Source organism: Tiliqua scincoides, chromosome 3 (genome assembly GCF_035046505.1).
Source record: "Tiliqua scincoides isolate rTilSci1 chromosome 3, rTilSci1.hap2, whole genome shotgun sequence".
Lineage (NCBI taxonomy): Eukaryota > Metazoa > Chordata > Lepidosauria > Squamata > Scincidae > Tiliqua > Tiliqua scincoides.
This window is the reverse complement of record NC_089823.1, coordinates 17,711,463-17,771,046: the sequence shown is the minus strand read 5'-3', so window position 1 is coordinate 17,771,046 and position 59,584 is coordinate 17,711,463. Positions and strand designations below refer to the sequence as shown.

The window sequence follows — 59,584 nt, the reverse complement described above, 5'->3', positions numbered from 1 at the left end:
TTTGATTTTTCCACTGGTTTACAAAATGTTCCTGTATGAGGCAAGTGGATAGTAGCCCAAGCTCCATCTGCTGGCCGTTAGCAATAACAGCAGCATTCCATTAACCTTTTACATTGCACATTTTTAAGTAGTTGCCTTTGGTTTTTTCACCTCTTATTTAATCTTTTAATAAAACTGGTTACATTTTAATCCTGGTTCCTGGGTATAACAGCAGTGGATGGTCACATTCCTTCGCTCTGCAGACACTGCTGTGAGAGTGATTCTGATAAGAACCTCTGAGGTTCATTATTCTCTTAGGAGGAGAGAAGCCAGATGGCCAGACGCCCCCCCCCCCACTCCACTTGGTCTAATAGTCTGGGCTGGTGGCATCATATTCTACCACCACAATCTATTTTCCTCATTCAGCTGTGTGTCCAAAAAAAGGAGAGTGAGCTTGCTAACCACTAGGTGCTAACCACTAGGGTCAGTCTGCAGTCCCAAAGGGAGTCCCCTCTTCTTCTTTGACAGTGAGCATAATTTTAAAGACCTTGGTCACATTCCCCCTACATGCAGGTTATGTTTTTTTTTTCTAAATTAAGAGATCCTAAATACCGGGCAGCCCAATCCTAACTTGCATTGGAACAGGCAGGCCACTGGGCCTGCACTGTATCCAGCACAAGTTTTGGGATGCTCGTGGGTCAGCCTGAGGTAAGGGGAGACTTTTCCCCTTACCCCAGGGACAGCCACAGCAGCCCCTATGAGGCTACTCGGAACTGTGCCACCTGAAGAGGTGGCACAAAACCAAGCAGCTCAGGACTCCCATGGGCTGCCCGGGTATAGGATCTGGCAAAAGTACTAGATTCTGGCCGCGCCTCCCACTCCCCACCCACTCGCCCCCAGGAACACCCACAGCCTGTCCTTCCCTCACCCTGAAACACTTTCCTTCCACCTCCTCCCCACCCTCCCCATACACCCTCAGACCCCTGCATCAGCCAAGCTCAGCTGATGCAAACTCACTGTCCCTGGGGCCTGCGTTGGCACAGGGAGGCCAGCGCACATCCAAGCGCCAGCCTATCTTCCCTTATGTTGGCATGAAGGTGCTTTACAGCACTTTCATGATGATGTTGGGCCAGTGCAAGGAACTTGCATCAGCCCACAGGCACCTCTGGATTGCGCCCTTAGTTTCCTCAGGGACAGGGTGCTCCAACTCCTTGATTATTTTATTTGCCCTTTTTCATTTGCATCTTCTCCAAGTCTGCAATGATCCTTTGTGAGATGTGGTGACCAGAACAGTACACAGTATTCCAAATATGGCTGCACCATAATATTCTTAAGGGTACTGAAATACTGGCTCTTTTGTTTTCAGTTCTTTTCCGAATAAATCCCTAGCATGGAATGCACCTTCTCCACAGCATCCCTCATACATGATCAAAATTGTCATGGAGATCTCCGCCATGACCCAAAATGATTTTTCTTTGGTAGTCACCACCAATTTGGACCCCATCAGTGCACACATAGAGCTCAAATTTCTTGCCCCAATATGAGTCACTGTATTTACTCACAATGAACTCCTCTGCCATTTTTGTTAACCATTCACCCAGTCTGGAGTGGTTCACCAGAGCTCATTGCAGTCAGCTTGAGATTTCTGTGGGAGAAATGACAGAATGTGAGTAGAGATACATGAGGGTATAGTTACAAAGGGAATGATTTGTTGTCCAGGGGGGGGGGGTTTGAGGACCACAGTAAATCCTTGCAGGGGAGTGGGGAAGGCAGCGGGGTGGGGGAAAGCAGCGTCACGATCCCCAGGATCGCATCGCTAAGGTGGCTGCAGGGGCTGGCATTCACTTACTAGTCCCTGCAGCAGCGTCCTGGGGGTGCGGGTTGCTCTACGCGAGCATCTGCAGGGCTACCCAGCCTCCAGAATGTGAAAGCGGAGCAATTGCATTCCGCCTCTGCAAAACCGGAAGTGGAGCGCGATTGCGCTGCTTTCACTTTCTGGAGGCTGGAGAGCCCTGCATGCGCTCGTGCAGGGTTTCCTGCACCCCCAGGACACTGCAGCAGGGAATGGTAAGTAAATACCAGTCCCAGAAGCCACCTTAGCGATGTGATCCTGGGGAATCACACGTCACTGCCTCCGCCCTGCCCCTTAAGGGGCCAGGGCCCTCAGGCTGGGGCATAGTGATGCCCTAGTTTGAGAGGCCCTGTCCTAGTGACTTCAAGATTGGATTACTGTAACGCGCTCTATGTGGGGCTGCCCTTGAAGATGGTTTGGAAGCTACAACTAGTGCAGAATGTAGCAGCCAGAGTGGTTACTGGAGCTAGGCAGTTTGATTCGGTCGGACCGCTGCTTTGGCAACAACAATGGCTTCCCATTAGTTTCTGGGCCCAGCTCAGGGTGCTGATATTGACCTTTAAAAAGCCCTTCATGGTTTGGGGCCAGGTTATCTGAGGGATCACCTTCTCCCATATATTCCAGCCCGTCCTCTTAGATCATGTTAGTTGTTGAGGGGGCATTCCTACAGATTTTAAGCCGAATTGGGCATCTGCTTCAGCCAAGGAAAGGCAAGGTAGACATCTTTCAAATAAATAAATAAACTTGTTGGTTTCTTCTCTTCCTACATCTAATGAACCTCCTTGTTAGCTGTTCTGTAGTACAAGCTGTGTAACAAGCCCTGCAGTTTTCTTGTTGTATTAAAGTCATCACAAACCCAGCTTTGTTTTGTGTGAAACTGATGGATTAAGTCAGCTCTGAGTCAGCTGTAACAATTTCATCATATGGAATAATCTGAAGTGTCACTCGCAATAAGTTCTCTGAATTTCCTGTTAACAACTAACATAACATTCACTCACATTCTTAAGAGTAAACCACAAGATAATATAAGCAAATGAAAGGTCCTTGTGTCTAGAGACTGCTTTGCTCTGTCACCTGATTATAACTAACTCCAATTCTCCAACTGACACTCCTAACTGCCTCAGAATGCTTTTGCCCATCAGACAGCTCCTCACCAACAGCTGAAGGCATGACAAGTTCCAATTCCAGTTCCATGATATCCTCCAAGCAACCCTAAGAAATATATATATTTTGACAGAAAAATAAATATGCCCACAACTATCCAGAGGGACATATGCTTAGTTCTGGTCCCAGCCCCTGGCCAACCACTGTGAGGTGCCTTGTTTAAGATCTCAGCTCAGCTGAAAGTTGTTCAGATGCTTTTTGATCTCTTGATTCCCCTTCCAGCCTCATGTTAACATAAGAAGAGCCCCAATGGATCAGGCCAAAGGCCCATCTAGTCCAGCTTCCCTAAAATCATGAGGTTTCAAATACCTATCACAGCTTGTAATCTGTGAGGGACTTTTCCTCCAGAAAATTGTCCAATCCCCTTTTAAAGGCTATCTAGGCCAGAAGCCATCACCACATCCTGTGGCAAGGAGTTCCACAGATTAATTACACGCTGGGTGAAGGAATAGTTCCAGTTAGGAAGCCCTGATAGCACCTTCCATTGTCCAACAATAAAAGGGACTGTGAAATCAGAGAAACCCAATCCCCAAGCCTCTCATAAAAAGGGAAGGTTGGCAGGGACTTTGTTTGAACATGTTAGAAAGAGTAGGTTCAACTGCATGAGCCAGGCAGCCTCTCTAGTGTAGGAGGTGAACCTGTTTCTTCTAAGAGGATCTTAGTGCAAGGACTGTTGAGTTAGAAACTGGCTTTCTTTTCTTTTACTTTGCCTGTAAACTCAAAGACTGAATTTGCTTTTGCTGGTATTGTCCTATTCCTGTTCTTTCAATCTTATAATACATCTTTTCTATATTCTGAAAGAATCCTGCCTGTCAGGTAAAAGACAAGAGCCAAGAGCTATTTGCCTCCTTGTTCACCAGCAGACTATTCTGGCCAAAGGCTACAAGATCTTGGAGTGTGACCATGAGCAGAGAACAGTGAAGTCCATTGGCACCCTTTTCTCTCCACCAGCAACATGTTCAGTGCTGCGAGATGTGTAGGTCAAAGGGCTACTCACAGACAATGGAAAGAATTGACAGGAAGCCTTAACCTTGGCAGTGAATCTACCCCACCCCCACCCTCCACTATTAGGATTGGACAGCCAGGACAGGCTGCTATGGTGGGTGCTGCAATCTTCCCTTCAGGAACATAAGAGTAACTGCAAGGTGAGACACACAGGCCAAGTGTCCATGGTGGCAAATATCCCAAGACATTCTGACCAAATGTTCTGGCTTCTCAACTAGCTTGTCATCTCCCACCTTGATTTGAGAGCAGGTGTCAAAAATATAGACCAGGTCAAAGTCTGCATTTTTGTCTGTAGAGTCAGGTCTACCTGTCTAGGGGGCTCACCTCCACCTACAGGCATGGCAAATGTACCCATGGCCAAGGTCGCCCCCACCCCCCCGTCAGCTGTGGCAGAGAAGGCTCTGGAGTCACAATCTACCAGGCTTCCCAATGTGGAGCCCAGGTCTACCTGCTTGGTAGATCTGGCCTCCTGGTCATCCTGACCTGGAAATTTCTGCCTTCCTTCCGTTGGTGTCACCCCCATTTTGTCACCCAGTGCAGTCCACACCCCTGTCATGACACCACTGGTCACCATATAGATCCTTGAGGATCCCCACTGCTTCCTTCTCTCCCTTGCAAGAACTGTTCCTTTCTTCCTACCTCCTGCTTCCTGATGAAGACCCCTCCTCTTATCCCATGACAGCTAATTTCACTTTGGAGTCTCAGTCCTGTTCAGCATTCAAAAGGTATGAACATCTGACCCATCTGAGGAAGAAGTGGCACTGGGAGGCCCACACCATTGGCTTGGTTGGAACCAAGGGTAGTTTGGCTCCTTCCCTCCAGAATTGTCTTCACTAGCACCCTTTCTTGCCTGGCTGCATCTGAGAGAGAAGTAGGCAGTAAGGCTCACTCCATCAACTGCCATTTGGCTCCTCCTCCTCTCAACTGTCATCTTCAGTGAATGACAGAACAATCGTGCACTATGATGTAAGAACTGAATTTGCTTACTCCACATCTCTCTCCAACCCTCTTTCCTTTTGCATTGAATTCAATGTGTTGACTGCCATGATTAAATAAATACATTTTCAGTTGCAACCTGCCTCGAGTTCACTGACAGCACAAGCGTGTGTGTATCTATAGATATATAGATATTTGTATGTATATTTAGGGTATAGAAAAGTCATTTTTGTTTTCTTCTACTGTAATAGAGCCAGACACTGACTGAAATGACACTTTTAAGCATGGCCCTAGATCAGTGATTTTCAACCACTGTGCTGTGGTACATTGGTGTGCCACGAATGGTCCACAGGTGTGCAGCAGGAGTTTGGGGGAAGGCTATTGGGGGATGTGAGCCCCCGGCCAGCAGTGCGGTGTGCCTTGTCAATGGTCAAAAAACCGATGGTGTGCCTTGACAATTTTAGCACCTGGACAGTGTGCCGTGAGATTAAAAAGACTGAAAATCACTGCCCTAGATCCTAAATGTAGAGGATTACCCTATTAACCATCATTAAAGTATTCCATTTTAACCTGTTCTATCCCATTCTTCCACCAAGGAGCTCAGAGTGACATGAGATTCTAACTCTGTGCCACTTACCTCACTCCACCAATTTTATCCTCACAACTACCCTGTGTGGGACTGTAGGCAGAGAGATTATGATTGGGCCAGGATCACTCAGAAAGCTTAGCTAGGAGTAGGGGTTTGAATGTGAGCTTCCCTAGACAGTGTCCACTGTTTCTTCACGTTGCAAAGTGCAACCCTCTTGAAAACGATCGCACTTGCTCAGTGGCATCACAAGGGTTTGCCTCACCTCTTGTGGGAGGCCAGCACGTTACCCCCATGATGGGCCTCCTCCCATGCAGTGGATGGGGCAACGCCCTGGGCAGTGGGCACAGTGATATGCCATCACCCCGCTCCCGCTGGTGTTTTGGCTATAACATTTGATAGAATAGAGATATTTCAATGCGGTTTGTTTCATTGCATTCCACATGAAATTACGCATCAAACAATATCTAACATGATTGCATTATTTGAAAATACCAAGATTTTTAAAATTTGGGTTAGTAGTGGTGCCACCCCCTCCCCGGTACGCATCACCCGGTGCAACCTGCATCCCCCTAGCGATGCCACTGCACTCTTTCTTTATCCTGCTAACTATTGCATATGTATGAGGTTCTTTCTGGATTCGTCATACCATAAAATAATTCATGTTGATGCACATGGGAAATACAGCATGTGAATGAGGAAGCAAAGCCAGACTTCAACAGCAGCAGAGCTGGCTTATAACATCTCTCCTCAATTAAATCAAATTAAATCCTCAGATCAATTGGATTTCCAAAAAGAGTCGGCCCTCCTTATCCACAGGTTCAGATTTGAATTATCCATGGATGCCAAGCCTGTGGCTGGAGGGCCTCAGAGAATCTCCCAGATGCAACTGGAAGTACCCTTCGGTTGTGTCCGGGAGGCCTTTTGAAATGCAGGGAGATCGCATGTGGCCTCTCCACATCTCAGCAGGCCCCCTGGACCTTCCTGGAAGGCACTTACAGTTTGCCAGTGCAAAAAAGAAGTAACTTCCATAAACTTTCAGGAGGCTTCTGAGGTGGCTGGGAGGCTGAGCATGACCTCCGGAGTGCCGGGCTCAGTCCCCAGGTAAGTATAATTGCGGCAGTGCATAGGCCCCGCACAGATTTTCATTAGCCACAGAATTTGGAATCTGTGGGGGGTCTTGGAATGGATTCCCTGCAGACACCAAGGTCCCACTGTATTATATTATAGATATTGGCAAAACAAATCTGATCCAAGATCAGACGAGATTGGGCATGTGCAGGGTAACAGTTGCTGTTACCCTGCACATGCCTGATCTCATCTGATATCAGAAGCTAAGCAGGGTCAGGTCTGGTTAGTACTTGGATGGGAGACCGCCTGGGAATACCAGATGCTGTAGGCTTATACCATAGTCTTTCGAGACTGAAGGTTGCCAACCATCTTTGAATTAATTCCCTTCCCTTTCAGCTATACATTCTGAATCACACTGCCTTTAGGCACTCTGGAGCTGTTTGAACTTCAGAAAGTCATGACAGGCAGTAATGTCTACATCCAGGAAGTTTTTCTTGCATGCAAGTGGATCTTTATGTCCATAAAACATTTTTAAAACCCCTGTCAGTGACCATCCTTTATGAATGTACTCTGAATGGAGAAACCAGAGCATGCTGCAAATACTTATGGAGCAACCGAACAACACTGGGTGATTTGCAGAAGGGGCAGGCAAGGATTTCTGACTCCCAATTTTTTAGCAATTGCAAGTAACAACAAAAGGGTTTTCCTGTCTCCTAAATTAGGCAGATAGAATCTGGGAGCTGTAATCACTCAACTGTAGAGTCTTAGGTAAATATGCTGCAGGGCTCATGAGATGCAGTCAATCACATCCTGAGCCACCATTTTGAATCTGATCCTGCTATCACCACCTCTCTGCACTCAAACCATTGTTTTGCACCTGGCTATGGTTGGTTGGGGGACCTCAAGTTTCTAGTAAACCACAAAAGCAGATCTCACAAGCCTGACGTCTGTCCACATGTGATCCAAAAAGAGCCTAGTCTTGGCTTTCAAAATTCCACTGTCATCTCCAGTTTCTACCAGTACAATCCTCAGATCTCTTTAACTGGCAAGAGTTACCCTAAAACAGTTTATGAAATCTTAATACACCCCTTTAAAAACAGTTGGCTTGCACAGCAATCAAGAGCAACAGTTAGTCTCCTGCACAAAGTGCAGGCACATTTCAATAGTATGATAAAACTGGTTCCAGCACTACAGAAAATGTTCTCTTAATATGTACTTCTCAGGTCTCTATCTGCCACCTGGTGGACAATGTAACTTTTGCCGTGACAGCTTTACAAATGCATCAGTCAGGACTAAGGATCTCCTTTACTTCCAGCATAAAGTCCCTCCTTTGCTGCAATTTGCTGAATATTGGTGCCCCCGAGTTGTGTGTTGAGTCCTTTTCTTTACTCCCTATACACATATGATTGTGTTTCATCACATAATTCAAATATGATTATTAAATTCACAGATGATACGACAGTGGTGGGGCTCATTAGTGGGAACAATGAGAGCCCAAACCTGAGGTCCATGGCACGGCTCCATGCCGCGGAGCTCAGTCGCAAACATGCCGTAAGGCACGTTTGTGGGGCTTACCACTAGGCTCCCACCGGAGCTAGCCCAGTGGCAACTGGTGCTGGGCTAGCGCCCGGCAGTCGCCCGGGTTCCGCAGCTCCACGGTCCCCTGGACCACTGGGCTGCAGAATGGGAGGCGGGGGCGTGGCCGGGGGCGTGGGGGAGGCGTTCCGGAGAGGGGGGAGGCATGTCGGGGGTGGGGGAGAGGCGGATCCGCAGAGTCGAACTCCGCAGGATCCTAGGCGCTCATGCAGGGCTGCTCGCCCTACACAATCGCCTTTACTTTAGCACCGACATTTTGGTTGGCGATAAAGTGAGTAGCCCCATTGCGGGGCTGCTTCCCTTACTCGGGGGAAGGGGACAAATATCCCCTTCTCCCGAGAAACCTCCTGCATTAGCGTGGGAGGTGCAGGATCCAGCAGCAGCCCTCCGTGGAGCAGCCAGGTCTGGAAGCTCTCGGTAGCTCAGGATTGGGCTGTGAGTCTACCTATAGGGAGGAAGTAAAGGGGCTGTTGTGGTGGTGCAAAGAGAATAATCTTATATTAAACATCAAAAAAACTGAGGAGCTTATAATTGACTTCAGAAAAAAAAGAAGGAAGTGCATACACCATTGCACATAAATGGTGAGGAGGTAGAGAGGGTTGCAAGTTTTAAATTCTTGGGTACTTATATTGCAGAAGATCTTTCATGAACTGTTAACACCAATATGTTAGTGAAAAAGGCACACAAGCAGTTATTCTTCCTGAAGATGCTTGGGAAGTTAAACCTGCCACAGCGTTTGCTTGTGTCTTGTTATCGTAGCACTATTGAAAGTGTTCTGACATATGGTATTCTGGTGTGGTATGAGAGTAGCTCTGTAATAAATAAAAGAGCATTGCAGAGAATAATAAAGATTGCACAGACCATTATTAAAACCCAGCTACCAGTTCTGGATGACATCTTTATATCCCGCTGTTTGCAGAAGTCATATAGTATTCTTAAAATCATTCTCATTCAGTTTATAATTTTTTTGAATTGTTGCCTTCTGGCAAACGATATAGATCTATCTGGACATGCACTACACGATTTATGAATATTTTTTATCCTAGAGCTATAATCATATTGAACAATGAACTTAAAAATCATTAGGAATATGATAACACAGCATCTTCAAATGTTTTACTGGGTTTTATTATCTATTTATTACATCTCTGAGTGAAATAGAAGTATTATTATATTTTTGAGATATTTATATTAATAGATGTATATGTAGTATATGTAGTATTGAACGTGGGATGGCTCTGAATGTGTTATATGTTTGATTGTATGATTTTTGTATAAATGTTTTATGTCCATGTCCTGGAGTGCATGAAATTTTATTGTACTTGTACAATGACAATAAAGTATTCTATTCGATTCTATTAAACCATCATTGTTAATATTTTTAAATTGTTTTGTTAATTTGAACTATAAAGACACAGACATTATTTCATAATGTCAACAACCATTTTTCTTCTGTGCATTGATAAGAAGAGCTACTGAAGATTTGATTACACAATTATGATTCAGAAACTTTTACGTTTCAGTGTTGTTGTGCCAAGATAACATCTCTTTCTTACCTGGGAATGAAAGTATTACCGTGACAATGAAAACTTGATTCCTGCCATAATCCAAAGCAAGTTTCTTGTGTGTAGGGAAAGTAACACTTTTTTTTAAACTCCAAGTTAAAAGAACTTTTGCTCTAGTGGGGGAAAAAATGTAATTCAATCATACCTATCAAGCTACAAAGATGTTTGTATGAGGTAGGAATTTGCTTATCTAACTGTCTCACATTGGTTGAGTCAAATACTATAATTTTCTTCACTGGTTCCTTCCACCAGACTTTGTTAAGCATCTTGTAAATGTCTGCTGTCTTGCTCTGGGATTTTAAAAAACGCACAGAATGAAAGTGTGATGGAAGATCTGGGGTGTTTCAAGACCAAACTTCCTCCTAATGGCAACTTCAGTGTTCACTAGGGCAGGAGGTCTGGTCTAGAGGGTAGAGCCTCCATTTGCCTGAAGATAACATCTGCAGGTCGCCAGTTCGAGGCCACCGGCACCGTGCAACCTTGAAGCAGCTGACAAGCTGAGCCAAGTTATTCCATCTGCTCTGAGCGTGGGAGGATGGAGGCCAGAATGTGCGGCCAAATCAGAAAGAAACATCTGAATGTTGTGGTTTCTTGAAAGATAGAAACTTCTTTGAAATTGTAAAAATCCCTATGGGAATTTAATTTGTCTGCCTATGTAAACCGCCTTGAATAAAGTCCGAGGAGAAATCTGAGGACCAAGAAAGGCGGTATAGAAATACCTGTATTATTATTATTATTATTATTATTATTATTATTATTATTATTATTATTATTATTATTATATCACATGATCTGTCCACCCCCATATAATGAAAAAGGCAAGGATTAATCTTGTTGCCGAGGTTAGCTCTGCCTGTATAAGAAAGAAGACAAGAATGGGTGGGTAGGGAGGCCCTTCCCAGTACCGATGCAGAGACCCCTGTGACTGCCCTCCCACTGAAGGATGCAGAACACACCCTATTGGTGTAGCTGCATCAGCGCTAGGAAGTTGGATAGAATTGGGCCCTGAGTCCCCTTGTATACACACTTGCAGAGATGTGCACTTGACTTTGGAGAGGATCAGAACATAGCCTCTGGGCAAAAGATGGGGACAAGAAAAAAAGGGACAGATTCATTTTACTGGTAGACACTGCAAGTGACATTGCAGGACCTGATGAGATTACCCGTGGTTTGGGCAACTAGAGGCAACTGCCTCAGTCCCTGTGCTTCTGACATTGCAGTATCAGTTGCAATACCCAACACAGCGGCACATGTCACTCAGCTCCTTTGTTCCAGTCCCTCCACCTGTCTTTACAAATGGCTCTGGAAGTGGTAGAGAGGAGGAGGAGGGCTGCTGCAGCTTTTTGTAAGGTGGCAAAAAGTAAAGAAAACAAAAATTGGGGAAGAAGAGTGCCCACTCACTCACTTGTCTGCTGCTGCCAATGAGGTCACAGAAAATGCTTCCCGGTGCCAACTTATGCTGAGAAAGGGTTTGGGCCGGTTATGTGGCACAAGAGAAATAGAAAACAATCACATAATTAGCATATTTTGTGATGGGAGAATAAGTGGGAGGAAAGTGTTAGCCCCTCAACTATCCCCATGAACTTCAGACCCAGTGTTCATTGCCAACACCCTGGGGTTGCATTTTGTGGAATAACAGACATTTCTAGGTTTTGAGCCCATCTCTTAATGGCAGGCTTATGACCCAATCCTAATAGGGCTTTACACTGCCAGAACTATTGTTCTGCAGAGCATGACACACCATTCAGCACAGGTGCGACACACCATTAAGCGCAGGCTAGCCACCAGAAGCAACAAGCGACTGTGCCCATGTACTGGTGGACAGGGAAGGAGCCTTAGAGCTGTTAAGTCAACATGGGGGTGAGAGAGGGGCAGAGAGGGGGGAGGAACAGGACAGGGGAGGAATGGGGCAAAGATTGGGGTGAGAAAGATGGCAGATTAGGGTCAGGAAGGGGCAGTATTTGTAGCACTGGCACCATTGATATTCTATGCCCCTTCCCAGCCTTGATCTGCCTTTCCAGGTTCACCAGCGATATAGCTGGCTCAGGTCCAAGCAGACCTAGAGGGGCAGTGAGTGCTTACCCTGGGACAAGGGAGTAAATGTTCCCTTACCTCAAGAAGATTTTTGCAGCCAAAACTCCCATGTGCGATGTGCCCCATTGGGTAAAGCTGTATTGCCGCATGGGGAGTTGAGGATTGGGCTGTTAGATCATTAATAGTTTGGTCCTCTGTCTCATGGAAGCTTCCAGATGTTAACTCTGTTACTATCTAGTACAGTGTGTGTTTTTTCCTCCTTTCTCTTTGCCGTGCTTGTTTCAGCAGCACATATACTAAAATTGGAATGATACAGAGAAAATTAGCACAGCCCCTGCACAAGGAGGACATGCAAATTTGTGAAGCCTTTCTCCGTTCATTCTCTTTCTCTAGCACAATCTAACATTGTCTGACCATTCCACAAGGGGGAGAAAAATGTTATGGTGGAATCTGTGACAAAGATAACTATTCAGAAAAGAGAGAGAGAGGGAGAGAGAGAGAGATTAAACATTATGGCCCTAGGTGGCAGCAGAGGGTATTGACACTAACTGACCTTCAGTCACCATGACTGAAAAGCTTACACATGGCCCATTTTTGACAATCAACAGAATCAAGTTTTTCCTGCACTGCACCAAGTACAAACAGGAATTTAACATATTGGAATGGTCCATAAATCCAAGGCCACAAAAAGGGGAGGGGGGATCTCTGCACTAATAGACAGCTAGCATGTTAAGAAGAAGTTGATCTGCTTTTCTTTCCCTAGTGTGCTAGATTTCTATATGTGGGAAAGTATTCTGACAGGTACCTCTCTGTAGGCTGACCCAGATCAGATATCTGGACAGGGCCAGAAAAGTGTTATCATTTTATTTTGATGGTTGTATATGCACAAGAATCATGGCGCTCTTATGATAGATAGATAGATAGATAGATAGATAGATAGATAGATAGATAGATAGATAGATAGATAGATAGATAGATAGATAGATAGATAGATAGATAGATAGATAGATAGATAATGTCTGTGTATATGTGTGTGTGTACGGCTATCTATTACTATGTATATGTGTGTGTGTGTGTGTATGGCTGTAGACCTGTAGATCCAGGTCTACAGAGCTTGCGTCCTGAGTTCACTTCTGTACTGCACTTCTGTACTACATGGACTCTTCGCTCACAACAGGAGAGGAAACTGAACACTTTCCACATGCGCTGCCTCCGACGCATTCTCGGCATCACCTGGCAGGACAAAATTCCAAACAACACAGTCCTGGAATGCGCTGGAATCCCTAGCATGTATGCACTGCTGAAAACAGAGACGCCTGCGTTGGCTCGGTCATGTCGTGAGAATAGATGATGGCCGGATCCCAAAGGATCTCCTCTATGGAGAACTCGTGCAAGGAAAGCGCCCTACAGGTAGACCACAGCTGCGATACAAGGACATCTGCAAGAGGGATCTGAAGGCCTTAGGAGTGGACCTCAACAGGTGGGAAACCCTGGCCTCTGAGCGGCCTGCTTGGAGGCAGGCTGTGCAGCATGGCCTTTCCCAGTTTGAAGAGACACTTTGCCAACAGTCTGAGGCAAAGAGGCAAAGAAGGAAGGCCCATAGCCAGGGAGACAGACCAGGGACAGACTGCACTTGCTCCCAGTGTGGAAGGGATTGTCACTCCCGGATTGGCCTTTTCAGCCACACTAGACACTGTTCCAGAACCACCTTTCAGAGTGCGATACCATAGTCTTTCGAGACTGAAGGTTGCCAACAACAATGGCTATCTATATATCTATATCTAGATATATCTGTATACATATATACATTATTTATTTCGACCTAAACCTAGGCTGAAAAAGATCAAGGTAATCAGCAGTATTATTCAGAAAAGCCTGGAGTTGGGAGACCCCTACTCACTTGATCACCTTGCCCAAAAAGTGGTAAAGACCAGTTGGTACTTCTCTAGGGTGGTGGAATCCAAATGGAGGCCTGACAATAGCCTCTTTCAATAATGATGGAATCTCCCTTCACAATCTCTAACATCCAACTGACCAGTCTCTCCTTGCCTGCTTTAATCAGCCAAGATGGAAAAGGGTTGAATGGACATGTGATCAGCCACAGAGCTCCAACTAATTTGTGTGCACAGCCTTGGAACAAATCCATTCAAACAGGGCGAGCAGATGCTGCAGGCACACCGCCCTCGATGTCCGCAGAAGAGTCCAAGCCGGAGCAGAAACAGGCAATTTAATCAGTGGTTTCAAACTAATCGGTCACAGTGTTTTACACTCCTCTGCGTGAACATATGAGAATTCAGAGTTGCTCAGAGCAGCACCAGCTTAATCAAACACCTGCTCCATCTACAGCCCAAGCAACTTTCCAGTACCGATGCAGCCGTGCCAACAGGGTGCACACTGCATTCTGGGAAGCAGTCAAGGAGGCCTCCTCAAAGTAAAGGAACATTTTTTCCCTTACCTCAGGCTGCATTGCAGCTGCATCAGTGCTGGAAAGTTGGTTAGGACAGGGCTGCTAATTTTCTAGGTTGATTGACAACAACTCTCCAGGGTTTCAAAGGGGTGTTTCCCAAATGCCAGGAACTTATCTTGGCACCCTCTTCATTCCAAGCAAATGCTCTACCCCCAAGCTAGTGCCACTCCCCAACCGCAGCCACTCCCTTCCTGGGTTGTGAGCTGCTCCCCTCCTCTGGCTGTGCCACTGAGCCAGCAGAGTGATTCAAGCTGATCTTTCCAGATTATTTTGCAAGACAGCAGAAAGAAGGCAGAAAGCTTATCCTTTTGAAGCTCAGTTAGGCCTGTCCCACATGGAAGATTCCACCCCTGATTTTTTAAAGTTAGAAAAGTAACAATTAAGGGACCGATCCTATCCAACCGTCCAGCTGCGGTGTAACCACAGTGCAGCCCCGCGGTAAGGGAACACATGTTCCCATAACTTGGGAAAGCCCCAGTGCTTGCCCCTCCACCACAGGGTGCAGCACACACCCCACTGGCACGACTGCACCAGCCCAGGAAAATTGGATAGGATTGGGCCCTAAGACAGCTACAGAATGAAATAAAAGTGATGTTATTATGTCAACCAATACCAAAATGATGCCCATTTTTCACCAAGTCAGTAAAAGGGACCAAGAATTGTTCAAAATTGCTATGTGCAGTCTCTCAGACAAAGTTAAAGATGCTTAGGCTCTGTGACAAGGATGCTTAGGCTTATGCGACAATACAACATAATTTGGTGATGTTGACACTGGCCATCTGCACCGTTGGATGGTTTCTCATACATGACACTAACAACGCCTTTGAGCCTCCCTCTCCAATTGCTGCGGAAGTGCAGAACATTCTGCATTGCTCCCTTTCTTTTTGAAAAAGAGACCTTGGGAGTTCCATTCCATTCATTGGCACAGCTATGGGGGGCAGCACAGTAAGTATTACAGGTGCTGCAACGCGCCTTGTAAGCGGCCCCTCTCACTCATTGTTGGAACCATTCTGGGCAGCGATGGCAATGTGGCTCCAATGGCAGCAGCAGTGGCTCCAACGGTGACGGAAATGACTCTGACAATGAGTGGAAGGGGCCGCTTACAAGGCACGTTGCGGCACCTGTAATACTTGCTACGCAGCCCCCAATAGCTGTGCCAATGAATGGAATGGATCTCCCAAGGTCTCTTTATCAAAAAGAAAGGGAGCAATGTAAATTAGGATCATGGTGCCCAGGTGTGCATTTGGGTAAAGCCTTTACCCTGTGCCAGCTCCCTGACTTGAATCCTGCCCCTCCCATGCAGCCCAGTCCAAAGCAGGCCTCTCCCATCCATCTGCTTTTTAACAATGCAAAAACATTGGGAACTCCAGTCACAGAATGCTCACATCACACCTAGCTTGGCTCTGAGTCATGGTACAAGAGAAAGGTTGCAAGCCTAGGCGTGAGTACTTGCCAGTTAGTTCCGTTCAACATACGTAAAAGGGGCTTCCTTCTGAAGGACAGGGCAGCACAACCCAGAATGCCACCTAAGAACATAAGAACATAAGAACAGCCCCACTGGATCAGGCCATAGGCCCATCTAGTCCAGCTTCCTGTATCTCACAGCGGCCCACCAAATGCCCCAGGGAGCACACCAGATAACAAGAGACCTCATCCTGGTGCCCTCCCTTGCATCTGGCATTCTGACATAACCCATTTCTAAAATCAGGAGGTTGCACATACATATCATGGCTTGTAACCCATAATGGATTTTTCCTCCAGAAACTCGTCCAATCCCCTTTTAAAGGCATCTAGGCTAGACGCCAGCACCACATCCTGTGGCAAGGAGTTCCACAGACCAACCACACGCTGAGTAAAGAAATATTTTCTTTTGTCTGTCCTAACCCGCCCAACACTCAATTTTAGTGGATGTCCCCTGGTTCTGGTATTATGTGAGAGTGTAAAGAGCATCTCCCTATCCACTCTGTCCATTCCCTGCATAATTTTGTATGTCTCAATCATGTCCCCCCTCAAGCGTCTCTTTTCTAGGCTGAAGAGGCCCAAACGCCGTAGCCTTTCCTCGTAAGGAAGGTGCCCCAGCCCCGTAATCATATTAGTCGCTCTCTTTTGCACCTTTTCCATTTCCACTATGTCTTTTTTGAGATGCGGCGACCAGAACTGGACACAATACTCCAGGTGTGGCCTTACCATCGATTTGTACAACGGCATTATAATACTAGCCGTTTTGTTCTCAATACCCTTCCTAATGATCCCAAGCATAGAATTGGCCTTCTTCACTGCCGCCGCACATTGGGTCGACACTTTCATCGACCTGTCCACCACCACCCCAAGATCTCTCTCCTGATCTGTCACAGACAGCTCAGAACCCATCAGCCTATATCTAAAGTTTTGATTTTTTGCCCCAATGTGCATGACTTTACACTTACTGACATTGAAGCGCATCTGCCATTTTGCTGCCCATTCTGCCAGTCTGGAGAGATCCTTCTGGAGCTCCTCACAATCACTTCTGGTCTTCACCACTCGGAAAAGTTTGGTGTCGTCTGCAAACTTAGCCACTTCACTGCTCAACCCTGTCTCCAGGTCATTTATGAAGAGGTTGAAAAGCACTGGTCCCAGGACAGATCCTTGGGGCACACCGCTTTTCACCTCTCTCCATTGAGAAAATTGCCCATTGACACCCACTTTCTGCTTCCTGGCCTCCAACCAGTTCTCAATCCACGAGAGGACCTGTCCTCTAATTCCCTGATTGTGGAGTTTTTTCAGTAGCCTTTGGTGAGGGACCGTGTCAAACGCCTTCTGAAAGTCCAGATATATAATGTCCACGGGTTCTCCCGCATCCACATGCCTGTTGACCTTTTCAAAGAATTCTATAAGGTTCGTGAGGCAAGACTTACCCTTACAGAAGCCATGCTGACTCTCCCTCAGCAAGGCCTGATCGTCTATGTGTTTTGAGATCCTATCTTTGATGAGGCATTCCACCATCTTACCCGGTATGGATGTTAGGCTGACCGGCCTATAGTTTCCCGGGTCCCCCCTCTTTCCCTTTTTAAAAACAGGCGTGACGTTTGCTATCCTCCAATCTTCTGGCACCGTGGCCATTTTGATGCTACCTGATGCTACCTGATGCTACCCCAGGTCTGCCGATGCTACTTCTACATATACACACGCACAAAGCTCCTTACCTTGCTCCTGGTGCAGTTTCTTCAAATGTAGAAGTACAGAACTTAAAGGTGTGAAGGAAAGAGCTCCTTCATTGCACATTCACTACAAATCAGACATGGAAGACCTACAATTCCATATCTGAAGAGACTGTGCCTGGTGCAAGGTAAGGAGGCAGATGGTCCACATTCAGCTCACATCCATAATGGATTGGAGAGAGATGGCAGCGGCAGCAGACCCTGCCAGGGAGATGAAGCACACCCTGAATCATCTATCCTCTTGCCCCTCTGCCACTGAGGCAACCCACATTGCCTAGCCTCATGGACGGGTTGCTGCTGAGAAAGCATTCGTAAGTCATAGTATAATTCACTAAAGTAGTAGTGTCAACTTGTCAAGCACTGGACACACCTCAAACCCTAACATGCAGCATGGGGCCCACTTTCAAGAGCCCTGTGAGTGAGAGAGAGAGAGAAGAGTGACCTATGGTGAGTGACTGTGGCCAGTGGTGAGTGAGTACATTTTTTTCTCCTGCCTGATGGTACCTGATCTGCATGCATTCCAGTTGTATCCTTAGCTCCTTGTTTCTTTCCATACCAAATGGAAGGAGAGAAGGGCAGGGATGTGCCAGAGTGACAGCGCCGAGTCTTGAGTTGAGTCCCAAGACTCTGCCCCCTTGACTTGAGTCACTCGCAAGTCATAACAGAGCTGTTTTTTTTAGTCATTCTGACTCGAGTCTGAATCTTTTCAAAAAACAAGTCGAGTCGTGGAAGTGGTGGGGAAAAAAGCAAGCAAGCACACAAAACAGAGTCACAAGCATACACAAAAGCGAGTCTTAGAATGACAGAATCATAGAGTTGGAAGGGACATAATAGGTCATCTAGTCCAACCAACTCAAGTCTATTCGAGTCTTTTCATTTTAAGGGTTAAGCCTCCAAGTTCAGTGCCCAAGTTTTTTACACACATGACTCAAGTCCGTACGAATCACAAAAAATGTGTGTTTTTGCAACTCGAGTTCAAGTCATCCAGGCAGCAGCCCATCCCTGGAGCAGGGGCAGAAAGTGGCATGACTGCAGCCTGCACTCCATTCTGAAAGTGTAGGAAGAGAAAGGGGAAAATAAGGCAGAGAACAGAGAGACTCTCCTGTCATGGCAGGAGAGTAGGCAGACTGAGGATCCTACTGGAGATTTGACTGAAGCAACACCTTCATGGCAAATGTCCCTGCGAAAATTGACCTGATTCATCTGCTCTTCAAATTGGGCAGACCTGAACCTCGAAACAAAATGGTCATGGCAGCACTGCTGTGGCTCACCAGAAGTCAAGGTATGATCCACTTCAGGGTCCTGACTCACCAGGAGAAGACCTCTGCCCTAAAGGATGGCTTTTCTGTTGGTGGGTCAGGACCTTCCAGTGGATCCGACTCTAAGCTGAGAGTCATTGCAATAACATTGCCACTGTTTTTTGTTTATGGTTATGTTTTAAAAAATTAAAACAGAGTCCCAAGTTGCAGTTTGTTGTTAAAGGCGGTTCCTGGTTTTGAGAAAACTGAAGGCTGCTGCCCTAAAGCCATAACAAAAAAATCAATTTTACTTTTACAGTAAAAGTAAAAGTGGGTGCCTGAGAAAAGCAAAGGAAGTGATGATTCACATGCCAAAGGAAATAATGAATCACTACAGATCAAGTTACCCTCATGTAGGCATTTCCATATTATTTTAACTCTTTTCCCCATCAAGCATTTTTTTAACCTCATACTTCAGCAAACTCTCATTGCTTTGCCAACTTATGAGAGTGTATGATAAGTTTGCAAACTGTAAAATGGGCACATTTTTGACCTCTCTCATAAGTTTGCAAACTTATGAGAGAGGTCACAAATGTACCCGTTTTACAGGCAGGGAGCTCAGACTGTGGAGAAAAATTAACCTTTGGTAAAAATGACTGACCATTACTTGGTTTCTAAAATGATTGTCATTTTTAATGTTGATTATTAAAAACTGCAGTGCATTACTTCAGCATACTTAGCTACATACACTCCAACTGTTCCTATTTACCAGGGGAAGCCTTGTTCTCTGATACTTGTCCCTTTTAATCAAAGGCATAGCTAGACGGGACGCTAAGCACTAAGTTTTGCAGGAAGCCTCAACACAGTGTGCAAGCAGCCCCTCCCCCTCCTCTTTGGAGCCACTCTGGGTGAGTGGGGAGCAAAACATACACTTGGCTCCAAAGGCAAGGGAGAAGGGTGAGGCTCCTTGCAAAACTTAGTGTTTTGCACCCCCTTTAGCTACACCACTATTTGTATAGTGGATCTATTTTTATCTCTCTGCTCTTCACTTGCAACTTCAGGTGAGTATCCATTCATTTCAATGTGTATTTTATTTTCAATATATTAGACTTGATGCTACCATGGTATATGACTGCATTTGGGGAAATGTTACATACCTGCACTTTTAATGGGCTATTATGTATATACTTTTATCAATGATAGTCAGTGGGACTTACTCCCAGATAAGTGTAGCTAGGATTGCAAGCTTTTTGATGTTAGGGGAATTTTTTTTCAGGTCAGCAACTGCTTGGGAGTTGTATTAGGTGGATTCTCCTTTCTTTTAAATAAATTTTTAAACTTACTTAAACTTAAATTATTTAAACTTTTATTTTGCTTGATCAATGGATTGATTTGATTTTGCCATATTGGTGGGTGATAAAAATTTTCCTGCTTGATGATGTCGTTTCCTGGCCATGACATCATTTCCAGGTTAATGACATCACTTCCAGTGGGTCCCAACAGATTGCAATTCTAAAAAGTGGATCTATGTGCTAAAACGTTTGAGAACTACTGGTCTATACAACTTTAACAAATATACTGCCCATCATCAATGAAGGGCTATGCATTTTTATTTATTTAGCTTATGGCATATAATACATGGATTTATTTATCAGTTAGACTAGATCAAATGTCAATGTCCAGTTCATGCAGCCATTGAAGGACAGAGTTACCTCCAAAGAAAAAGTCAGACCATGGGCCAGTATACGCTCTCAGTTTGCAGCCATGGTACAATGCAGTACATGGCAGTACAATGTGGTACATGATTTGGTGGGAGAACCTGCAATCACACTGAGGGGTAGATACTAGCCCCCATTTAAACACTGAGTCCTGACAAACACCATGCAGGGTACGGATCCTATTCAAAGTTTTCCAATGCTGGCAAGGTAAGTTGAAACCTGGCACCTTAAGTGTAGGATCGTCTATATATCTACCTGTTTCTGGGCATTCGACTGCCCATTTAGCTTTCCATTGGGCATTGATGTTAAAATTGTTGTGCAGATATGTGTGAGTGCCAAAGAAGGCTTCCTGGATTTGAGCCTGCCGATTGATAGCTGAGGAAGATCGGCATGCACTGGTAAAAGTGGGTTGTTGGTGATTTTTCCATATTCTTTCACTAAAGCCTCTTGTCTCCGTAGGGCTGGTGGTCCTATGCAGCTCAAAACGGGGAGCCAACAGACAGGAGTGGCTCTTATGCAGCTGTTTATGATCCTCATGGTTTCATTTAATCTAGCATCAATCTTGCTAGTATGACAGCTGTTGAGCCATACTGGAGCACAGAATTCTGCTGCGGAGTAGATCAATCCTAATGCATTAAAGACAATGTATGTCTGCACATACAGAAATCCATTCTCCCCCTTGTCAGTTACAGAAAACACACTGTCCATCCTGCTGCACTTGGCTGACACTACAGTGGTAGTTTTTGGATTAGGTTTGCAGGCATGCATAAGAACATAAGAACATCTATGTTGGCAACCTTCAGTCTCGAAAGACTATGGTATCGCACTCTGAAAGGTGGTTCTGGAACAGCGTCTAGTGTGGCTGAAAAGGCCGATTTGGGAGTGACAATCCCTTCCACACTGGGAGCAAGTGCAGTCTGTCCCTGGTCTGTCTCCCTGGCTATGGGCCTTCCTTCTTTGCCTCTTTGCCTCAGCCTGTTGGCCAAGTGTCTCTTCAAACTGGGAAAGGCCATGTTGCACAGCCTGCCTCCAAGCGGGCCGCTCAGAGGCCAGGGTTTCCCACTTGTTGAGGTCCACTCCTAAGGCCTTCAGATCCCTCTTGCAGATGTGCTTGTATCGCAGCTGTGGTCTACCTGTAGGGCGCTTTCCTTGCACAAGTTCTTCATAGAGGAGATCCTTTGGGATCCGGCCATCATCCATTCTCACAACATGACCGAGCCAACGCAGGTGTCTCTGTTTCAGCAGTGCATACATGCTAGGGATTCCAGCACGTTCCAGGACTGTGTTGTTTGGAACTTTGTATATATGTTGTTTGGAACTTTGTCTTTGTCTATAAGAACATACAGAACATCCATAAGAACATACAGAACTTCCTGTATCTCACAGTGGCTGCACCAGATGCCTCAGGGAGCACACAAAACAACAAGAGACCTGCATCCAGACACCCCTCCTTGCATCTGGCCTTCTTAAGTAGCCTACTTCTAAAATCTGGTGTGCTCCCTGGGGCATTTGGTGGGCTGCTGTGAGATACAGGAAGCTGGACTAGATGGGTCTATGGCCTGATCCAGTGGGGCTGTTCTTATGTTATGCTCTTATGTTCTTAAAATCAGGAGGTTGCACAGACACATCACAGCTTGTAGCCTGTGATGGACTTTTAACTCCAGAAATCTGTCCAGTCCCCTTTTAAAAGCATCCAGGCCAGATGCCACACACACACACACATCATGTGGCAAGGTGTTCCAGAGGCTAAACACATGCTGGGTAAAGAAATATTTCCTTTTGTCTGTCCTAACTCTCCCAACACTAAATTTTAGCACATGTCCCCTGCTTCTGGTGTTGTGTGAGAGGGAAAAGAATATCCCTCTATCCACTCTCTCCATTCCAAAGTATAAAGGCCAGACGCTATCACCAAATCCTGTGGTAAGGAGTTCCACAGCCTAATGACACCCTGGATAAATAAATATTTCCATTTGTCTGTCCTAACCCTCCCAACAATCAATTTTAGCAGACATCCCCCAGTTCTGGTGTTGCGTGAGAGGGGAAAAAGCATCTCTCTATTCACTCTAGCCATCCCATGCATGACCGGGAGCACCCAAGACAACAAGAGACCTGCATCCTGGTGCCCTCCCTTGCACCTGGCCTTCTGAGGTAGCCTACTTCTAAAACCAAGAGGCTGCACAGTCCCATCATGGCTTGTAGCCTGTAATGTACTTTCAACTGCAGAAATCGGTCCCTTTTAAAAGCATCTGGGTCAGATGCCATCCCCACATCATGTGGCAAGGCGTTCCACAGACTAATGGCACCCTGGGTAGAAAAATCTTTTCTTTTGCCTGTTCTCCCGACCCTCCATTTGAGTCCCCTGGTTCTGGTGTTGCGTGAGGGGGAACACCCCTCCATCCACTCTCTCCACCCCAAGGTATGGAGGGCAGACGCATCCCCACATCCGGTGGCAAGGAGTTCCACAGCCTAACGACACCCTGGGTCGAGTCCTTGCCTGTCCTTCCCACACTCAACTGGAGTGGGTGCCCCTGGTGCTGCGCAGGGGGTGCCTGGTGACGACGCTGCAGGCTGGGGCGTGCGCTGGGCTGCCTGGCCGGAGTCCAGGACCGGCGGCCGGGCAGGGGAGGCGGCGAGCCGGAGACAATGGCTCCATCGTGCCCAGCGGGCGCTCCGCCTCCGCTGCCATCACGTGCGCAGCCAGCCCCTGCTCTGCGCACGGACGGCGAGGCTGAGCCAGGCGCGGCGGGCGAGGGTCCGCGCTGCTCCAGCCTTCCTTCTCCCGGCCGCGCAACCATGAGACGCGCGCTGCTGCTGCTGCTGGCGCTCCTCTGCGTCTCCGGGCAGCCGCAGGCGGGCAACACCACGGGTGAGTCCTGGGAGCATCTCCCGCCCGGGGAGCCTCCTGAACGTCTCTCCTTCGGTGGGCGCGGAGAGGTGGGTCCGACTGAGAGCCCGAGCATGTCTCCTCGGAAGTAAGGCTCCTTAGAGTCAGTGGGGCTTGCTCCCGGGTAAGTAGGGGTAGATCCGCAGCCTCAGGCAGTGTGGGTAGGATTGCTGCCTAACAGCTCAATTCTGTACATGTCTACTCAGATGTAAGTCCCATTGTAGTCAGTGAGACTTACTCCCAGGTAAGTGCATAGAATTGCCACCTAAGTCTCATTACAGCCAGTGGGGCTTACTCCTAGGTAAGTGGGATAGGTTTGCAGCCTAAGGCAGAATGTGGATAGGATTGCAGCCTAAATCTCATTATAGTCAGTGGGGCTTACTCCTAGATGGGGATAGGATTGCAGCCCCTGGATAGGATTACAGCCAAAGGCAGAGTGGGGATAGGAATGCAGCCTTATAGTCAGTGGGGCTTTCTCCTAGATAAATGGGGATAGGATTGCAGCCTAAGTCCCATAATAGTCAATAGGGCTTACTCCCAGGTAAGTGGGGATAGGATTGTAGTTTAAGGCAGAGTTTGGGTAGGATGACTGCCTAAGTCCCAGTATAGTCAATGGGGCTTACTCCTAGGTAAGTGTGAATAGAATTGCAGCCTAAGGCTGCAATCCTATCCACACTTATGAAGGAGTAAGCCCTACTGACTATAATGAGACTTTCTTCTGAGTAAATATGCATAGGACTGGGCTCAAACTCCATGAACAAGTCACTGGTGTAGAAGGGTAGATCTGGTCTTTAAAAGGGTTGCCTTAAAAAAAACACACACACAACTCTAAATCAGTGGTTCCCAAACTTTTTGGCACTGGGATCCACTTTTGAAAATGACACTTTATCAAGACTCACTTAGTTTTACAAGACTTCTTAAAAAAAAAAATATATATATATATATATATATATATATATATATATATATATATATATATATATATATATATATATATATATATATATATTTACATGTAATAACCAAATAAATAAAGATGCTCCAACATTTATCTCCTTGTATTTACAAATGCTTGTAAACTGCAGGAGCTGATTTTAGAAAAGCCTCAGGGTGTGAGGCAATTAGTCATCTGATCTTTCCATCACCTATGTGTTTATTGGAGGCTCTGCTTGGCTGCTGTGGGACCCACCAAAAATCAGGTCGCGACCCACCAGTGGATCCTGACCTACAGTTTGGGAACCACTGCTCTAAATCATTATAGACTTTTGTACCACCAAGGCCCCACTGCAAGTCAGAGGCTAAGCCCAAGATATTTGGGAGCAGCCCTTATATGTGTGGTATTTTAAGACATGTGAGAAGACAGTCCCCTGCCCCGAGGGGCTTAAAGGCTAGAAATTGGCAGAAGAAAGAGAACCAGGGTAGTAAGTGAGGAATATACATTCTTTTAATCCAGGCATGCTTAGACTTAATTACCTTTGGGTATGAGAAAGGTAATGGACATGTCATTTTAGTTAAAACAATAAAATGGTAACCTTTGTTCCTCCATAAAGGGATGGTTGTATGGCTGTGGCCTTGAATCCACTTTGTGTACAAGGCAATGCTCTCTCATACTGGTTGCTAACAAATTTAGCATAGAACGTGGTTAGTGAGGTTTGTTTACAGCTATAGTGTTTGCATCAGAGATTCACGACTATGTTTATAGTAACGAGAATGGCAGCATCTTCAAAAGGCCTTAAAATAGAGTGAGGGCTCTATTGCATCATGGTCCTTGAGAGTCTCTTGGGAAGAAGTTTGACTTTGACCACCCCTGTGAACAATCTCTGCCATATCCAAGCAAAGTCCAGTTTGTACAAACAAAGCTTGTTGTCCTGAGGCTAAACACTGGAAGTGAATCCAGTTGATTTCCATGTAAGGCTGCTGCAGCCTTAAGCATATTTATTAGGAAGTATGTGCCGTTAAATTCGAACCTTTTCCTTTCTAGAGCCATCCCAGTCAGACAGTAGAATGGGCAATCAGAAATGGTTGACTGACAAGCAGCTTAGCAGCCCAGAGATTAAATGTGGCCCCAGAACCATTTTCTCTGGCCTTTAGCACCAAATAGTGATCAAGGTGTGGTAAAGGGTTTTTGCTTGCATATCTGGTTTTAGGAGAAAGAATGAATGTGTTTATATAGCACTGTCAAGATGCACAACGTATTACAGAGTAACATCAGTAAGAAAGATAGGCTCCTGCCCCTAGGGCACTACAGTCTAAATTTTGAGGGAAAGCTAGTGGAGGAGAGGAAAGGAAAGAGAAAGAATATCTGTGCAAGTTCATTTACATGTACTTAGTTTTCATATGGATGCAATGAAATGCTACCGAATTTTCTTTCTGGAAAGACAAGAGACTGTTGCCAGTCTATCTCTTGAGAAAGTTTCCAGGAAGTTCATTTAGGCCACCAAACCCAGTGCAGTAACTTCCTCCCATCCTAGATCTGGTGTTCCATGCCTGTGTAAAGCCTCTAGTGCTTGCTCCAATTTCATGACAAAGCACAGGGATTCATGAGGGTTTTGCTTGTACAGCCTCCAGACTATTGACTGGAGACTAGGAAAGCCCCTGAAAATATTTAAGCTGGACTTCTCTGTTCAAGATGGTCCATCCTTGTATGAGAGCATGTGACACTCCATTCGGGTTGGTTGGGTTAATGTGGGCGAAGAAGGCAGTCCTGTGCATATTTATACAGAAGGAAGTTCCACTGTAATCAGTGCAGCTTACTCCCATGTAAGTGTGTGTAGGATTGCAACTGAAGTCCTGTAAGGAGGACATTAGGGCTTCATGCTCTCTCACCCTGACCTATAAAGTGGCCTCTCTTGCCCCTTGAGAAACTTGAGGTGAACTGTGCAAAGTTTGGTGTGTGGTTGATACAAGCAGTTGAGTTTGATTCTTGACAATCTAACAGCCCCATCCTATCCGCACTTTCCTGGGAGTAAGCCCCATTGACTCTAATGTCAACTTACTTCTTACTAATTAGTTGACTAAAGTCAACTAATGTCAACTTACTTCTGAGTATACATGTATAGGATTGGGCTGTAAGTAGCCCTTCTGTTCTGAGTTGTAGTATCTTGGGATTAATCTGGAAAAAGAGAGGCATCCTTAAAATAAATGGCGTATTTGCACCTAAGGTGTTTTATGGCCTTTCCTAGAGAGCCAGTCTAAACTTTTTGCTAAATGCAGTGATGCATGCCAAAAACAACCACGACAAATCTAGTTCCCAGCTCCATAATATCTACAGGCGCTTACCACATGTTGTGACATCACAGCATTCCACACTTTCCCAGCCCTTTGCCATCAGCAGCCCATTACATGGAGCAAACAAATACAGAGTGCTGTATTTGAGATCTTGGCAAGTAGTAGACATTGCAAAGACAGGAGAAAGAGGAGCTAAATGTGCAGTGTCTGTTTTCTATGACTTTCAGTGTATATGTACTTTAATATTTGCTGGGATATCAGTAGCTTTGCGTGTTCTAGAGAATTTCATTTGGCAAAGAACAATTTACGTAGGCAACAAATCTTGTGCCTGTCGAGAAGGCAGTGTGGCACAGTGAAAAGGAAACCCTTTGAAGGCAATTGGGAGCTAGGGCTGCAATCCTTATGGAAATGGAAAAGGTGCAAAAGAGAGCGACTAAGATGATTACTGGGCTGAGGCACCTTCCTTATGAGGAAAGGCTACGGTGTTTGGGCCTCTTCAGCCTAGAAAAGAGACGCCTGAGGGGGGACATGATTGAGACATACAAAATTATGCAGGGGAAGGATAAAGTGGATAGAGAGATGCTCTTTACACTCCCACATAACACCAGAACATAATAACCAGGGGACATCCACTAAAATTGAGTGTTGGGAGAGTTAGGACAGACAAAAGAAAATATTTCTTTACTCAGCATGTGGTCGGTCTGTGGAACTCCTTGCCGCAGGATGTGGTGATGGCGTCTAGCCTGGATGCCTTTAAAAGGGGATTGAACAAGTTTCTGGAGGAAAAATCCATTATGGGTTACAAGCCATGATGTGTATGTGCAGCCTCCTCATTTTAGAAATGGGCTATGTCAGAATGCCAGATGCAAGGGAGGGCACCAGGATGCAGGTCTCTTGTTATCCGGTGTGCTCCCTGGGGCATTTGGTGGGCCGCTGTGAGATACAGGAAGCTGGACTAGATGGGCCTATGGCCTGATCCAGTGGGGCTGTTCTTATGTTCTTAACTACAATTCCCAGGAAGCCTTGCAGGTCTCTTGTTATGAGGTGTGCTCCCTGGGGCATTTGGTGGGCCGCTGTGAGATACAGGAAGCTGGACTAGATGGGCCTATGACATGATCCAGTGGGGCTGTTCTTATGTTCTTATGTGTAAACATGCACAAGATTGAACTGCTGTCAGTTCGTTTTCGTTCTTCAGTTAAACTGGATTTCTACTCAGACAGGAAACATGTTTCCTGTTTATGCTTTGTACCAATTTGTAGTGCAAACCGCATGTCATAGTATACCAAGTATCCTGGCCTGATAAGGCTATTATTTGGGTGCACTGAATAGTCAGTGCATAACGAGTGCGTTTTCTTGCTGAAATGCTGTTAAGACTGGCAATGCTGCTACATCCTGCCGTCTGAGCAGGCCATGCCTCCGCTTCTTGTTCCTGTTCCTCCAATGAGGTGGAAAGGTTATGAGGTGCTGCGAGGGCTCGCGTAGCACAGTGGGCAAGATGCTGGACTGTGAATCGGAAAGTTCTGGGTTCACACCACACCTGCCATAAAACTCTATGACCTTAGGTCGATGCACTCCGCCTCCTTCCACATTTTGTAGATCATGAAAACTCCATGGTAGATCATTATTAGAAAGATGACTGAGATAATGAATGGGAAGCACTTTGAATGCTCTGATGTACTGTATAAATGCTAGATATAATGAGGACTGTTGAAAGATGGGGTGACTTTTTCAAAAGCATCCATTTTCCTAAAGGGAAAGGCCATAACTCATTGGTAAAGCACATTATTTGTATACAGGTTTGATTCCCGGCATTTTCAGGTTGGACAGAGAGAAATTCCCTGACAAGTAATGTCTCTAACACTGAGTAAAATAGATTAATGCTCTCACTTTGTAAGGGTAGTTTCATCAGGATTGAAGGACATCCTTTTTTCCTGTAAAAAAAGGCAATACAGTGATGCCTCGCAAGACGAAATTAATTCGTTCCACGAGTCGTTTCGTATTGCGAAAATTTCGTCTTGCGAAGCACGGTTTCCCATAGGAATGCATTGAAATTTAATTAATGCGTTCCTATGGGCAAAAAAAGTCAGAACAAAGTCAAATTTGGTTTACAAAGTGTTTATTAAGTGCTCTTTAAAGGCATACATACTGTACAGAGGATTTCAAAAATTTCAAGCACAAAACTTCAATGCATCCTGGGTATTAACGGTTGTGCGATTTAAAACAAACAAAAACAAAAAAAAATGCAAAAAAAATTTATCTTGCGAAGCACGGCCATAGAAAAATTCGTCTTGCGAGTCACCAAAAAAATCGCAAAACGCTTTCGTCTTGCGAGTTTTTCGTTGCGCGAGGCATTCATCTTGCGAGTCATCACTGTATTTGCCTATTAAGAAAGCATTAACCTTTACTCTGAATAGGCTTTGTTTGCCTTGAGTTATGTTACTAGTGTTCACTGCATTGTCCCTGACTGGCTTGGATCACCCATGCAAACAGTCTGGGAGGCGCTGCTGTTAGTCTGAATTGGCTCCTCTTGCCCTTATTTACATTGGCATGTAACTAGATTGGATTGGCTACATAGCACTGTGAAATCATCATTGTCACTATGAGGTCATCAACCAGCTGGGATCATGCTTGGAATGAGGAATAATCCCACCAGAAAAAAAAAATTGTGCCAAAGCATTGATGGGGGAACAATAGCAGCAAACAGTTCTGAAAAAAGCAGGGAGCTGCATTGGTGGGGGTTATTTTGGAAAATATGTCAGCCCTCCAATATTACTTTCAGCCTGAAAACCAAAACAGGCAAACACTTAGGCACAGCCCTAATAGTTATTGATGATAGAAACAAGGAATGTTATATTATTTGAATGCTGTGCCCATCATGCCAAATGAGTTGCTTCACTGGTATGTTGGCAACCTTCAGTCTCGAAAGACTATGGTATCGCGCTTTGAATGGTGGTTCTGGAACAGCGTCTAGTGTGGCTGATAAGGCCGATTCGGGAGTGACAATCCCTTCCACACCGGGAGCAAGTGCAGTCTGTCCCTGGTCTGTCTCCCTGGCTATGGGCCTTAAAAGGTACATAGAACAATGCCATTGGTGATGGGTTGTTGTGTGTGGAAAGGCCTATTTGATTACTATCTTGTTTGCTGGTTTTCATCATAAAGACAAAATTATATGCAAGCTTATTTGTCTGTGCCTGTGCTCCTGATGCTGTCTCCCTTCTCTGCTTTTAGAAACAAAGACATGCAGCCTCCACTGCTCAGCTCTGGAATAGCCACAGAGACTCAGCATGGGTGCAAGGCTGCTATCAGTCTCTCCTCTAGCTTAAAGAATCCTTAGCATGCAGCTTCTGTATCATACCATGGTTTTGTACGCAGCACTCTCTCTATGCTGGATCCTTGTGAAAGGCTCTTGTAACCCTTGCTGAGGGCTCCTGCAGTGGCAAGTGGATTGCCCAAAAGAACATGGCAGAAGTTAAAAAAAAGAGGAAGAGCCAGCATGAGAAAAAAAGTTCTCAGACATTTTAGTCAGTAACTGGAACCCATAAGGCTCCCTGAACAAGGTGGAGAATCCCCTTTTCTCCCACTTTGCCCATCTCTTGTCTTCATTTTTGTCTTCTGTAGCTTTGATGAGGGTTGGTTCCCCCTTTTATGCTGCTGTTCTCAATGCTGCTGATTCATGATTGGTTGAAAAATTATTGAGCTGTGAAACCCAAATCCTTTGTATCTATGATCCTATAATGAGCTGCTTTGAAGATCTGCAAAGACAATCTTTTTAAAATGCATACCTTAAGCATAATTGCTGTCTTTTCTGTACAGAGATTCAGTGCCTTTATTACTTGAATAATAGAGACCAATTCAACAGGCATTTTTTTTTCTCAGTGGTCCATGTAGGGAAAAGATGCACCTATTAAATTTCACTGCCAGTTAACCCATTTCTGTCCAGCCCACAGTTGTATACATTTGATCCCTGTTGCGTATATGCAACGTTGAGCAGAAATGGCTTAAAGTTGCAAGAGATCTGCTCTCCATTGCAGTTGGTTGCCAACTGGCCATGTGTCTCATGATACCTGAAGCGCACCAATGATGCAATATCAAGTCCAGCTATGACACTTGGGCTGTAATCCTATAACACTTACCTGGGAGTAGGCTCCACTGACTTCAGTGGAACTTATTTCTGAGTTGCCATGTGTAGGATTGGGCTGTTAGGCATTTCCAGGTATTTCTTTGGCTTTCTTTCCCTAAACAGATGCTTGTATACAGTGCCTTCTTGCCTTATGTTGGTCTTTATCTCAGAAACCTGGCAACGGCGCAGTGGCGCACTGCTGCCGGGCATGTGGAAATTGCAGGGTTTTAAGTTCAATTTCTGATCCACCCTTTTGGAATATCTCCAAGCTTCGTCAGGCATCTTAGATAATATTTATGGCATTCAAAGAATCTGTCGTCCTCTCTTCCGGCCCCTCATTGAATTCCCCTTGCTTCTGTAGAGGAATCTCCTCCACGAAAAGTTCCCTCATGATGAACTTTAAAAAAAAAATTGCCTTGTCAGTATTTGTCATGAAGAAAACCTGGCACATAAGTTCTGTCTCAGAGCAACTCCTCCAAACACCACAGTGTTGCCACGTGACCAGTGGCAGCTATGCAGATTTTTCTGTCTCGGACGCCTTAAAGCAAGACTTCTTTTTTATAAGGCAGACAACAGTATCTTCCCCCTTCTATATTATGGGCCGTGCGGTATAGCCCTCACTAAATTTAGTATAACTTTGTCCACTACCCTTAGCAAAGTATCATTTCAGTCTACGTCAGGCCTCTTAATTCCCAAATATGGGCTTGCCCCTGTATAGAGGGGGGAACTGGTTTACTGGAATCAGTCAGAGCACAGTTCCCTGGTTTAGATGTCACTGAAAATTATGGTTCAACAAAATAGGAAGTTTTGCACAGAAGGTTGGTTGGATCTTCTGAAATTGGGCCATAAATTGGCTCATTTTCGTATGACTAATATTTGAAAAGTTGAACCACTTGAAGAACTTTTGCTTCCTCAACCAACTCCATCCTTTCTTCCTGCTGCCCTTCATGCTTGGAACTGCCTCCCAAAACACCTATGGGATGCTTCCTCACTGGCTTCCTTTAAATCTCTTCTTAAGGCCCACTTTTTCCTTTAAGACGTTAACACTATATCTTACTCCTCTTTTCTTAATGTAATTAACATTATTATTAACATTATTATTATACCCCATCTTTCTCATGCCGAAGCAACTTTTACATGTAACTGAATGTAGAAGTTACTACAGTTAACTGAAACTATTGTATATGCTTCCCCTATTTACCCCACCTCCAGTCCCTTCCTTTCCTCTGCTGTCTCCCTTCTCTCAATGTCAAGATTGTAGGCCTCCCATGGCATGGTGTTTTCACTCTGCGTGAATCACTGTTCCATGCTGATTGCACTAACAATTGTTTTATTAATACCATAATGTGAATTAAACAAATATTTATACCCAATAACAATGTTTATGCTGTTGGTTTGATTTGCGTATATTGCTGTTTTAGTACTGATTTAGATTTTTAATTAAGGCCACAGTCCTAACCAACTTTCCAGCACTGATGCAGCTGTGCCAATGGGGCATGCACTGCATCCTGCAGTGGGGAGGCAGTCATGGGGGCCTCCTCGTATAAGGTCATGTTTGTTAACTTACCTGGGGGCTGCATTGCAGCTAGGTCAGTGCTGGAAAGTTGGTTAGGATTGCACTCTAAATTATTTTTGCTGTTCCATCTTTATAGATAGACTGGAATGGCTGAAAATATAGACTGAAAATGTAAAATAGCTGGAATGGCTCTGAGTGGGGAGGGGCTGCTTACACAGTGCATTGCAGTGCCTGCAGTACTTCCCCCCCACCCCCGTATCTATGCCATCGGCAGAAGCTCTTGGTCATCTCTGTTCTCATAGAGACCTAGGGTGAACATGCAAGAGTTGGTCTTGGGTTCGATTGGCATCTCCAAATCCAAGTTCTTGCAGATGATCATGAATGCTCCAAGCTCTGGGTCTTTTACCGCAGAGAAACAGTCCTGTGCAAATGTACTCAGAATCAGGCCCTATTGACTTCTGTTCTCCATTTGTCTTGTGTGAGACGGTGTGTCCTTGGTGATTTGTCAGATGTTTTGTACATGTATAGTCTGCATTATATATAAATCTTCAGCAGGTACCCAGAAACGAATCATGTTGGTCCTCCCTAGTGCTAAAGCTATTGCACTGTGAGCTTGGCTCCCCCTAGACAGAGTCTGGTTTTCAAACATTTGATGTACCTCCTGTTAGTTTTTCAGCTTTGAGGCCGGCTCAAGTCATGTAAACATTTAAATTGTATGGCTACATACAAGTTAATGTGACCCTGGAAACCTAGGGCTTTGAAAGATAGAACAGTGCAAGTATTTATTCTCATCTGTGTGTGTTTCTGTTTCAGTGAATTCCCCTGAAACCAGCTCTCCTCATCTTTCAAATTCTACAACAAGTAAGTCTTGATTCTGCCTTTTGTCCCTTGTATACACTTCCAGCTGTATCCTCCATATCCAAGGCGAATGCAGAACTTTTTAAAATGCAAATAGCCTGGACAATGTTAAATTCGTTGTGGGTGATCACATACTGGGTGGGGTGCACAAGGTGACCTGGGAAAGGACAAGCACATAGGAAAGTTTCTGGTCAGTAATGATCTGGAGGTGCATTCTGCGCATGGAATGGAGCATACAAAGAGCAGCATGATGTTCTTTTTTAGCCCTTGTTCTGGGGTTGCTTGCATTCTTCAGCATGCGGACCTGGATATACAGGTTGAGTCTTGGTATTTGCAAGGGTTCCCAGAACTCATGTGGATGGCAAAAATCACACTAAAGCAAATCCATTTAAAAAGCATTGTCCTTTTGCTCAGCGATTTTACAAACAGCCTTGCTGACGTTTTATAATGCACACAGAGGCAATCAGTCTCTCTCCAGGCGCTTAGAAAGGCTTCACTCCAAGGCAGCGACCCCTCCCTTCCCTGGGAGCCCAGCACAGGGAAAGAATGTAGGAAGTGATAATGACTTGCATTCTTTCACATGCTCAGAGGAAGGGAGGGGCTGTTCTAAGTGCCTGGAGAGAGAATGATGAATGGATTGTCAGCCGGCTGCCCGCTATTGTTAAACAACTTTCTTCCTTTAATTTAATTGGCCCTTTCCATCACATTGAGATAAAACAGCACGTGAAAAATAATTAGGTTATAACTGGACGTCCTGTTAAAATTACTTCTCAATTGAGCAGCAGCATGTGTGCATTGTTAATTTTTTTCCCTGTCCTTTCAAGGACATCACACATCATGCAAGGTCTCTTAATTCCCAAAAATTCCACTTTGTCCTTGGAGCAAATCTGAGATTGCGAGTAAATAGCGCAAGGTCACCCAGTATGTTTCATGGCTGATCTGGACATCCCGAGTGGAAATTGGGCACTCTCTCCCCTGCCACCCTGGCTGTCCATGATCAGTCAGTTAAACTAATTGCTTATTCATTACTTTTAAGCTGATTTAATAACTCCCACCTTCAGAGGTTTATATAAAGTGCTTCTATTAACAATACAGTCTGTTCTCTTTATATGCGAATTCGCTATTTCCAAATTCACTTAGCTGGTGGCAGTTCTTCCCCTTCCAGCTATCCTTACCTGCAATTCTGTTCTCGTTATCTGCTAATACTGTACTGGTGCTGCATCTAACAGGCATTCGTATTGTCCTGTGGAGAATTGCTAGACATATTTGTATCCACTCCAGACTTACCTCGCCCTCTTGACTTGGCAACTGAGCATCAGTTACAAAAGGTTGCACAAACAGCTTCAGGGGAAAAGGTGGTGCCCGACTCCGAAGGTTGCCATCCACCTTTGAAGTCCTAATGATGCTGAGGGAACCAACAACACTGTTGGTTCATGCTATAGCTTGTATTTCTGGCAGCCATACACAGGAGCAAGAGAATCGTGTCACCATAGCTGTGTGCAGGGTTGTAAACATTGCTTACAAAACTTAAGAGCAAGCACAGAAGAGCTAAACACATAAGTAGAGATGTTTGAAATGTTTTTTTAATTTGTTGAATTAAAATGCAAAATGCGGTGTTCTGTGTTCTCGTTCGCAGCTGGATACATGACTCCAGTGCTCATTACCTATGGACAGAAGTGTTTGAAAAATGTGCTTTGTATGATCCATGAAAACAAACGCCTCTACATATAAGAGGCACAGTCTGATGTTTCCTGTCCCTCCCCTCTTTCTTCCTTGTGGCAGGATGGGTGGGAAGAGCCAGAAGCTGTTGAAGGAGTGGGGCCAGTTTTGGATCAGGGCCATGGCATGGGGTAGGGGAGTTCATACTTTGCTTCCATGCTCTGACCCCAGTCTGTCTCTCAGCAACTGATCAGATTGAGAGAGAAAAATGCACAGGCACAAAATCTCCTCTGAGGCTAATAGCAGCTTCACGCGAGGAGGACATTTGGATCAGGGCCATGATGAAGGAGGTAAGGGGCTAGACTCTGCCCTGTGTGATGGCCCCAATCCAGATTACCCCCCATTGGGATTTCCAGTTGTGGAACTTCCTCCTTATGCCTAGTTTGGCCCTTGGTGTTGGGAAACTTGATGAAAAGATCCCACCGTCTTTCCAGACTTGAAAGAACTTTTGAACTGTCTTCTGAACTGTGCACTTTGAATATGCTGTGCTGGTTAGAACGTTAGACAAGGGAAACCCAAGTTCAGATGCTCGCTTGGAGACATATCTCATGAAATGACCTTTGGTATGTCGTTCACTTTCAGTAAACTTCCTCTTTGGGTTTTTGTGAGAATAAAATGGATGAGACTGAAGAGGAACGGGTAGCAACTTTTCTCCTTGGAGGAAGGATATATATGTAAGAAGTAAATAGTCCACCCAGCTCGAACCTGCCCTCCAGTGCTTCTTCCTCACCCATATGTTGCTTGCAGCCCCTCTCCCTGTGCTGCTTTACCCTCCCAGTCAGTCTTCAGGTTGAGCTTCTTGAATCCATGATGGTTGAGAGCTTCCAGCCCTGTTCCTTCCCCTGAGTAATCCCAGTGGGTCATGATCTGTGCTTTCAGAAACCTGCAGCTTTTTTTTTTTCCTTTTGGCTACATCCATCGCAAAATTATTTGTGCCCTCCATCCTTACTGAAATGCCACCTCCCACCCTGTTTGAAAAATACCAGCTTATGTGGTTTTCTGCAGGTTACCAACAGTCTCACATGAAAGGAGCATTTGGCTGGGAGTTGATTTCTGGTGGGTCTCTGAACTGATGAAATGTAAGCCTGCTGTGATATTCAAAGCTGGCCTTTTGCCTGGGATAGGAAAGTGTACCCTGGAAGTTCTCATCAGGGGAATGTAACAGAGCCTCTCAAGTGTTCACCACCCAATGAAATTCACTTTATTAAACTCCTGCTACTTTGTTATGCAGAAAAAACTCATTTTTAAAATCTTAAGAGGGTTTGGAACAGCATTGCCCCCCCTCTTGTCCTGATCTCTGATTTACTGATGTCAATTAGGATGATTCCACTGATTTTACTGAGCTTTTATTTGTGGGGCATTGGTCTAAACCAGGGGTGTCCAGAGTTTTTAGCAGGAAGGCCACATCATCTCTCTGACACTGTGTCGGGGGCTGGGGAAAAAAGAATTAATGTACATTTAAAATTTGAATAAATTTACATAAGTTTGCATAAATGAATATATTAAAGATGAACTTACATGAACGAATGAGGGTCTTGCAATAGCTCAAGGCCTATAAAAGGGCTTGCGTAAAGCAAGGCTGGCCTTTCCTTAGCTGCCACTACTGCACTCTAGATGTGAAACAGCAAGCAGTGGAGGGAGCCCTCATCCCACAGCTCACACGAGAGGTCAAACAGTTGCCCTCACGCTGACAGCAGTTGCGTCAGGCCAGTGCAGGCTCCAACAAATCTCCAGAAGGCCAGAGACTCATTGGAGACTGGGGACTCCCTGAGGGCCGCATTGAGAGGCCTTGAGGGCCGCAAGTGGCCCCAGGGCCGGGGTTTGGGCACCCCTGGTCTAAACATATAAATATTCTTAAAAATAAAATAGAGTGGTGGTTTCTGCATTTGGATCTAGAACAAAGGCATTGAGGGCAAGCTTCTCACCCTCCTCTCCAAAATATCACTCCACATTTGAATATTTCAACATGGATTAATTATCTTTTTGGGAGGAGCCACAACTAGGCACTCTGCCATGTGCAGGTTACAGCAAGATGCTCTGTAAGCAATCATGTTATGCATTTTACTTGCTAAAAACAAAGTTGCCTCATATGTTTCATACATTTTCATTTTTCTGTTTCAACTCTTTTCTCTCCCTTTGTTTTAGAATTCACCCAGTGTGCTTGTCTTGCAAAACAATCCTTTGCATGCGTACTTGGTAGTAAGCTATTTAGGGAACTGACTCTAGGGAAGTGTGCATAGGATTGCAGCCTTAAGCTTTTAGAATTCGAAATACTGTTTTAATCTATGCTGCTTTCTATGTCCTGTTTTGATCCTGATTCTTTATCCTGATGAAAGCTCAAGTTGGCAAAATGTTTGATTAATTGGGACCTTTGTGATTAACATTCCCACCCACTCACAAAGAGAAAATCTTATGGAAAATATTAAAGACTATATTTTTTTTTATCTAAATCTTAATTTTCTACAATGAGCACATGTAGAAGGAGGAGCAAGTCATGTCCTCTGGCCCCACCTCCAACCCTCCCATGCATTTGTCATAACCTGCAAGAGAGTAATGCACATATAAATGCAATCGGCGACCCTTAATTAGTCAGGTTTCCAGATTGTACATTCCAAGTCTTTGGGCACCTACACTGTGTGCGCCTGGGCTCTTTCATAGGTTACTCTGAGACCAAGCAGGGTCAGGGTCTACTGCATGTACTGTGTAAAATAAAGCATATTCTGTTGTTTAATGGAAGTTGTCCCTTTTGGAGGATTTACTTATCATTTAAAGTCTGGTCTGCATATGGTCAGTAGATGAGTTACTGTTCCTTCCTCTATTTGCATTCATTGTACCTTGCAAAGAGTGCTCACGGGTGTACCCAACCTTTGGTGATTTGGTAGCTGCTGTTAGAAGTGAAAATAGCAACTTTCTTATATCTGTTTCCTGAGGACAATCCACATAGGCATGGCAGCTAGAAAGTTTGGTGTTTGAAGGACTTGCCTTCAGGAGCCAATGCCTGTGTTTGTGGATCCTCAGTGTCTATCTTTCTTGCTCCCCCCCCCCCAATATTGTTTCACTCTCTGGTCTGTCCCATGTGGGAAAGTTCTAAGCAGCTAAGGGCCAAATTCTAAGGTGGACCAGCACTGAACTCCAGTGCCAACTCTGGGTGTCACAAACGTGCTGTTAGGCACGTCTGTGGCACCCAGAGAGGATTGAGTGCTGGAAGGATGCCGTCCAGAGCAGGGTAAGAGCTCCCGGTGGTGATGAGGGCCTCCGGGGCAGGGGTAGGTGTTCCGTAAGGGTAAAGCCAGTACTGCATAAAATAAAGCATATTCTGATGTTTAATGAAAGTTGTCCTTTTTGGAGGATTTACTTATCATTTAAAGTCTGGTCTGCATATGTATTTCATGTGTTTGTATATTTCATACATGCTTCACGAAGGAGCCAAACTTCTTAGCTGCTACAAGGTGAGTACAATGAAAGAGCTCCATGGTCTTTAAGCCTTCGTGCTCTTTAGAATGACATATTGGGTTTGGTGTGGGCTGTCGCATGTGACAGGGGAGATGAGCTGGATAAGAAGTCTTTGGGGATGTGTGCAGTTTTGTTTTTCAAACCACAGCGCATCGACATGCAATGTCCCCAAGATGACTGTTACCCACAGCTTCCTTCTGTTAAGGCCAACTGCAAAATGGGGTTCCTTTTGTAGCAACATCGGTTCTGATGCCTTCATCATCGTTTACTGTCTCTGTTGTGAGTGAGGATTGCAGTTTCAGAATAAAAGCACAATTACTCTAATGCAGGGAAAAAGCGAGAGCAGCTTGGGACTGTTTTCCCCACTACAGTCCTCTTAATCTGAAAGACACGTAGATGGACCACAAGTCAGTGATAGAGCATTCTCTGCATGAAGAAAGTACCAGATTCAGAGCCTGAAGCAAACGGGCTTGCACTAGCCCAGTGCCAGCGCAGAGTGTCACAGATGTGCTGTTAGGCATGCCTATGGCAGTCTGTGCTGGTCCGGCTGCGGAGCTGGCTCAGCACGAGCCCACATTGAGCCGACACTAGGTGGAGGATGGAAGACTGACACTCGGAGCTCCAGGGGCAGCGGAGTGGTAAGTCTGAGTGGAGGGCAGGTATTCCAGAGCAGGGGGAAGGTGGGTGGAAGGCATGGCGGAGAAGGGAGCAGGACAGGGGGGGCAGAGATGGCGGCAGACCCCTCTGCCATATCCTGACCCCTCTCCCAGCCCAGGAGACCCGAGACGGGCCTCCTTGAATCTGTGCCTGCTCAATAGCAGGCACAGATCTGGGGAGACCCATTGGGGCTGCCTAGGTCTAACACGAAGTAAGGGAGTGTAAGCATGGGATGCAGCAGTAGCAATTTTGGCGCCACTGCAGCCATGGGTGCTGATCTCTGTTACCAGGACTAGGGAAAGCCCTGTGCATGAGATCCATAAGCAGATGCTTCTGAGTAGATAGGTGGACACTTGTAAAAGAATTTCATATGCGTATAGGAATTGCTGTCAGTCATGTGTAAATGGTCATAACTGTTTATGGGACGTAGTTTTCAAAGCTAAAATAGTATTAAAAGTTGAGTTGCTCCCTTTTTTTCATCGGGGTTCCTGTAGTTTTTGATATCAGAAATTTAGCAGGTGACTCCCCCCCCCCCCCCGCCATCACCATGCCAGGAAAAGCTTCACCTGCTGAAGTTATGACATCTGTTAAAGGTACAGGAGCTCTTTTCCTGAAAATGTGTGCATATTTTCTACTCTGCAAGTATGATTGGCCATGGCTTCTTGGTACATGTATGTGTAGTAAAAACGACACCTTGATATATGTAAAGTGCTGCATTTGGGCCAAGGCACCAAAGTTCAGCTCTGAAAACTTTTGCTAGGGATCAGCAGCAGGCAAAAAGCCTTGAGACTTTTTTGGTGGTGTCTCATTGCCCACTGTGGAGAAACAGGGCACGGGATGAAATGGATCTTTGTGCCAGCAGGGCTGCTCTTAAATCTCCACTCAGTCATATTAATTGGGTGGATCACCCTGGGCTAGTTGCTGTCTCTCAGCCTGATTTACTCAATAAGACTGTAATGAGGATGCTTAACAGGGAAAATATACACCCACCACTAAGAGCTTCTTGGAGATAACTCTTCCTACTGTCACATAATTCACTAAATATGATCACCTATTACCTGCATTTCAAATGAGAAAGAAAAATAAGGAAATGCTTGAAGACTGATTGCTGGGTTGAGACAGTTTTTCTTTGTAATTATGAATCTGGGGCATAATAAGCACCTTCTTCCTGCAGAGTCTGACTTCACTCTCCTTTACAGGTGACTCACAAGAAAGTTCCCAGCCAAAGAAGAGCTCTTGTAGTGCCTAATCCCCATAGAAATGTTAAATCAGGCAATGCACATTGCTTCCCCCCTCTCATAGGTGTCCTTTTGGTCCTGGGATCAGTATTAGAAATTACTCCTCAGTCTTGCAATGCTGGCTTTGAACTAAACATAGCATGGATAGGTGTGGCTGTTCATTTGCACCAACAGCCCCTTGCACAAGTAAAGCAGGAAATGGCTGCTGTGGGCAGGACAACTATTCTTGCTGGGTGTGCTTTGAGTCTGATGCATGCTGTGCTTGTGTTTTTCGACCTACTTGTCTTGAGCCTTTTGTTTCTCCCTGCTGTGTTTCTTTCCATAAGTCATTTCCTCTGCCTCTTTATCATGCAAACCCATTCCTAGAAAATGTAGGGTGCCTAGCAGTAAAGGACTGGAGAGCCACTCCCCACAGTGCCCAATAGCTGTGCCCGTAATGTTTCACCTGAAGCATCACCTTCATCTCAGATTTGTCTTTTATTCCTGGGATTTATAGTATGCTTTTCTTTAAAAATACTCCATGTGACAAGCAATAATATCAAAGAATTTTTTTTTAAGCAAGCAATATTGAAAAATTGTAGCAGATTCCCATTGACAGGTTCCCATTTTTAAAATGCGGCACCCAAAAATGCCCAGTGAAATCAGCAAGTTTCGGGACAATGAAGCTGCTTTTTACTTAGTCAAACCTGCTGGTCCATCTAGCTCAGTACAGTACAGACATATTTTCGATAACACAACAGGTGTTGTGAAAACAGGTGCTCCCTTTCGCGCTGATTTGTCACAGTGCTCTTTGTCCCTATTGATAGCCATTCTGACCAATGGGAGCACTGCAATCTGGGCCAATAAGCAACTGTTTCCTGGATGTTATATCAATGACTGCTCCTTTAAAGCAGCTTCATGCAGCACTGAAATTTCAGGGGCTGTATCCTGGACAGTATAGAACGTATTGCTGTATAGCACGGGTGGCCAAACCACAGCTCGTGAGCTATATGTGACTCTTGATTTATGATTAAAACATAAGTTTAATGTTCGTGGTGAGTAAATATAGATTAAGAATTTAAATGCTTAAATATTGTGGTTCTCCATCATCTTTTTTGCAGCTCTCAAATATCTGAAGTTTATTATATGTGGCTCTTACATTAAGCAAGTTTGGCCACCCCTGCTTTATAGTCGGCACTGTCAGTGGCACTTCAGGGTTTCCCAATCCTATTCGGAGGTCATGCAGCTTAGGCCTGAGATGGCCTGCATGCCAAGCATGTGCTCTACCACTTAGCTGTAGAGCCCCTCTCTAAAAGGCAGGCAACAATGGGTGGACTTTCCTTGGATGGGTTCACCAGATCTTCAAGGCCACCATGGTGAAGCAGGCATCATTCCACCTCTGAAAAATGTGTGTCTGCCTGCACATCTAATATGTTCATTGTTCTTAACAATACAGTCTGTCCTTCTTTTGGCATGCTAACACCCACACTGCTGATTTGGAGGTGCCCTACTTGATGCTACAGATTAATGTACATGTCCTGGGGAATAAACATGTATATGTTATATACAGACTGAATGGCATTTGCTTCCCAGCTCTGAAGGTAGTTTATTAGTTTCCATTGTGTGGTGTACTGAAGTGCCAACCCTTTTAGCAGTAACTCCTTCCCACCAGCCAATAAGTTTCTCTCTCTCCAAGCCCCCTGCATTATTGCAGGGATTTTGGAGGGAGAAAGCCCATTGGCTGATAAGAAGCATGGAAGAAGAAGACTCTTGCAGCAGCTCCTCCTGCTTCCCCCTTATTTAAACGGGACTGGTGGCACCAACCAGCAACAGCATGTTAATCTGTTGACTGCCACGCAAAGGGAATAATTAGTGAGCAAGCTTGGATCTTCAAGTGCCTGAAGAGAAGCAAACCAGACAGAGCCTTGCAACCTCATACTCTGGGGTGTGAGCCATGTTTCCCCTTAAGCTGCATGGCAGCACAGAGCTCGGCAACCTGGAAGCTTGGCGATGGCACGTGATGTCATCACCCACTGTCCAGAGATAGCCTTGTGATGCATTTGCAATGCTGTCCTGGAAGGGAAAGGGTCTTCACACTGGCACAGACCCCTTACAACAGTGGTTCCCAAGCTCACTCAACTGCGACACCTTCATCTGGCTCTGGGCCCGGAAGTGCCAGTGACATCGGCAATGTTTCTGAGTCACACCAAAAAGCCTCCAAAATAGCAAAAGAAAAAAGTCCAGGGAGGGCAGGTGGGCCCTTTTCTGCTCTGCAGAGAGCCCAGCCTGCTGCTTCAAACCTTCTTGTGGAACTCCAACATGTTGCACTTGTGCTGCTGTGTGTCTCAGCCAGCACAGGTCCCGTGTTGCCCTCAGCAACGCCTTGTGATGTCCAATTTGGGAACCTCTGCCTTACAGAGAAGATCTCCTTTGAGGAGCTTCGCTACTAAAATCATCTCGTATGGGTTTGTGCTCTCTGGAAGGCAACAGAGGATTGGGGGGGGGGGGTAGGTTATCAAGAAATGTTGCTGTTGTTTATGATATATCTTACTGTTCTTACTGTTCTACCATGACGTGGCTTTAGAGCTGCGTGCACCTTGGTAGGTACCAAATTTTGTAGGCCTGTGTTCAAGTAAATAACAGTAGGAACAATGAATACATTTGATCATTGGCCAAAGACTCTTGGAAATTCCTGAGAATTTGCTGACATTTTCCAGTCTACTTCCCTTAACAGGAAGATTAATTGCCAGGAAATGACATCCCCCATGGCCTACCATTTAATGCAACTTACACTTTCATTCAAGCTGCTATGTTATTTTCTCTCCGCTTTTCAAAAGGCAGAGTTGAAAATGCATATTGGATGTACGTTAGCAACCCTCCCGGGTTGATCCAATCAATCTGTGTCTGATTGCAGAAAATTTCACTGCAACAATGAGAATGGATAGGGAATTGTGTTTGTATGGCATCTCCTTAGCGGAGCCTCAACTTGGCTTGCCAAGAGTAAAACAAAGAATGGAATGCTGTTTTTGCAAGTTCTGGTAGACATCTGATACTTTCTCATGTTTGGGGCTGGATATGCTAAACACACTTTTCCCCTTTAAGTGATAATCAGCAGTTTGATTTACAGATACCTCAGAGGGAGGGAATCCTGTTTTAACAAGGAGGATGAGTGAGACCACTAATAATGAACATGTTCACCCATGAGTAAATATGTGACCATTACATAAGCAATTAACATAGTGTAACTGTATATTTAAGCATTTACTTTGCACTTCATAATGCTCAGGGTGCTTCATATACAATAGCCCAGTTTCAGCATAATATGAAACCATGGTTTGGCATCAACTGCGGCTTACCTTGGGACTGTGTGCTTCACCTTTGTCTCTTTTCCCTCAAAGGGAAGTGATCTAACACTTCTGCTTATCTTAAGGAACAAACTGTAGTTGCTCATTTCACATGAGAAACTGTGATTTGTACAAACTGTGCAGGGCAATCCTGTGTGTGTTTGTTCAGAAGTTCCACAGTACTCACTGGCACTCACTCTCTGGAAAGTGTGCACAGGAATGTAGCCATGGTTGGGTAACAAACCATGATTTGTTACGTAACTATGGTTTGGACAAACTCGCAGTTTTGTATATACAAATAAAACAGGAGGCTGTGGTTTATTCCATAATGCAAACTGAAGCTTTAGATCCTTCTTGCGTGTGAAGGAAAAGGGAAGAAAGCACACACATTTGAAGCTTGCATAGTTAAACTAGTTTAGTGGATGTTTAGTTTAGTGGATGTTTGGATCCACTAGTGGATCCACTAGTTTAGTGGATGTTTGGACCAGGGCATTCTTTCTCTAAATTTTTTCTCTCAACTGCCTTAAATGTCTCCATAAATGTAGGAAAGATAGAGTAAAAAAATCTATTCAGTAGTATTTGCAAAATGTTATGATTATTATACCCATATAGATCTACCTGTGGGGGTTTTTTTAGATGGTCTAGAGAGGCATTTTCCAGTAGCCCTGCCTACTAAGGTCAGATGGGTTTGAGACATATAAAATTATGCAGGGGACGGATAGCATGGATAGAGAGATGCTCTTTTCCCTCTCACATAACACCAGAACCAGGGGGCATCCACTAAAATTGAATGTTGGGAGAATTAGGACAGACAAAAGTCAATATTTCCTTACCCAGCATGTAATTAATCTGTGGAACTCCCTGCCACAGGAAGTGGTGATGGCATCTCACCTAGATGCCTTTAAGAGGGAATTAGACAAATTGCTGGAGGAAAAGTCCATCACGAGTTAAGTCATGGTGGGTATGTGCAAGCTCTTGATTTTAGAAGTAGGCTATCTTAGAATGCCAGATGCAAGGGCTCCTGGTACCCTTCAGGTTGTGTCTTGCTGTCTTGTGTGCTCCCTGAAGCACTTGGCAGGCCACTGTAAGAAACGAGAAGCTGGACTAGATGAGCCTTTAGCCTGATCCAGTGGGGCTCCTCTTATGTGGGTGGCAGCTGAGAATTAGACCTTCTCCACAGTGCCGCTGGGATACTTTCCTCAGGCCTGTAGATGCACCTTGTATCTAATTAGGGCAGGCACCAGATGGGGACAGCTTTGTTTGCCCAGGCCTTAAAACAGGAAACTGTGACTGTTCTTACCAGCTCTTTACTCCCCTTCCTGAAATGTTTATTGTTTTTATCTTGTGTTTAAGATTGATTTGTTGGATAAGTGTTAACTTGCCACAGCCGCCTTGGAAATATTTTGTTGTTAATATACATTTTATCCCAGCCTTAATAACAAAATATTTCCAAGTAATATTATTAATTATGATTCTTAAAAGTTCGCAAAGTGGTTTAGAGAGAAAAATCAAATAATAAGAACCAAGTAATAAAAACTTAATAATAATAATAATAATAATAATAATAATAATAATAATAAACACAGTTAGTTGGTTGTGGTTGAAAAATCATAGTTTGCCTAAAGCGACCCACTGATTTTGTGGCTGAAGCAAAATTAACCTGGGGGTTTCACTGGTACAGTGACCAAGGCTTGAGTCATGAACGACAAAGTTTATATCATGCCTTGGCTTGAGACATACAAAAAGCCCCGCTGGATCAGGCCGAAGGCCCACCTAGTCCAGGATCCTGTTTCTCATGGTAGCCCATCAGTTGCCTCTAGATGAATTAGGTACCTACCTTAGTCTATCCTACCACTCAGTTTCATTGGATGACCCCTGGCTCTAGACATAGGAACATTTCTGTTCACTCTCTCCACACCATCCATATTGTTATGTCTCAGTTGTGTCACCTGTTGTCACCTTTCTTGCAAGCAAAAAAGCCCCAAGCGCTGAAGCTTTACCTGGCATGAAAAGTGTTCCAACCCTCTGATCATTCCAGCTCTACAGTATCCTACTTGAGGTGTGGCAACCAGAACTGAACACAATATTCCACATGTGGTTGCACAACATATTAATATATTGTAGAGGCAATATGATATTAGCATTCTTATTTTCAATCCTTTTCTTAGTGAACCTTCACATGGAATTTGTCATTTTTTCCATTGCCATGCACTGTGTTGTTGTTTTCACTGATGTATCCATCATAACCCCATCACAGCAATCTCTTTCCTGGTTCATCGCCTACTGCTCAGACCCAGTCAGTGTATTTGTGGATATTTTATGCTCCTATGTCCATCACTTTGGCACTTATGGACTTAAACTACATTTAACATTTGGTTGCCCAGTCATCCAGTTTGGAGAAGTCCTTTTGGAGCTCTTCATAGTCTACTTTGGTTTCTACCGCCTGGAATAATTTGGTGGTACAGGTGTGCCCCCCTTAACTGTGGTCTTCTCTGAGCCTTATCTCTCCAAGGCTTCTGCAGGTCTCTCACTGCCTTAAAATGTATTAGAAACATCATTACCAGTGTCTTCGTGAAACCGAAGTCACCTGGAGACAGACATCCTTGGGCTCTGCTGGGCTCAGAAGTCTTCTGGAGGGGTTGTGCAGGGGGGCGCACTGTGGGGGCCCATACCCAATCTGCAGATATGGGGCCTCCCCCCATATATACAAATTTAGCCACTTCACTGTTTACTCCTAATTCCAGATCACTTATGAACTAGTTGATATACATTCTAAGGCAGATCCTTGTGAGATTCCACTTTTTACCTCTTATCACTGTGAAAATGTATTCCTACTCTGTTTTCTGTTCTTTAACCACTTACTGATCCATGGAAAGTCCTCTTATTCCATGAGTGGACATTTACTTAAGCATAAACGTGATGAGTGTTGTCTTATTCTTGAATCAGAGAAACTTGCTGTTTTTTACAAATCAAGGAACATACATTCCTGTTGTAAAATAGTAGAATTATGTATTTTGTTGTCACTCCTGTTACTGCATGTAGTAACACAACTATTGACAATGTTTACAGGTCCTTCTAAAGCAAAAAACACCACTACTGTCGCTCCCCAAAATGCAACTTCTTCAAGACCCATTCCTACTGTGACTAACTCCACAAATACCACCACCCCCAGCGCAGTCCCTACCAATAAAACGACAAATGCTACCACTGCGAAACCAACAACACTGTCCGCTGTGACAAAAGCGACCTCCAAGACTGTGCCTTCCCCTTCCGCCACAGGTATGTGTTGTTCTGCTCATTTCCCAATGGATATCAGATACATCATCTGGGCTGCATCTACATTGTGGGCAATTTGAGATGTCAGTTCTAGGTGTTCTTAGTAAATAACCACAATGATGGACAACTGCATTTTGTGAAGGTCTGAAAAATCACAACAGTGATGGCAATGGAGTTGTGCGGTTTTAAAAAATTGTTATCTTCTTCCTAGTCCAAAACAGTCTGATTTTACTTAAAAGAAAAAAAGTAGCTGTGTTTTTGAAAAGGCAACTGATGGTGCGAGCAAAAGCTGGTGGAATGTAAAACAGCTGGTTTAAAGCATCATTGCCAAAATCAGTCAGCCCTGCTGAAAGTTTCCACTAGCCTCCTGAAAACCACCAAAGAATGAGACTGATTTTCACTTCTGTGGTGCTGATTCTACAAAAAGGGTGTACAAAAAGAACTGTGGAGATCCTATTCTTGTAGCCACCCATCTAACTTCAGAAATTGGGGTTCCTCCTCTAGACAATTCTGAAGCCCAAGAAAGTACACCTGGATGCCGGAATTCTTACAGAACACAGTTTCCAGACATTCAGGGTTTTACCAGCCAAAACCAGTAAAGTAGCGCCCCCCCAGGGCAATATGTTCTAAAACCTATCGTGTTTATCTGAAACTGTGGATACAGTTGTATACAGTACAAGTCATTTTTCATTTTCTCAGGCACAATTCAACTTGTGTGTTTTGCCTGCATAGTCTTAACTTGGGCAACTTTCCCCTGCCCAAGTTAGGTTGTGAAACTTGGGAGAAACCAGGAAAACCAGAGCATACCTGAATGAGTGCTGGAAAGAGACTCCAGAGATAGACTGGAGTGTGCCAGTAAAATGCTGGGGGAAAAGTTTTTCTTCTAATATTTTTGGTCCGCGGATAACTGAAACTAGAGAAACTGCACCTGCAGATATGGGGAGGGAAACTACTGTACTTTTCAATTGAGTCTGAAAAGCTGGCTGGAAGCTGGTGTAATTCTTTAAGCATGGGTGACAGGTGTGTTCTTTGTGACCACCTCTTCTCAGTGATTTGGCCACTGTATTCTGGTTGAGTGGAGGGCTTAGTTTGTCAGCTCAATAAAAACTCAGTGCCTGAGCGGCAACACTTTCATATCCTTGTACATATAAAACTAGCATGATGAGGAAAAAGGTAGGCTTCAAGCTCTTTTCTCTGACCTGTTAAATTTCTGCTCAGAGAGAATTCTTTCATGTGGAAGAGCATTCATTTCCAGCCGTGCAGTCACTTACGCTTAAAATTTTGCTTTAGGGGGTTTGTGAAATAGCAAAGGAGGTAGTGGAGCTGAGCAACCAACACATGGTTTTTATAAGGTCTTATACAATTAAAGATTTTGCAACCAGCCCTCTTTAGTTGATTAACATCTTGTTCTCCTATTGCTTGTACAACCTGAAACTTTGCACTAATGCCTAAAATCTGCCAGATCTCTGCATGCCATCTACAACACTTTCAGGCAATTGTGTTGCCTGCCAGAATGGAATTCCATTTAAGTTTACGTCAGTCAACAAATCAATATACCGTTTGTGAAACTTGAATCTCATATTTTGCAAATGGAAGTTTAAAAAATGGAAACGGGCTAGGAGAAACCTTGGAAGAAGGCCCCAGTTCTCTACAGCAGTACTGCTAGACTCCACCACCAGGGTAGCTTGCCTGTTTAAACTGCAGGGACCCCTCCTCCTAGTTCCTAAGGCAGCAGTCCTTCCAGGTATAGCAGCACACCTCAGCCCTCCAGCTTTCTGCAGCCTCTTCGAGTAGTTTGTTAGCCAGTGAGCCAGATAATCAATTAGCCAGAAAGTCAGTCCACAAGACAGAGCCATAAGTCAACAGTCCAGTAGGTCTGTTAGCCACAAAGTCAGAGTACCTAAGTCAAAGTCCAAAGTCAATAAGCCGAGTCACAGGCTGAGGTCAGATTCCAGGTAAGTCAGTCAGATCAGTCAGAGTTGCCAAGCCGAAGTCCAGAGTCAATAAGCCAAGTCAGTCTCCTCTCCTACCTCCAACCTACACTCCTTCTACAATGGACCAACCCTTCCTGCCTCAGGTGCTCCTTATATCCCTAAGGACCCTATTGCCTGTAGTGGCTGCAGCTGGGCAACACACCCTTTGCTGAGAGCCCTGGCCTTAACTCTTAAAGGGGCTACTGCTGACACCACATCTACCTCCTCGCCAGATCTTCCAATACAGAAGAGGAGGAGTAGCAGTAGCGGAGGCAAATAGGCAGACAGAGATGGGCGCTCCCCATCGATCTGCTGCCAGAGGCAACTGCTTCAGTTGGCCTCATAGCAGAATTCCCAGACTGTACATCTTTCCTCTCAAAGGTAGATAAAATTGAGGGGTGCGTTGCCTGGGTGGAAGATCTGGCCCAGACTGTCACAAAAGTTTTTAAAAAGGCATTGAGATGATTTAAGTCAGTAAAAATAGTTCAGTAGTAATCATTTGTGCAAGAGGGGCAAGACTTGGGTTATTGGCTCAGAGAAAGGAGGCTACTGTGACAGAGGGTTGGTAGACTGCAGGCAAAATTCTATAAACATGTTTGTTTTCTCTTCTTTTAGCCACTCCCAAAGCGACTGCTGCCCAAATCAAAGCTTCGGGGTTCAGCGTGGGCAGTTTCATAGGTGGCATTGTGTTGACCCTAGTCGTCCTTGCGATTGGCTACATTGGCTGCCGAACCTACCATGCAAAGAGGGGCGTCCAGTACCGGACCATGTACGTTTTGTAGCAGGCAAATTTCTTTTATTAACGTTCCCTTCTCTATGCTTTGTCTTAAAATAATGGTTGTTTTAACTTTTTTTTTTGTTAGAATCAGGTGCAGGAAGTCAACCATACCTTTCATGGAGTACTTCTTCAACTTCAACAGTGTTGTTTTCTAACCTTGAACTGGAACCACAGCTAAGTTTCAGCCATGTGGCTGAATGCTTGTTCTGGCACCATTTTATTGCACCGCCTCAGAGCATAAAAGCCAGCTCTTAGAAACCTGTAAAGACACAAGGGGTGCAAATATTACAAAAGAGCCCTGTTGGATCAGACCAAAGGTCTGCCTAGTCCAGAATCTTGCATTCCACAGGCATCCCCCTAGTGCAGGATCCCCCTTGGGGAGCAGTGCAGCTAGTCACTGTTCTTCTGCTGCAGCTAAAATGGGTATATAGAATCAGGATTTACGATAGATAAGGACAGAATAGGAAAAATCTAGTTGGCTGCTGTTGCAGTAGCAATGGATTCCTACTTTAAGTGCTAGAGCTGCAGTTTTGCTGGACTCTGGACCATTGACTCTGAGAAACGAGAACATGGAATTGCCATTGAAATTGCATTGCTGGGGGCCTGAGACCCCCATTTATTTTAATCCCAACTATGACTTTGTTCCTGAGATAGACACGACCACCATACCCTTGTACCTCTGGGGATGTTGTGTAGCTAAATCCTTTGTAGTCATTCCTAACAACTGGAGTTATTTGGTTTGATTTGAGGTGACTTCCTTTGATGTTAGAGAGGGCAGGAGCTCTGACATCCCCTCTTTTGAACTGTTTTAGCCCTTTGGTGGATTCAAAGCCTTCCCTGCATAAGCAAACTTTCATGTCTCCTGCTGCTTGTAAAACCACCTCCTGAAAAATAGCACGTAGTCATTCAAATAACTGAACCCAGTTTAAAACAGCTTTCACTGTAGCCATCAGAGGAAGGCACAGTTTCAGTCTGTGCTCTTTTCCTAGTACTAGAAGTTCTCTCTCAGCCCAGAGTAAGAAGGGCTGTGCTGGATCAATCACTTATGGCACAATCCTGTACATCTCAACTCAGAAATAAGCCCCACTGTGTTCAGTGGGGCTCTCTCTCTGGAATGTGTATATAGGAGCCATACAGCTCAATCCTATCCAGCTTTTCAGTGCCAGTGCAGTCCCAAAGTTAGGGAACAAATATTTCCTTACCTTGAGGAGGCCTCCATGACTACACCCCTCACTGCAGGATGAAGCTGCATCAAAGCTGGAAAGTTTGGATAGGATTCGGCCCTTTGTCTAGCATCTTGTTTCCCTGTGGCCAATCAGATGCCCCCTGGAAGCCCACAAACAGGATATGTAGGCACCAACTGGTACCCCCATACCATACTGCCTCTGAATTTGGAGATGGCTTGTAGCCATCACACCGAGCAACCATCGATAGATTTGCCTTCCATTTATTTTTTTTCGATCCCTTTTTAAAGCCAGTTAAGTGGCCATCACCATTACTTTCACAGCAGATTCCACAGACTAATTATGGGCTGTGTGTTTCTCATTTTGAATCTCCTTCCAGTCTCATTCCCAGTTAGCTGCCTGGCCACACGGCTTAAGTCTGAGCAGCTCAGAAGTTGGCAGTGGTGTATGACATCATTGCTGAACACCATAAAATGTCACCATGTCGCTGTGCCACAACTGAAGGGGTCTGTGCAGTGGCACAAACCCCTTAGGATGAGTATAGCCTACTGGTCAGTTTTGTTGGATGGTCTAGGGTTCTAGTATTACAGGAGAAGGAGATAAGTGTATATCCACCTTTTCCACACCCTGTGTAATTTTTTATACCTCTGTCATGTTCTGTTCCCTCTTAGTCCCTCTTAAGTTTTTCCTAAACTTAAAAGCCCCAGATGTGTTAACTTTTCCTATTAGGGAGGATGCAGTGATAAAGAAGACATTAGAACAGCATAATTGTCTTGTTAAAACAAATCAATGATCCACCTGGCCCAGCAGCAGTAGCCTGCCAGGTGGATGTATCACAATCCACTCTCACAATCTGAGTGACAGAACACCCAACCACACTCTGACTTCTTTGTGGAGACTTGAACATCACCTGGTACCATTAACAAAATGAAGAGTGGGGTAGAGGGGAAATCACAGAGTTCAATATCTTTGTGAATTTAATCTTCATTACTGCTTATAGTTCCTTAACTTGTTGTGGTTGTTTTTTTCCCCAGTGATGAACACGATGCCATCATTTAAAGTTTATACTCAGAAGACAGAGGTGAAACCCCCACTTTAGAAACAAGTGCTTTATCAAATGCTCTGTACAAACCATTTGTTCCAGGAAACAGGCTTTAAAGGAAAAATCGCTCACAGCTCACACAGGGGCGCTTCACTTCCTATCCAGCACATCTCTCAAAGTCTGCAAAGGATTCCATAATGATGCTGAGTACCTCGACAAGTTTTCCGTGAAGAATTCCAGGAACGGGGGTCACAATTTGTAACTGAGTATCGGCCACTTTTTCAAGAAATGAAAAGAGGTTAATTTAAAGTTAGGCTCACTTATCTGTTAGCGCACAGAAGATTGGAGAAATTATCTTTATCATGTAAGATAGCTTATTGCAGTAACCATGTGCTGAGCATGCTTGGCTATGCTAAGCCACTCTGTTAAGATACGTGATCTTTTTGTACCACAGCTAATCCAAACCCTGCTGGACAAAAAAAACAAAAATGAAGTTTCCTTTTCAAAGATGACAGGTGAATCCAAAAGCAATATTTTCAGTTTGTTTGTGTTAGCTTTCTGGAATGAGGTTTTTTTTTGGGGGGGGGGGAATCTTTTGTCAAAGTAGGGAATTTCAAACTTTGTATATGCCTGGATTTTTAAGAAAATATTTGTCTATTTTCTAATGTCAAGGGACAGGTGGGTGGGGTGCGATGTGCGTGTTGGGGTTTTTTTTGCATTGGGTAGGGGGGATTGTGTTTGTTTTATCATTGTGTTGCTTTTGAAAATGGTACATCATCTGTGTGCCTACCGTTTCTGGGTTTGAGGTATAGTTTGAGTCATGGGACATGAACAGGAATGTTCTTGCTGCAAAGGCAGATTCACACAAACTTTTGACCTGGTGATGTGATCCTGCCATTTCTTAACGGTAAGATATATTGAAACAATCTGGCAAAGCTTGGTGCTTGAAACAACTGCTCAATGGCTTTGCAATATTGGGCCAGCTGAGTTCATCGAGTCAAAAGTGAGACCATAAGAGATCCTAGGAATGAGGTCTTAGGCTATGAACCATAAGTTGCCAACCTGCATAATACAATTGTGTGATTATTATTCTACCTGTGTTCATACCTATGTGTGAGAAGCACAAAAAGTAGTAAAGGAGGTAGCGAAAGATTTGTTGGAAGGCTTCTACTGAAAATGACTGAATGTGAAAATGCACAAAGGATGGGGACAGATTGTATGTTTTTCGGAACGTCCACACAGGCTAAGAGATGCTTTGCTTCTCATGGTATATACACTTGTTTCTTTTGTCCGTCACCTCTTGAGAAATGTAGATTTTTTTAATTATGTAAAATTTATTGGATTTTTCAGAACTGTAATACTCTTAGTTTCAGTATCAGCCTCCCTTCATCTGCAGGACATCTCAACCAACTGTAACAGAATACACTGTATTCTGAATGCCAGATGCAAGGAACTAGCAACAGGATACAGGTATTTTGTTGTCTTCAGTGATCCCTGAAGTGACCGCTATGAGATACAAGAAGCTGAACTGGATTGGTCTTTGGCCTGATTCAGCAAGACCTTCTTATGTTATAGAACTGTGCTTCATAGAGTTTCGGTAACGTGGCCCAAATACAAAGACACTTCTCACCAACAGGATGTCAGCCTCCAAAACCCATTTGCCAGATGCAAAAGGAGGATGAGTGTTAATACCATGAGGAGTGATCTCTCTTTCAAAGTGCCTTCTGCTGTCTGGCCAAAAAAAACAAAACCTATCCTCTGTCCTCAGCCTTATTATGTTTCTGCTGAGAAGCCTCATGCACTGTTCTCATAAGGGAAGAAATTTACTGTACTGTGCTGCTTATATATATATAAAATTTTAAAATCTATTTGCAGTGCCTGTTGTCTTCCCTTTGTACTTTTGTCTGCTGTTTTATCATCAAAGCCTCCTCCAGGCCCCTGAAAGTAATAATATACCCTTCCCTATACAAACTTAGGACTGCATGTAGGAGTTGTTTTTTTCACTTCCAGTGAAGCTTATTTCTACATTGTTTTTCAATTTGAGGAAAGTGGCACATTTGTTTGTTTGACAGAGAAATTTGAGTAGCCATAGTAGTTTACTGTCATGTGATTCCCACATTGGTGGCACATAGGGGCCATAACTGACTATCTAAAGATGTGGTGGGGGATCAATTTATACACATTTGTTTTAGATGGTATAATGTTCATACAGATCTATAGCTCCACTATTTATACATATGTTTTTTATGTTTAAATACTGCCACCTCGGTTTTTCATGATTCATGTGTCTACCTTGGCAGTGCAAATTACTAGAGATTTACAAGGAGATGTGTGGCCTTGCCTGCCTGGGTGAGCTCAGAGTCTCTGATAACATGTAGTTAGAAAATGCAAGTAAAACACAAGGCAAGAAGAGTCCTCACTGATCCCCATAATGTGCAGATTGGGTCTGATGTGGTACAGCCTTCGCAGTTTTGGAAGCTGTCTTGTACTGAATCACACTATTCCATATAAATCAGTATAACACAGGCCTCCAAAATTGATATAACATATTTAGGAGTGCTAAATACCATATACCATTACTTATTAATCATACTATATCTCCTAATCTACTACTCATGTACTTCTGCCTCTTATTAGTTTATCCATTTATTTATATAATATATACTAAATTTTCCCTAATGCCCTGTATTATATTTTCTAAATTTTCACTTTCTATCAAACATAAACTTACTTCAATTACTCATTAATATTAAAACAAAATAATCTAATTACCAAAGTATAACATATAAAACAATTCTTCTATCTACTTCTAACTCTTCTACTCATTTATATATTTCTTATATCAAATATAATAGATTTTTCCTAATTCCCTATAATATCTTTTCTAAATATTCACTTTTTATCATCTCAACTAGTTCAATTACTCATTAATATCAAATAATAATCTAATTTCCAAATTATAATAAAACTAACACTCTTATAATATGTTCTTTACCATTCTCCAATCTAATTCTCCAATCTGATTACATTTTTTTCTTTAACATAATAACCACCTGTAAAACAATTCATCCACACACTAACATTTCCAGCTATTTTTTCTAATTAATTCTAATTCATATATATCAATTTCGTATATATTTATTTTTTAAGTAAATTTAAACCAGTTATTGACTAAATAAAATCCTCCAATTTTCTTTAACCGTCTGGTTAACCCTCAGGTTTCTTTCTTTCTTTCCATTTTTTCTCCTGTACTATCTTTAATAATTTATCTCCATAACAGAATCCAATAAGCCCACACTTTCTTGTATAAATTATGTTCATTCTTCCAATTAACTAGGATATGTTTTCTTCTTCTTGTTCCAACAAATTTTGTATTTTGTGCACCCATGTTACTCTATCCATCTTCTTTATTTCACTCTCCATCAGCATCCCCTCTAGATCCTGTTGATTTTCCACTCTTCTAATTTCTGTATCCACTCTTCTGATGATAATTTCATCCCTCATCATCATCTTTTCCGGTTTATCTTGTTTTCTTCACATCTTCCAATTGCTCCTTGCACACATCTTTCTGTTGAAAGAGAATCTTTAAACTGGCTTGACTCTGCAAGGATCAACTCAGCTGCTGTCTTCTCATTGTGAGCAATTTTTCCAAATTTTTGAGGATCATTTGAGTCCAAATATCTGGAACAGGCTCCATCTTGCAATTTCTCTCTGATCCACAAGATGTCCACAGCGTATTATTCTCCTTACTTCCACCGCATGTTTTTTCAGTCAGGCATTTTTTGAATTTTTTTTACAGATAACAGTGTGATTAATCGAGAAAAACAAAAAGAAAGAAACAGTCTCAAGGAGACAAAACTCTTTCAAGTCTAATAAAAATTATGTCCACAAGTAATTCTGGATTTTAGTCCACACACCAAATTATAATTATAATCCACTACCCAATTTATTCCACTACAAAGATAAAGCGCACTTTCAACATCCTTAAAAAGTTTCTCATTAACGCCTTCAATGTATCCAGGGCTTTTAGCCAAATCAGTCAATCAAAGCCGGCAACAATATCAACACATATCTTAAATTTCCAACTTAAGCTTTACGCGTCATGCTTTTTCTTCCATATGGTATCTTATCATGGAGCCAGCAGCTTGATTGCAGACACTGCACCTCCCTCAATACTGTCCCTGACGATTAGGTTTCCGAGAAGAAAGCCTCCCCCCCCCCCCGTCGGGCTTTCAAAACCTCTGGTACCTGCTCCGTGGAAAGATCTTATCTCTTCAGACTTGCAGTTTTTGGGGAAAAATAGACTATCTCTCAGGAGCCCCTGGAGACATGTCTGTTCATCCACTGTTGGCTCCTCCTCCCTGGTCTTCACCACTTGAAAAGGTTCGGTGTCATCTGCAGACTTGGCCACCTCACTGCTCAACCCTACCTCCAGGTCATTTATGAATAGGTTGAAAAGCACCTGTCCCAGGACAGATCCTTGGAGCACACCACTTTTCACCTCTCTCCATTGTGAAAATTGCCCATTGACACCCACTCTCTGTTTCCTGGTCTTTAACCAGGTCTCAATGCAGGAGAGGACCTGCCCTCTAATTCCCTGACTGTGGAGTTTTTTCAGTAGACTTTGGTGAGGGACCGTGTTGAACGCCTTCTGAAAGTCCAGATATATAACGTCCACAGGTTCTCCTGCATCCACATGCCTGTTGACCTTTTCAAAGAATTCTAAAAGGTTTGTGAGGCAAGACTTACCTTTACAGAAGCCATGCTGATTCTCCCTCAGCAAGGCTTGTTTGTCTTTGTGTTTTAAGATTCTGTCTTTGATGCATATCTCCACCTGGATGCCACCGCTTACGGTGCCTCTGCCTTATCTGAATGAAGTATCAGTTTGTCCCCCTCTTTCCTACCTCAAGCACCAAACATCTTCCAGCTCCCTAGAATTAGCAGTTGGAAACAAGAGCCAGAGCTGGGTTCATTTCCCATATCAATGACACTGAATCTCCAGGTGATCTCAACCAGCAGCTTCACATAGATGTGAACGGTTTACAACTGTGGTATAAATGAATTTCAAAGTTTTCCTGACAGCATTAAACTTTCCTCCCCAGTAACATAAACAGCTGAGTTTACAATGTTGACTTTCTGAAACTATTCAAGCCGGCCAGATCTTGCCTAGGAAGCTGGTGTTTATCTTTGCCTTTTGTCTTCCGGGGTCTGCTCAAAGCTCTTTGCAAAAGGGTCGCTGAGAGTTCAGCTCTGCACGGCAATTTTGCTGTTCTATTTTTGTGTCGAGTGCTGAAGCCAGGAGAACAGTTCTTATTTTCAAAGTTTTGGACGCTGATATCTTCCATATGGCTTTTGGCGGAGATGCACTTTGGTCTCGAAAGAAATTTAAACTGTCCCACAGCAAAAGATCTTTCGTGTTCTCCTTATAAAGAACCCAAGTTAGCTAAATTTTAGTTGCGTTATCTGCCAATTTATGGAAAGACGTCTAATTCTTGCATTCCAGCCCACTCTGTTGTACAGAATTCCTCTCAAAATAGAATGACTGAGAAGCAGTGCAAATTCATATGTACGCATTTGCATATTTTACTCTATCCAGGGGCAGAAATATGCTCTTACAATTTAGATATTGTGCCACGCAGAGCTCTTTTCCTACTCTTTTGAAGGTGATAGGCCTGGAACTGTGTTTCTCAACCAGTGGTACAGGCTTGAGGTGGTGTCTGGTGGTATTCCTGGGACCCTTGGACCCCTGCTGCCCCAGCAACAAGCCCAGGAATGTGACACAAAAGCAGTAGGAAGCGCAGCTCAGCAGGCAGACCTCCAAAGTATGTTTTTCTAGGCTTGAAAAAGCCCTCCTGTCCACCCTGAGCCTCTTACTGGTGTTTGTTGCATTTTATCTGGCCTCCCAACCCAGTAGTAACTGGGGATGATGTAATCACCAGTTATTTCTGGTATTACTTCAAACAGCTGAACCATATGCAGTGGTAAGGCGAACAAACCTTGAGAAACACTGGCGTAGAACTTAACTGCATGCAAAGCATGTGCTCTGCTGCTAATCTATAGCACCTCCAGGGCTGATATCCAGGATTGGTCAGGTCAGGTGCTGGTTAAAGTCCATGTACATCCAAGGGCCCGCCAGGCTGGCCCCGCAGTACCAGTGGAACACAGTGCAGATTCTATGTCAGTCAGGTCAGGCACTGGCTGAGGGCATACTAGGCCAACCTCTGAAGCCCCCCCCCCCCAGCAGCCATATTTACATATGGTAGTAGTAGAGTGACACACTTCCAGGTTGCCCGCTCCCCAGGGACCTAGAATCTAGAAAGCAAGCACACCAGCCCAAGGCTTTCACTGTTCTTGTCTCTTTTCTCCAGCCAATCAGGTTTTCCCCTGTGGTTCTCTGCACACAAAAGGCTCCTGGAAGTAGGAATAGCTCCGGACTTTTGAAAAAACTACTGAAACTAGAAAGAACCATATTTAGCCTTTCTATTTGTAGCACGTGTTACATCAACCAAGTGGCAGGACGATGACAACAACAAAGTGGAGCAAAGTACATTAGGACACCAGAAGGGTGCAACCAATCCAGCAGTGATTACACCATAGAGAATAATGAAAGAGTGTAAGCTTGCAAGCAGGGCTTTGTTTGACTTTTAGATGTTTCTCCAGCACCTAGTGCTGAAGGAACCCTTTAAGCAGGAGGGCAGCAAAAATTCCACCTTATTCTTGCTCAGTAACTACACTCCACTTTTCCCCAAGCCATTCCTTCATGCACTGCAGTTGTTCGCCCTATGCCCTTTCACCTTTGACTTTCACAATAAGCCACCTCCAGGCACCCTTTAGGACCTCTTTAGCAATTACTACTGCTTGACACTGAAGCAACTGCTCAATACACAATGGCAACATTCCAGCATAGCTTACATGTCATTACTTGCATTCCACAGAAGTATTTTGTGTCTGCCTGTGCACTTGCAAACATAGAGGTTCAATAAGCTTTAAATGTTTAAGAAATACAGAATGATGTGAAGGACACTTTCTGCAAGCAGCTGTCTTTTGCCCAAACTCTGTTTGCCAGGTCTGAACCTAAAGTAGCTACTAACACAGGAAGTGGAAAGAAACCCTGGATGTTGAACAGGCTTTGTCACTGTTTAGGGGAGGCTGTGATCCATTTCTCACTAGAAAAGATGTGGCAGACCTTGCACAGAAATGGCTGGTCCTCTTCCAGATATCTACACCTGCCAATGGGATGCGAATGGTTCAGTTTTAAGATATGGAGGCAGCTCTGCTCCCAAGACTTATTCAAGGAAGATAGAATCAGACTAGCTCACCAGGCCCTTTGTTGTGGGGACATCACAACTGCAAAACTGAAGTCTCTCCAAGGAGGCCCACTGGACAACCTCACTGTATCACTGTTGACATCAGGGGAAAACATTCTTGAAAACCCTTTATACGCCTTTAGGTTTAATGTTAAATACTTTTGTTTGCTGAGCCTTATTGAAACAGTAGCCAGCTAGGGTACTATAGGGCTTTTATGGGTAGTGGAGTCAGCTGAGGGTAGCTCCTGTTCTTAAACATCCACAGGAAAGTGTTTGAAAGTGCTGGGCTAGTACTCATACCTTCCAGGCCTCTGCTTCACTGATTTCCTGGATCAGCAGTTATGGGGGAGGGCAGAATTGGTAGATATATCCACTGCCACCACCCCACATTAAGGAAACTAGGGAAAAAGAAAAACCTCTGACCTTTGCAAAATAAACTCCTTTCCAAGGAAAAGCACAGAACCCAGTCGTTTCTGTTAAAATCCCAAGTTCACTAACACCTGATAACAATCCAATAGGACAGCTCAACAAATTAACAGTGAACATGAAGTAGACAGAAGTGAGCTTATTAAAAACCTGGAAGGGATTAAACAAAATGAGGCAGGGGTTGAGAGAAGAAC

General features: G+C 44.3%; 1 protein-coding gene, 1 non-coding gene and 1 pseudogene across 2 annotated transcripts; all 3 read left to right on the top strand.

Annotated features, from left to right (window-relative positions):
- Positions 1-6,804: 6,804 nt before the first annotated feature.
- LOC136646967 (5S ribosomal RNA) lies at positions 6,805-6,924 on the top strand (annotated as a pseudogene).
- A 5,136-nt stretch (positions 6,925-12,060) lies between these two features.
- On the top strand, positions 12,061-12,168 carry LOC136647065 (U6 spliceosomal RNA). Its single transcript, XR_010794236.1, has one exon. It is a non-coding gene; the product is annotated as a U6 spliceosomal RNA (small nuclear RNA).
- A 10,868-nt stretch (positions 12,169-23,036) lies between these two features.
- TMEM123 (transmembrane protein 123) lies at positions 23,037-53,525 on the top strand. The gene is made up of 5 exons (XM_066620814.1): positions 23,037-23,274; positions 32,970-33,017; positions 46,474-46,683; positions 49,269-49,422; positions 51,650-53,525. Exons 1-5 carry the CDS (start codon positions 23,052-23,054, stop codon positions 51,672-51,674), a joined length of 660 nt encoding a protein of 219 aa, XP_066476911.1. The 5' UTR covers positions 23,037-23,051; the 3' UTR covers positions 51,675-53,525.
- The last annotated feature ends 6,059 nt before the right edge of the window (positions 53,526-59,584 follow it).

Coding starts and splice junctions, on each gene's coding strand:
- TMEM123 (XM_066620814.1), top strand. CDS start 23,052: ATGGCTCCATCGTGCCCAGCGGGCGCTCCGCCTCCGCTGCCATCACGT. Junction 46,684..49,268: donor GCCTTCCCCTTCCGCCACAG/GTATGTGTTGTT, acceptor CTCTTCTTTTAG/CCACTCCCAAAGCGACTGCT. Junction 49,423..51,649: donor GGCGTCCAGTACCGGACCAT/GTACGTTTTGTA, acceptor TTTTTTCCCCAG/TGATGAACACGATGCCATCA.